General features: G+C 51.6%; 4 protein-coding genes across 5 annotated transcripts in view; 3 read left to right on the top strand and 1 right to left on the bottom strand.

Annotated features, from left to right (window-relative positions):
• Window positions 1–2,665, top strand: part of SRSF6 (serine and arginine rich splicing factor 6) — a 4,766-nt gene extending 2,101 nt beyond the window's left edge. The window contains exons 4-6 of the mRNA XM_027664062.1: window positions 134–342; window positions 951–1,040; window positions 1,156–2,665. Coding sequence (XP_027519863.1) covers window positions 134–342; window positions 951–1,040; window positions 1,156–1,519 — 663 coding nt within the window. The 3' untranslated portion in view covers window positions 1,520–2,665. The remainder of the gene's footprint in view (window positions 1–133; window positions 343–950; window positions 1,041–1,155) is intronic.
• A 6,305-nt stretch (window positions 2,666–8,970) lies between these two features.
• L3MBTL1 (L3MBTL1, histone methyl-lysine binding protein) lies at window positions 8,971–39,763 on the top strand. 2 transcript variants are annotated; one of them, XM_027664060.1, is made up of 23 exons: window positions 8,971–9,021; window positions 14,974–15,162; window positions 15,407–15,569; window positions 17,628–17,851; window positions 18,596–18,740; window positions 18,892–19,030; window positions 19,712–19,835; window positions 20,466–20,553; window positions 22,684–22,775; window positions 23,377–23,481; window positions 24,262–24,397; window positions 24,918–25,018; window positions 26,057–26,208; window positions 27,181–27,257; window positions 27,702–27,787; window positions 28,332–28,442; window positions 28,707–28,821; window positions 29,068–29,167; window positions 31,768–31,965; window positions 32,285–32,331; window positions 33,231–33,388; window positions 34,394–34,456; window positions 35,362–39,763. In XM_027664060.1, exons 3-23 carry the CDS (start codon window positions 15,434–15,436, stop codon window positions 35,494–35,496), a joined length of 2,532 nt encoding a protein of 843 aa, XP_027519861.1. In that variant the 5' UTR covers window positions 8,971–9,021; window positions 14,974–15,162; window positions 15,407–15,433; the 3' UTR covers window positions 35,497–39,763. The 2 variants fall into 2 exon arrangements, with proteins under 2 accessions (XP_027519861.1, XP_027519862.1); XM_027664061.1 differs by having other exon boundaries at window positions 24,927–25,018.
• Window positions 39,764–40,206: 443 nt separating this feature from the next.
• LOC113956970 (leukocyte immunoglobulin-like receptor subfamily B member 5) lies at window positions 40,207–43,450 on the bottom strand. Its single transcript, XM_027664064.1, has 5 exons — window positions 42,165–43,450; window positions 42,039–42,074; window positions 41,599–41,868; window positions 41,070–41,351; window positions 40,207–40,425 (listed from the first exon to the last, which is right to left on the bottom strand). Exons 1-5 carry the CDS (start codon window positions 42,193–42,195, stop codon window positions 40,223–40,225), a joined length of 822 nt encoding a protein of 273 aa, XP_027519865.1. The 5' UTR covers window positions 42,196–43,450; the 3' UTR covers window positions 40,207–40,222.
• Window positions 43,451–43,939: 489 nt separating this feature from the next.
• LOC113956946 (sacsin-like) lies at window positions 43,940–56,134 on the top strand. Its single transcript, XM_027664018.1, is given in 11 exon segments — window positions 43,940–43,948; window positions 44,100–44,731; window positions 44,733–44,789; window positions 45,031–45,119; window positions 45,599–46,417; window positions 46,420–46,599; window positions 46,602–48,607; window positions 48,610–49,777; window positions 49,780–51,586; window positions 51,588–53,860; window positions 53,863–56,134. Coding segments are annotated over 11 exon segments (10,818 nt in total). The 3' UTR covers window positions 55,641–56,134.
• Window positions 56,135–69,133: the final 12,999 nt, after the last annotated feature.

A 69,133-nucleotide genomic window follows, 5' to 3' on the forward strand; every position in this document is an offset into this window, starting at 1 on the left:
AGCAATGTTGATATTGATAATGAATTAGAAGTAATTGAAAACTGTTTGTACATGGATGTTTGCATGCACTAAGTGCTGCTTGCAGAGCCTCAGCCTGTGGTGTGTTCTGTAACTGTTCCTCTGCTCCCCGAAGGATTTCATGAGGCAAGCTGGGGAGGTGACCTATGCAGATGCTCACAAAGAACGTACGAATGAAGGAGTGATTGAATTCCGGTCATACTCGGACATGAAGCGTGCCCTGGATAAACTGGATGGCACAGAGATAAACGGCAGGAAGATCAGGCTCGTTGAAGACAAGCCACGCTCAAGCCATAGGCGATCCTACTCTGGCAGCAGGTCAAGGTAACTCTCCAAACATGTCAGTCACTGGATCAAGACACTCAGAATGGGAATAGGTACCCTACCTGCAGTAGTCATCTTCAGCTGATGCGATAGTTATCTTCAGCTGATAGTTTAGGAATAGGATGGGGCCTGAGAAGGTAGAAGGAATTATTTTATGCAATACAGCAAAGCCAGGTTTGAGCAGTTTTTTCACATGGGAAACCTCAGATATGATTAACTGATGGTACATTGAGTCTGGGTGGGTTAATAGTGTGTATTGGTGTGGCCATCCTTGCTCTTGAGAAGTTCTGTAGCAGCTTTTCTCTGTTAGATTATGCTACCAGGTAGCGTAATGCATTAGATAAATGTGGGAAGAGATTCTTCCCTGTGAGGGTGGTGAGGCACTGGCACAGGTTGCCCAGAGAAGCTGTGGCTGCCCTATCCCTGGAAGTGTTGGATGGTGCTTTAGCATCTGGTCTTAGTGGAAGGGGTCCCTGCCCATGGCCAGGGGTTGGAACCAGATGATCTTTGAGGTCCCTTGCATCCCAAGCCACACTATGACTCTTCTAGATGATGCAGGGCACACGAGGCACAGAAAAAGGGGCAAAATAAATTTTGAATGTTTGTAGGTCACGGTCCAGGAGACGATCTAGAAGCAGAAGTCGGAGAAGTCGGAGCAGCCGCAGCAGGTCCCGTAGTGTCTCCAAAAGCCGTTCGCGGTAAGTGCCACAGTGTTAACACTGTCAGTACAGGGACTGCTGCTCACTGACAGATATTTACAGGCACTGTAAGTACACTTCAGGTCACACAGAATAAACTGTCTCTCTTTAAAAGATCTAAATCCAGGTCACGAAGCAAAGACCGCTCACGTTCCAGATCCAAAAGCAGGAAGTCCAGATCAAAGAGCAAATCGAAACCCAAGTCTGACAGGGGTTCACGCTCTCACAGCAGATCCAAGGAGAAGTCTGAGAAGTCTCGGTCCAGATCGAGGTCCAGGTCTCGCTCTCCCAAAGAAAATGGTAAAGGCGATGCTAAGTCTAAGTCCAGGTCAAGGAGCAGGTCTCGTTCCAATTCTCCGCAGCAGCAGCCATCTGCCAAGGCTCGTTCTGAGTCACCACCCAAAAGAGCTGCGTCCAGGTCCCGCTCTAGGTCCCGTTCAAAGTCTCGCTCACGAACAAGATCTAGTTCAAGGGATTAGAACTAGAACTCTCATCTTGCACACTATTATGGAACATTTTCCTACCTGTCAGGCCATTAGTGTTATGTTAGTACTTCAGAGGCTGTTTTTTTCTCTTACAGGATTGAATGGCCTAAGAATTAAGTCATGAGGCATAAAGGTTTAATTTGTATCCCAAATTTGGCAATATGAGATGGGATGGTGGTACAAAGCAGGGAAAGTCCCCCTTTTGTAGAAATTCAGCTGAAAGTTTGATTTTATAGCAATTCTGCAGGAGTAACTTGAGTACTCTTAAATGCAAAGTGGTTTTTATATTAAAAATAAACTGAATATAAACAGGCTAAAATCTGGGCTCTTTTGAAAGTATCCTTTTTTTCTTTTTTTTTTTTTCATTACATTAGAGCTATGGGTTTCATTAGCTTCATAGGTTTCAGAGTGCTGCCAAAGGCAGGATTGCCTTGCTGGGCAGGTCACACAGTTCTCTGGTTTATCATAATTTTGGAAACAGACCGCAAATTATATAAACCAGTAACAGTAGTAGGAAGATTTTAGACCAGCAATAAACTCAAGTTGGAGGATTTATGTTGTACCTTAACTTGCCAAAAGAACATTCCCCCCATACTGTGACTGTATTAAAAGTAATAAGGGTACTCTGGAACCTGTATCCTACAGTATTGCTGAAAACCCCTTCATTTCAGACTTGAAAGAATTAAAGCTTTCTGGTGTTTTTTGCTTGAATATCAAGTGTCATTGTTGTCATACACAGAGGTGTTTCTTGGCTGTGGTCCAAGTCACTAGTGTGTTGTATGGTTTGTCAGCCTCTAAATCTCTATTGGATATGAAACCCAAGTAAAGAAATCTGTCTTCCCACCCCTTTGACTCACTGACATTAACGTTTTGCTTCAGACTAGAACTATAATCCTCTTGTGTGTAGGTCTGAACTTTATTGGAAATGTAATCTCTTGGAGCTAGAGTTCTAGTTTTAACAAAAGCTTTGCTAAACCACAGTTGCCAATTCACTTAAATTGTGGAATAGGACTGATCCCAAAAATTCCCCTTTATAGCTACAATGATTTTTGTAAGATGCAGTAGCAAACATTAGAACTGCCTTGTACTCTTTATACAACGTGTAGTTTGACTTGTATAAAATTAAATTGGTGACTCAAACTCTTGTGTTCATTGCAGTGTAATGGGATTCTTGTTCTGCCTCGTGCTGGGGAAGTCACAATTTATTTTGCTGTTGTGAAGAAACTAGTTTAGTGAGAGACTTGGTAGCTCTTGAAATGCCCTTGACCTTGTGCTTGAGACCACCATGAGCTCCTTCTGTCCCAGTTAGTCACCTGCTCCTTTGTGCAGATGTGGCTGGGTGTGACAGCTGCATCTCTGGTTCCAATTCACACATCTGCCCAGAGGAATTGGGTCAGGCATGAGGCACATGTGAAGTCTGACTTGATGCCCATTTTTCTCTCCTGGAATTGCTTGGTGATACAAAAAATTACCTTAAGATTCAGTTTCTTGCCTTTTTCAATTGTCTCTAGAAAGCTGGACTTTCTTGCAGGTGAGTATCCATACTAGCGCCAGAATGGAGGAGGGCAGTCACATTCCTGGAACCTGAAGTGAATCCATGCCTAGTGTTGCCATAAGGTCGGGTTACTGTTGCTTTTGCATGGTATACACTTCTCCGTGCTGTTTTTATCTCAAGAATGGAAAAAAAACAACTGGACTTGAGCTGCCAGACTGAGCTTCCCTAGGATTGTTAATACAACTATGGAGCCTGACATAATTCTGGCATGGCTAAACCAACACTTCTGAGTACTTGGTACTGCAGTGTTGCCTGCATGACTGGGGGATTAATTTGTGATAAGGAAATTTTGTTTTAAATTGAAGCTGTTTTAGTGAAGATGGTGCATTTTTAGCTTAATGACTAGAAAAATTGTTTTGCAGTCTTGATCACTGCAGGTGGTACCTCTGGCTTTGGATTTCAAACAGGAGGGGAGTACCAGGGGTTTCCTGCAGAATTCATACTGTGAGAAGAAGGTTAATGCAGACTTACAACGTAAGCTACACTTGAGGAAGTATTTGCCTCCCTTAAACCTACAAGTATTAAGCTGCCTTGGTTTTACTTACGCTGATCATGGAGTAGGTCAGACTTGAAGGAGAACTGCTCCTCTGTGTGAAACAGAGCTTCATGGAAAACTGTTCCTCTAGTAAAATACACACCGCACTCCTCAAAAGAAGCATTGAGCTCAGACCTCAGCAGATTGAAAGATACATGTGTGTATTTCCAGTATCTCTCTCTGTGGTAACAAGATGTTGACAATTACTTTTTTTTTGCACGCACATATACAAGTAAACCTTTGTTTCTAAAACTGACCCCCAGTGTAGACCTGAGGATATCTTGGCCTTGGAGTGGCTGTGAGCACCCCAGCCTTATTCAGCACTGCAGAACGATGGCTCTTAACAACCACACTCAGCTTTCTGAGATGAGGTTGCTGTGACAATGGTCATGTTTGATTGAAGTCCTCTTTATGCATGAATTGCAGGGAGGGACTGGATTGGATTTAACCAGCTTGCCTGAAACTCCTTTAAATATCAGTATTGTGTTACTGGAACCACATTCACTGTCTTCCTTGGCCATGCAAAAGACAAACAGCCCCTTAGTGTGCAAAGGAAGCAGGGGTTCCTTGGCATGACTTATGTCCTTTTGGATGTGTTTCCTCTGGAAAGCCAGTAGGATTTTGGTAGTGCCATATCCTGAGCCAGCACAGTTAAGTGAAAGGCTTGTCAAAACGCTATAGAGAATTTGCCAGCAAAACCTAAACACCCTCAGCATTCCAGCTCTGTCAACACAGTTTTTTTGTAGGAGTGAAACGCTCTGGGGCTAATGTGTGTGAGCACAAGTGGTATTATTCCTGACATCTCTTTTGGGTTTTAAAACTGGATTTTGATAAATTTCATAGAATGGTAAAAGACTAGCAGACTTGTATGCTGGCTGTTTTTTGCTTTGTCTGCAGCAGTAGCAATACTCAAGGACAAAACCATCTGGAGTTGCTCATATCTCAGTTTTTAACCTGATCCTGGAGCCAGCTTTCTGGGAACATGCTTCAGGGCTGGGCTACCTGACTTTTTTTTTTATTTCTAATTTTTTGCATCAACGTAAGTTTGTCCTTAAAAAGACAAAAGAGAAACATGCCTTCTCATAAAATATGGGGGGGCAAGATTGACAAAACCCTAGTGTCCTGTAGCAAATTGTGAAGGAGAAACCAACACTACTGTAAAAAACAAACAAACAAAAAACCAACCAAACAAAAACAAACAAACAAAAAAGACTTAGAAACTGGGGCTGTATTTGCAGTCTGGTCCCGGCCTTTTCTGGTATTTGGAAAAGCATCCCATCTTGTATTTTGATTTTTGACATAAATGAAGTTTCATCCTTTAATCTTAGAACCACAAACTGGTTTGAGTTGGAGGGACTTTAAAGATCATCTTGTTCCACTCCCCTGCTATGGGCAGGGGCATCTTCCATCCCCATCCAACCTGATCTTGGACACTTCCAGGGATGGAACATCCACAACCATTGTTCAATTCACTTTTTATTTGATTCTACATCATGAAGAGCATGGAACAGTATGTTGTCTTGCTGTAAGGAAGACCACAACTTCTTTGATTAACACTAAAGTGTCACTTTGCAATATCATGCTTGGAGTAGAGCTGAGTGGCTGGAGTAGGTGACACTGCTTTTTTCTACTATAACATTTCTACCTCTACATTTTGTGGGTTTAGAGTCCATTTACAGCTGGGAGATTACTCTGTCCCTAACCCAGATTGTAACTGCCTTTGGATGAGCAGTGGGGATGAGCATTTAAAACATGATTCTTTGATTTATTATTCACACATGGAATAACTTGAACTATTTCCGATTCCTACTTGAGTCTAGTTCAGGTTGGCACTGTAACGTCCACAAAGCAATTTCATACCATCAAAGAACAAAAGCTGGGAAAGAAGGAACTTGGCTCAGGAAATCCCAACAATTAAGCTGAACTGCTGTTCAGAATGTCCTTGAAAGGTGGTGCAGATGTTATGACAGTTAAAGATGCATCATAAAGTTGTGGTTGAGGGTAGAGTTCATGCTACACCATCAGCAGCTCTTTGCTGTGTCCTTGGCGCTTTGTAAGGGCTGTTTAAGGTGAACAGGAACATGGTACTTTGAAAGGTGAGAAGCAAAACTAACACAAACCAAAAAGCTAACTAAAGCTAACACACATTGCTGTGTATAGTGGCAGCAGTTCAGGCATTTTAACTATGTGTGCTTGGAATCATAACAATCTCTGTCACACCGTGATCAGCCCTTTTCCCCCTTTTCTTTTGTGGTTAGGTAGAAAGGATCAAATGGCAAAATGCAGGCTCTTAACTCTCATGGCTTCTTCACACAGTATTATTTTGCCAAATGTGTGTGTAGATACCAGAGGGGAAGTTTCAGCTGTTCCATAATCCAATTAAAAAATGGCAATAGATAAGCTGCTCTGAAGTGGCTCATAAACTTCTGCCCTTTTAGCAATGTCTGTCACCGCCAGGGCTAAGTTGGATGCACATAGGTGTGTTTCTGTACAGGAAGGAATGGAGCACAGCAGCTGGTATGATCCGTACCACTGAAAAAATACTGACCATAGGAAGATGTCTATAGCTCATGCATGACATAGGATGTACTTCACAACAGCTTGTACTCCTACTCAAATTTTGGGCTTGAATCTGTGTGATTCTCTGACTCGAGGGCAATATCCTTTTCCTCTTATTCACAGAAGGCGAGTTCTGCAGGCTTGTCTAATTTAGAGTATCTACAATGCTCTTTTTTACTCATTTTAAAAGCAAAAGCTTAAGTGTTACTCCAATGTTTTACCTTTGGGTAAGAACTGAGTACAGTGATTTCAGTCCAAAATACTGAAAATAGTGGGGGGAAAGATCTCAGGTGACACCAGGATTGGAGGTGACTGGAAGATGCAGCCTGTGCTGTCATGTAGGTGGAGTTGTAGGGGGAATTACTTATGTAATTTTTTTACTGGTGTGTGCAGCTCCTGGAACAGGATTATCCTGTACATGTGAATAAGAAGTTGGTGCTGTTAAGTCAGCAGGTGGTAAATAGATCACAGCTCACCTGCTTGGTGTGACCACAGCGCACAGCTGCACTCGGGCAAGCTGCTGGGTGAAAGCAATGCTTCCTCTAGAATTGAGTACAGTGCCAAATGCTTTCCCTGCACAGTGTTTGTGTTCCTGATTCTGTTTAGCATCAACACAAGAGGAAAATAATACAGCAGGTTGTGATCACAGTGGAGCAACAGGGATGCTGTACAATTAACCTGGGGGGTAATGGTGGGGTCCAACAGCATCTCCTGTTCTGCTCAACTCTGGTACAAGCACAGAGTAAGTGCTGACAGTAACTGGGGAGACACAAGAAAACTTCTGAGAGCGCCTCTCCACTTACCCACCTGGATCTATTTGCTGACAAATAAAACTAATTGGTCTGTGACTGAAAGTATAATCCACCATTTGCCACAATTTAGGTGTCACCTGTGTATGTGTGACAGCCCAGACCAGAATAGGTTTGTTCTCCATACACTACCTCACCCTGGAAAGCATGAAACTGAGGCACAGGATTGCAGTGACCTGTCCACTGGGAATAAAAGCTGTGGATGGCAGCAACTTCCTATTGCTTCATGTTTTATGAGGTCTCTATCAGGCTTTTGGGTGAAATGAGCTTGGGACATGACTGTGGCTGAGGACAGGAGTGACAGGCACTAGCACGTCTGGATGCTGCTATCCCATAAGTAGCAGAATGCACGGGGATGAATCCTGACCAAACAAATCCTGGAACAGCACAGCCCTGCTGCACTCTGCACACATTGGGTCTAGTGGGATTAATGGCATAGCGGAGTTGAATAATACAGGTCAGAATAAGTTAAATAAGAAAAGCATTATGAAGAGCTAAATTTAAGGAAACAAAAGTTCACAGAATCACAAGTAGAATAACTCAAGCTGGAGGGGACCCATAAGGACCATTGAATCCAATACCAAGCCCTGCTCCTGGCAGGACCACTTAGAACTAAATCATAGGACTACGAGCATTGTCCAGACAGCTCTGGCAGGCCTGTTACTTCCTTCCTGATTTGCACGATCTATTGCTTTTTCAGAGTCTTTGACTTAATATTCTTAATTTATTAAAAATTTAGGATACAGAACTCAAGGTGACAAAGAACTGGCAGATACACTAAAACAGAGAGTGTGTTCCTGCAATCTCCAAAGCAAGGAGGAACACTCTGTGCCCCAGGTTCAGAACAGCCGGAGCTGGACATTGGGGTGAGCAGGCAGCTGCCTCTCCCTAGCCCATCCAACATGCATCAAGGGCTGTTCTCAGCAGCTTATTGTACATTTTTGGCCTTTGTGCTTCCAGCCTTGCTTCCTTCCACTCATGCTTTCTTCAGGTAAGAGAGATAGACATTGTGTGTCTGAAGGCGCACACCTTGTGTGGCCACAGAATACCAAAGAGTGGGCAGGATAAGCTGCTCTGAGTTTTGACAAGAGCCCTTTGGAAACACTACTGTGCATTGTGCCTATCCTGCATTTCTACTGCAGAACTAATTCAAGTGATTCTTTTCCTTCCCAGGTATCTTGAGGATGTCAGGTTAATGTTCCCTGGTTACTCTTTGGGCCTGTGGTAGGAGAGCTGGGGAGGGGAGGCATCCCCCACATCAATGCCAGTTAGGGCCTGGGGAACTGATTTGGTCTCAAGAGTCTCTGGGCTGCTGAGGAGAACATGTTCCCATTGGTGATGTCCAATTGCTATCTGAGGGGCATTTGGTTAATCACAGAATCTTAGAAGGGTTTGGGTTGGAAGGGACCTTACAGACCAGGTTGCTCCAAGCCCCATCCAACTCAGCCTTGGACACTTCCAGGGATGGAGCAGCTACAGCTTCTCCGGGCAACCTGTGCCAGGGCCTCACTACCCTCATAGGGAAGAATTTCTTCCCAATATCCCATCTAACCCTTCCCTCCGGCAGCGGGAAGCCATTCCCCCTTGTCCTGTCCCTCCAGGCCCTTGTCCAAAGTCCCTCTCAAGCTCTCTTGGAACTCTTTTAGACACTGGAAGGTGCTCTAAGGTCTCCCAGAGCCTTCTCTAGGCTGAAGACCTCCAGCTTTCTCCCAACCTTCGTTTCCATAGACGAAGGGCTTCAGTCCAAGCAGCACCTTGTTGCTCTCAGCCCCCTGTCCCGTCTAACAGCGTTGCCATGACGACTCCCCCCCTTTCCCCGCATCCCCCCGAAAAGCTGCGGCGGGGCCGAGCACGGCCCTGCGGATGCGGCCCCGCGCGTTTCCACGGCGACGGCGCGGGCTGAGCCGCCCCCTCCCCGCGCTCCCCGCGCACACTCGGACCGGCCCCGCGCCCCTCCCGCTCCGCGCCCCCCGCACCCCGGGCCAGGCCGGGCCGGGCAGCGCCGCCGGGGCTCGGAGCAGCGTCCGGCCGGGGGCAGGTAAGAAGCGCGGCCGGGCACCGCCGGCCCGGGCTCGCTGCATCCCCGCCCGGCATCGCCGCATCCCGGTTCCCGCACGGGCGAGGCTCCGGCCGGGCGAGCGGGCCCGGGGACGGAGGGGATGGACGCTCCGGCATCCTCTGTGCCCGCGGCGGCGGGGCCGGAGCCGGGGTGGAGCGGCGCGGAGGGGCCGGAGCTGGACCGTGACACCGTGTGCAGCGCAGTGTGTTTGCCCAGGGCCGCCGCCCCGGGGGTATCTCACAGGAACACTACCGTGCTTATCTCTCCGGACCAGGCTCGGGTCCCGCCGGGTGCCTGCGCCCTGCTTGGGCTGCAGCTGCGAGGCGCTGCCCAGCCCTCTCCACAGAGACAGGGAACCGCACTGGACTTCCCTGGCTTTCCCAAGGGATCCTCTCTGGGACACACGGAGGTTGGAAGCCCCTTTCAGTCTGGACGCTTGACCATGTTACTTCAGGTGTTTCTCAAACACTGTGAGCTGGTGCTGTCCCGGAGCCTGGAGGTGACACTGCTGCAGCCCTGGATAGGGTCCTGCAGTGTAGAGGGCTTAGGTTCAGTCTGGCAGGCAGTGCATAGCCCAGGCTATGGAGACAGTGCTCCTCGTGGGCTAGGAAAAGGTTGTGGATTTATTTCTTTACTAGTTATAAAAGAAGATAAAAGATGAGACATTTAGAAATATTTCAGGATCAGGTATCCATCATCTTTTGATGTTTCCGCATACTTATAAGTGTAACTTGTGGAAGAATATCCCTAACTATTGCAGGGCTGGATGCTGCAGCAGGGCTGGTGCTATCAGGGAGCAGTGGAAGGTAGGTGTGGGTGTCCCTGTTGTGCCTCTCAGGGGTGGCTGGGCCAGGGGTTTGCACCCAGCTGGAGCGCCCAGGCTTCATGCTGCCTTCTGGCCTCAGTGTTGAGCTTGGATGGTGTCACCCTGAGCCCCTTGGAGTGGCACAGGAGATCACTGTAACTCTTCATTCTCCCCACCTGTGGCTCTGTGTGGATCCACAGGCCCAAAAGCTAATCCTGGTGGTGGTGACACTCCTGGGACAGCAGGTGAAAACTCAGCCTGAGTGGCTCTGCTTTGTCAGCTGTGTCTGAAGCTAAAGCTTGCTGCTTTATTGCCCTTCTCCCTCTGATCTCCATTTTCACAGAATCTGTTTACTATTTTGAAATGTGCAGCATGATTGGGCTTTTACTGCGCAGAGGAACATTTCATCTGGTTTTGAGATGTTGATAAATTCCACGGCCCATTCCACCATGCTGCAGCAGAACACAGGAGCAGTACTTTGTGCCCATGGTTTGTTCCAGAGGAGACGTTGCCTCCTGGCTTTGAAGTAGCAGTCAGATTGGGAAGGGAAGAGGTAGGATTGTCTTTCTCCGCTGGGACACCTGCCTGTGCCAAGGGTGTTCCTGAGTTTGCCTGTGTGTATATAAAGCAAATACTTTCTACAGTGCTGTTAGCCTCCTAAACACCTGCCCATGGCAATACCAGAAGACAGGGGAAGATCCAAGGGAACAGCTCCCAGCCTAGCTGGTCTCTGCAGTGCTTGCATGTTTAGCGTGATCTCAGCTGGTGGTCTTTTTTAAAGGCTCAATTTTGCCACTGGAGGTAATTAATAATCATACCTCAACTGATGGTAAGGATGGGAAAGTTCTCTGCTATGACTGAGGAGATTTCTGAAAGAAATTCACAGAATCACAGGCTGGGTGAGGTTGGAGGCACTTCTGGAGGTCACCTTGCCCAGTCCCTGCTTCCTCAGGGCCACCCAGAGCCGGCTGCCCAGGATGTGCCCAGGCGGCTTTTGAGTCTCTCCACAGATGGAGACTCCACCACCTCCCTGAGCACCTGCACCAGTGCTCAGCCACCCTCACAGTGGAAAAGTGTGTCCTGATGCTCAGAGGGCCCCTCCTGTGTGTCAGTTTGTGCCCATGGCCCCTGGGTCTGTTCCTGGGCACTGCTGAGCAGAGCCTGGCCCTGTCCTTTCTGCACCCTCCCTCCAGGTATTTATCCACACAGATGAGATCCCCTGAGCCTGCTCTGCTCTGGGCTGGGCAGTCCCAGCTCTCTCAGCCTCTCCTCATGACAGAGATGCTCCAGTCCCTCCATCACCTTCATGGCCCTGTGCTGGACTCTCTCCAGTCTGTCCCAGTCTCTTGTACTGGGCAGCCCAGCTCTGGGCCCAGCACTCCGGGGGTGGCCTCAGCAGTGCAGAGCAGAGGGGAAGGGTCCCCAGCCTCCAGCAGCTGTGACGCTGCTCCCACTGCAGTCCAGTACACTATCCTCCTCCTTTGCTGCAGGAGCACGTTACTGGCTCATAGGCATCCTGTAACCCCCAGGATTCCCATGGCCTTACCTGCCCTCCCCAGCATGTACCAGTGCAGGCTTCAGAAGTATTTAAAAATTCAAGAAACCACAAAGCCAATGCATGTTAATATTGTTTGAATTATTATTATTTTAAGCCAATCTTGTGATGAAAAGAAACACCTCTTTTGAGCAGATTGTGCTTTATAAGGCACTGACGGGGCTGTGCAGCAGCTCTGTGCTGGAAGCTGCTTTTCTTCATGCTCTTCTGTGGCCCGTTGCATGTAGCGTCTCCCTCCTCTCCAAACAGTGGATCATTCCCTGGCTTTGACATGGTTTTGGGAGAGGGTGGGTGTGGGACCATGGCAGAGCTGGAGGCTCATGTGTACATGTGTTACTCACGTGTATAGCAGCCATAGAAGTCCTTTCCAAGCCCCTGGGTTGCTTGCTCAATGTCCTTGGCTGTCCCTCAGCAGAAGGCAGAAGGGGTGGGTGTGTGGAGACCTTGTGGAATGAATGGCTGGCTGGCTGGGGTGTGGGGCTCACCTGCACCCTCTGTAACACTTGTGGAGTTACACCCAATACAAGATAAAATGGAGAATTTGGGGAGTCACTGTTAAGGCCAAAATAGCTGTAGCTCCACAGTTACTCTTTAAAAGTTGGCTGGTGGGATTTTGAAGACTGCAAAGTGTTGGCCTGATCCGGTCTTGTCCAGGTGAGCAGAGTTTTATCAGACGTCACTGTGATATGCGTAAGCCAAAAGCTTTTTAAAATCCCAGATAAATTAATTAATTAATTAATTAAATAAATAAATAAATAAATAAAGCTTTTGTTCATTGTCTAGAGCAGCCAACAGAAAGAGTTATAGAATATCCTGAGAACAAGGATCATCGAGTCGAACCTCTGGCCCTGCACAGGACTCCCCAACAATCCCACCATGTCCCTGAGAGTGTTGTCCAAACACTCCTTGAGCTTTGGAAGCCTTGGGGCTGTGACCACTGCCCTGGAGAGCCTGTTCCGGTGCCCAACCACCTAGGGGCAAATTAGGAAAGGGGAAGAATCTTTTCCTAATATCCAAGGGAACGTGTTAGTTTGGTTTGCTAATTATTGTGCTAAGTTGCAGGATTCCATCCCGGTAGGTTTTCAAGACTGGGCCGGATAAAGCCCTGAACAACCTGGTCTGATCACACAGCTGACCCTGCTGGGAGCAGAAGCTTGAATTAGAGACCTCCTCTGGTTCCTGAATACCCTGTGGTAATACAGGTCATTGCAGGACTTGCAGCAGATCTCTTGAAGTGATCTCTGGGGCAATGGTACCTCCCTGTGCTCTGGCTCCAAGGGCTGAAGCCACCAGACTTGTCTCAGCTGTGGGCAACCTCTCCATGACACTTTTTCTGCTCTTGGGAGCAGATGTGTGCCAGTGCCTTTCTCCTTCTGTGACAGTGATGCTAAGACAGATCATAGCTGTGGGTGATCCCCCGTACAGATACTTGTTCTTTTCTCCCTTTTTCCATATGTAGTGTTCCTGACCTGGGATGCTTCAGGTTGGGCTTCCAGAGATTTTTATACCAGGCTTTAAAAACTGTGAGCTGCAAACAATATCTCCAATCCTGATTCACATTCCTGCAGGTGGGGATGGAGCTCTGCAGCCCAGCCGTCGTGTCATGCTCACACCTGACCTACCAGCAAGGGTCTAGTGCTCTGGCCAGAGGTGCCGCGGAAAGCATGGACACCACTGCTGAGGGGCAGATAAGAGGAACAGGAGGGACAGTTTGTGGTAGAATGATTAAGGTTGGAGAACACCTCTGAGAACACCTCTAAGATCACTGAGTCCAACTGTAGAGCAGTTGGATGGGCTTGTCTGCCTCCCTCAGGCCACTTGGAGGGCTCCTGACCCTCTGAACTGGGATGCCCAGCTGTGGTGCAGTGCTGGGACTTGCCCTTCGGTGCAGTGAGGCCTTTTCCAGGAGGTTGTTGGAGGATGGATTGTCTGTAGTTTAAGTCCTAAATCTCCATTGTTTAGTTCTTCCAGTTTAAGGCATAGCACCCAATCTATAATCCAGATTCATTCTGTTCATTCATATGCCAAACTCGTAAGGCCTGGGAGAACCAGTCCTGACAGCATTGGTACAGCCCCACAAGGGTTTGGAGAGTGTTGAAAACGTGACGATTACTGCAGGGCACTTCCTGTGCAAGTATTTGCTATTGTGTCATAGGTTTCTGGATGGAGATGAGTTGGAGCATTGTCCAATCTGAGAGCACTGGATCTAATTATTTTTCTTCCTTTCTAGGCATTTCTGGTACCAATTTCTGTTTAAGTTAAAAAAAACCAGCCAACAGCTCACACAAAATGAGGAGTTGTCCTTGAACCTTTTAACTCAAGTGATGAATAAAGGATTGATTGGATTTGAGTGCCTGAGAAAGCAGATAGATTCCTAGTGGATATTAGGAAGCACCAGAACAGGCTAGCTGCCAAATTCATTTTGGCTTTCAGTTGGAATCTGGTGTCCAGCTGAGTTGCTCAGTTTCTTCAGGTCTTCTGACACTTAACAGTGCTTTCCTGTGCCAGAAGGGCCTGGAAGGTCTATGCTGTCTGTCAGCTGAGCATCAGGTGTTTGTGGTCACAAACCTGACAGCACTGGGAGAGAGAAGACAAAGTAGATCTTCCCCTCATGTGAGCATACCATCTCCACTCTTTACCCTCCGGTTGTCACACCTTTATCCTAATGTCTCAGGTTTTAAAATTCCAGACTTAACCCCACGTCAGCAAAGTGATTATCTTGTTTTCCACATGGCTGTCTTTCCTTTCAAAATGAAATTGCATCAAAAGGAACCAAGAAATGGCCATGGTCCCCTCTGTAGCCCTCTGTAGCCTCATAGCAGCCCTTGCCTCCATCCTGGCAACAAGGGCTTTGAAGAAGGTGTGGGAAACAGGGCAGGTCCAAAATCCATCCCTCACTCAGCATCCTCAGACTTCAGGAGTCTCTAGGACACCTGGGCCATCATTTTCAGTAGGCATGGAGAGGTCTGACTTTCCTGAGCACATCTGGGGATGCTGCTGGGTTTTTGCCTGGCCACGCATGTCCGTTGCATTGTTCACTAGGGCAGCCCCGAGAGCCCTCCCTCGCCGGCGTGCCCTGGGCACCAGGAGGCAACACTGCCCCTCTCTTGGGCTTGCAGGCAGGCCCTGGTCTGGGGACATCCTGGTGCAGGTACCATCCTGGCAGCTGGGACACAGCAGGGCCAGCTGCTCCCCAGGGACAGGGAACCAAGGAAAGCAGCTGGAGGGGCACTGTGGCCATGTCCCTTGGAGCTCAGGCAAGGCCTGAGATCAAGCCAGGATTCCAGCCAGGAGGTCAGTCCCACTGCTACCAGACCTGCTGGAGACTGCACTGCTGCAACTTGGAGTCCCTGGGCCCATGGGTGGGGGTCCCAGGGGAGGCTGATCACAGCCAGTAAGACTCAATAGTGCCCTCAGGGCCTTGACACTTTGCCCACTCCTTGAAATTCATGTCTTAAGAGGTCGAACATCACCAGTCCTGTGAGAAACTGCATGCAGAAGGCATCAAGTTCCCCTGACTCGCCCTGTTCCCCCCATCAAATCCTGGCACTTGTGAAATTCTTTCTTGTAGGTAGGTAAAAGATCAAGGGTGACGCTCCAACAGGAGAGCTGGAAGGGAAACTTCATGGACCTCTGCCTGCTCCAGGGTAGCATTTGCCAGCCCTCAGTCACAGTCTGCATTGGAGTAGTGTAGGCACCTGGAGGAACCGGGAGCATCTTGTGGACCTACCGTCCTCATACCATCTTATGGTGGTGCCAGGTAAGAAAAAACCCTTGGCATTTGCAGGGTCTGAGGTGGGATCTCACAACAGGGGCTTTACGGGGTCATGTTGATGCCAGCTGTGACCTTCGTGTTGTTCTGTGTTGGGTCGCGTGGGCCTTTAATACACCTTGAAGGGATTTCTGCTGGGAGATGGTGGAAAGGGAGAGACCTATCTCTGCAGTCACTTTCTCACTCCTTTGTTGTGTTTGTACTGGTACCCAACTTGATTTCTTTCCTGCAGTGCCTTGCTCTGTGCCCAGGCAAGGCGATGGACAGCAGGGCAGAGATGGAGGTGGTGAGGAACACAAAGGGCAATGCTGCTGGGGAGGTCAGCGTCCATGTGGTCACCCCCGAGAGCACTGTGCAGAGCACCCACCTGCCAACCACTGCCTTCATCATACCAGGTATGTGGAACAGTCCTCTCCAACTGGTGTCTCCCCAGCCTTCTCCCCACGCACTGATACCTCACACTCCTTGTGTGTCTGTGCTCCTCCCAAATCCTGGGAGGCAAAGCCGTGCTGCTGTTGCCATTTTAAAGGTTCTCTGTGGCTATTCCGCATCACTTGGATGGTTTGTGGTCAATCAAAACTTCCTGAGTTTTAAGCCAAAGCCCTGGTATCTGGAGGGCAGCACAACGTGCTGGGTCTCTGCCCTGCAGGGCTGTGGGCTCCTGGGCTGCTGCAATATCACAGAATCACAGAATACCTCAAGCTGGAAGGGACCCATAAGGATCAAGTCCAACTCCCTTGTCCGGGCTGGACCACCTAGAACTAAACCATAAGGCTGTTGTCCACTGGCAACAGTGGAGACGGATGCTCCCTGAGCTCTGGCAGCCTTGCTGCTGCGACCACTTCCCTGGTGAGCCTGTTCCAGGGACCAACCACTCTCTGGGTGAGGAACCTTTTCCTAATATCCCATCTGAACTTCCTGTGATGCACCTGCATTCCACCTCCTTGTGTCCCATCACTGGCCCCAGAGAGAGGAGCTCAGCCCCTGCCTGCGCTGCCCCCCGTGAGGAGGGTGCAGACTGTGATGGGGTCACCCCTCGGCTTCTCTTCTCTGAACTCAATGGGCCAAGTGGCCTCAGCTGCTCCTCCTAAGTCCTGCCCTCAAACCCTTTCCCTATCCTGGTCCCCCTCCTCTGGACACACTCGAGCCCTCTGATGTTCTTCATGTGCTGAGGTGCCCAAACTGCCCCCAGGACTTGAGGTGAAGCTGCCCCAGAGCAGAGCAGAGGGGGACAGACCCCCCTCATCCAGCCAGCAATGCTGGGCCTGATGCCCCCCAGGACAGGGCTGGCCCTTGGGGCTGCCACGGCACTGCTAGCTCCCACTGGGGCTCGTCCCCCTGTTCCTACATATAACTGGATTACCCCATCCCAGGTGCAGAATCCAGCTGTTACTCTTGTTAGATTTCATACACTTTGTGATTGCCCAGGTCTCTGGTCCATCCAGTTCTCTCTGTTAGGCCTCTCAACCCTTGAGCAAGTCCACAGCTCCTCCAAACTTAGTGTCATCAATAAACTTACTTAATGTACATTCGATTCCTGCATAAACATAATTTATAAAAACATTAAAGAGCACCGACCCTAAAACAGTGCCCTGGGGAACCCCACTGGTGATGGCCACCAGTCTGTAAGTTTCTGAGCCCAACCATCAGCCAATTGTTCACCCAACATATGATGGACTAGTTGAGCTCTGTGCTGGACACTTTGTCCAGAAGGATACTGTGAGAGACAGTATCAAAAGCTTTGCTAAAATACTAAAACCCCACATCTACTGGCTTTCTCCTTGGTCGGCTTGTGAACCTGCGTTGGCTGTGACTGATAACTGTTGCCTCTCCAGTGTTTTCCAGTAACTCCGAGAATAACCTTCTCCATAGTTTTATCAGGCACTGTAGTGAGACTGACAGGCCTGTAATTTCGAGGGTCGTCCTTCTTACCCTTCTTGAAAATTGGGACCATTTTCAGCCCAGCTGACAGGTGTCTTTCAGGAGATATGTGGACAAAGCATGGATGTGTGTTAGATGAGATCAGGGGTGTTCTTTAGAAGCAGATCTTCCAGTTTTTCCTGCTGCTGGTGCCTCAGTTCTCACTGGAGTGAGACCCTGATCTACACAACACGTTCCTTTGAAATGTAACTAAACTGGAAGTTTTAAACTGAAGTTGCAGTCCAGGAGCTCACCAGGACATTCCTGCTACACCAGAGCATTCTGGTCACGAAAAGAGGCCGAGATCAAGCTGAAGTAGAACCCCTTGAATGTGGATAGTGTTGGTGCCACCCCCCACCATAAGCCATTGCTGGCCGCAGATTTTTTGGGTCACTCTGACTGCTTGTGGCCCACAGCACAGCCCTGGGAGACCATGTCCTCTGTGATTTTGTGCTTCCTTTGAGCCTTGTTTGCACTAGCAAAGTGTTCTGTGTATGCCTCTGGTTGTTTGTCTCCTTTCTTCCCTTCTCAAGCAAATGCCACTACCATCAGCCTTCCCACGAGCACCTTAGAAATCCAGCGATTCCCCCGGGAACCACAGAGAAGCACAGGGGCCGAGAGGCCAGAGAGGGGAACAGGGAATGAGCCGATCACAGCTACTGTCGTTCCCCAGATCAGTGGGGTGCAGACTTGCAGCACAGTCCGTGTGCTGGAGTGGAAAGATGGGGTGGCTACTTTGCCTGGGAGTAACCTGCGGGTAAGTTCAGCCCTGGGCCACTGTGTTTGTCCCCTCTGCCACTCCCTGGAGCTCCTTGACCTTGTAAGTCCCCCAGCCTGTGCCAGGTGGGCACCACCAGGATGGGACGTGGCCCCTGACAGTACCTGCACCCCTGCTGGAGGATCCCTCAGCTGTTCGGGCTCTTCTTGTGCCCCATCCCTATGCCCCTCCTATCCTGGGAGCTTAGCAGAGCTCACATACGGTGCCTGGGGGCTGCAACAGGTCTTCACAGGGAGGCACAGTGGTGCTACGTGCTATGCAGGACATCTTTCCTTTCCAAACTGTGCCATGGAGCTGGCTCTCACCCAGCTCCTGCACTCACCTTGGGAGCAGCACTCAGCAGGCAGAGGGTGCCTTCAGGGATACCCCTCAGTGCATGGCATAGCTTGCAGAAAATGCACCCGTTTCTCAGCTGCTTCTCAGCCTCAGGGCACCGCATCCTCCAGTCATCCACCTGCCAGCTCCAGCCATCCTGCAGCTATTCTGCCAGCTGGTCACCTGAGTGCCCACAGTGTGTCCAGCACAGGCTGCAGGCAGGGGCACCATCACAGGAGACTGGGGTGCTGTACTCATCTCTGTCCTCGAAGAGCTGTCCTCTTGTTGGACACACTGATGACCAAACCATGTCCCTCATTCTCAGAGCTCAGCTGCACCCACAAGCTATCGAGTTACATTTCTGTTCTCCTTGTTAACTCTTCTTTGTTTTTTGGTTCAATGATATAGTTTCGAATAAATGAGTATGGGACACTGAAGGTGGTGAGTGCTGATAAGATACCTCCAGTGGAAGCCCTAAAGGAGGGTCACACAGAGAAAGATGGGGACTCAGAGGTGGCACCCACCAGCAGAGACAATCCTACTGTGGCTATTGGTAAGGGCACCGTGGTGGCACTTGAGGGGTGGGTACCACCATCCAGCACATGCTGTCTGCTGTGGTCCCTGAGTGAGGCAAATGTCTCCTGCTTCTGCTCTCCTTCCTTTGCTACACCTCGTGCCTCACTGCTGCTCCTCTCTCCTCCCAGATGTGCCGGAGCAGAGCAAGCTGCCCACAGCAGAAAGCATGTGCCACTGCGATACCTGTGGCCGGAGACACGTGTGGGATGGGGCCCGGGAAGGCAGGGGCTTCTGCAGCGAGCACTGTCACCAGCAGTTCAAAGAGAGGTAAAGGAAGGGGAGTCTGCGCCATGCAGAGCCATATCCATCCATCTGCCCTCCTTCCCTTGGGCCATGTGCTCCAGCAAGGGATGTGAGCACATCTGCCTCTAGGGGATCCCTCTTGTTCCCCTCATTCCTGTAGGCAGAGTGCCCTGGCTGCAGAGTGAGGGGATGAAGACTTGTCGCAGGGGAAGCATGCAGGAAGCACAGGAGCCAGATTTTCTCCTGGCCAATTTGTGGCCTCATGAACACGTATCTGCTGGAGCAGGGCTGCTGCAGGAGCTTGCTGCAGTGGGTGCTTCCAGGCTGAGCAGCAATGGGAGGCATGGGTCACAGGGGCATTCCCAGCCACTCTGCTGACCAATGTGTGACTCCTGGGACTCGATTTCCAGCATCTCTGTGTGATTCTAGTGCAGCTTAGAGCCTTGTTACAAAACTAGACCCCTTTTGATCCATCCCTGTGTTCAGACTGATTTCTGACACCCAAGTGTGTGAGGATAACTGTGACCTGTCCCTGGTTCTAACTCTTGCTAACTTGTGTGCTGAGGAGCGCATACATTAGTCAGGAGAGCATGTGTGAGTAAGAAACGGGTGGACAGTGATTCTCCAGCAGCCCCTACCTTACCAATACCCCAGCCAGTGTCACATGCTATGCCACAGTGCTTTACCCTCCCTTCCTCTGTGCAGGTCCGTCATTGTGGAAAACTCTGCTAGCAGCACCAATGCCACCGAAATCCTCAAGCCGGTGAAGAAAAGAAAGAGGAAGGACTATCAGAGCCCTTCAGAGGAAGAATATGAATCTGAGCAAATGGTAGGATGAGGGCAGGGAGGGCGTGTGGGCAGATATGCCAATGTCAAGGGGGAGCCATAGGCCACCCCATGTGCACTGTGAGTGTGCGCAGTTCTCATCAATAGTTTTTGGGGTGTGTCAGCTGTAGGTAAAGGGGTAACCCACTGGCTCTTAAGGCCCAAAAGACTTGAATGTATGGAGCATCAGGGCTTCTAACACTGGGTTGGCTGTTTGGCTTGTCTACCGTGGGCTGGGCAGTGCTAGACATGTCCAGGCTGGGCTGTAGCCATCGAGCACTCTTAGCTACTCTTTTGAGTCTGGACCACCAAAGCAAGCGTTGAAGTAAGGGATTCTCTGTCTGTGTGCTGTGTGTCCTGGAAAGGAGAGACTTTGACAAGGCAAGGAAGGTCTGCTTGCCAGCCCTGACTATAGCGGGTCCATTCCAGGTGTGATTGTTACCACTGAGCACCAAAATCCCCTACACCCTCCCATCATCAGATTCTCTTGCAGCCTATTTCTGGACCTAGCATTGGTCAAATCAGGGACGTCATGGAGGCACAGTAAGGCCCTTGGCACTGGTGTGAGGGGACAACACGCAGCCTAAATCTCTGTGCAGACCTGGGTTTTTGTTTTGTCTGTGCTCATGTCTAGGAGGAAAAGCAGGAAGAGAGGAAAAACTCTGTGGGAGACTCTGCTATGAGCAATCTGGAGGCTGAGGCGTGGAATGGGAGCCAGCACGGTATGGAGGGCCAGATGGGCGGTGGGGTCAGCGCTCCCACCATGGCTGGGGGATACCGCTGCGGGTCTAGACCATTTTGGTGCTCCAACAGAGTCAAACACCCAGTGCAATGCACTGGTACATGTTCCTGAAGGCTTGTGAGCTCCTCTGCTTGCTTGATCCTGCTCTCTCTGTCTCTTTCCATTTCTCTCCTTTCCTCTCTCTCTCTCCGTGGGAAGGGTGTACCCCTACAGATATGGCTATGTCGGCTTCAGGTGCTGTACAGTACTGTCCCTCCCCTCAGGAGCTAAATTTGTTCCTGGCTTGTGGATACCATGTTTGCTCCCAGAGACACTATGCTGAGCAATAAGAGGACTCTGCACCATGTGTGGCTTTGCCCTCCCGTGGGATCAGGGTATCCCTCATGTCATCAGGAGCTCACAAGTTTGGGAGCTGCTCCTGTAGGTGTGGTGCCACTGAAGCCATGTGATTTGGGGTTGTCTTATCTTGTGGGGATCTATTCCTGGATTGTATCAGAGATCTCAAAAGCAGAGCTGTCAACAGGGAGGAGGCAAGCTGAGGGAGCCAGTGTTTGCTTGGTTGTTGTTTTGCCTGCAGTGTGATGGGGGTGAGGGGGAAGGAAAACTTGGGGAAATAATGAAAATAAACATTTATGGGAAACCTTTTGTCTTTGAGTAGTGAAAGGTCATATTCAAAATAATTTTAAAATGAAAATGCTCTAGCTTCATAGTCTTCTCCATAGCCATGTGCAGGCACAGTGGCAGGGGCCAGGTGTCATTAATCCCTGATGTAACACTGAGTTAACCACTGTTTAAAAGGAATCTCGTACGGCTCGTCTTCTGAGCCCAGAGCATGTAACTTCTCTGCTGCATACAAGTAAGCAGTGCGGCATACAAGTAAGCAGTGCTGAGCCTTGTTATTTCAGCATTTTATTTTCTCTTATTTTAGAAGTACATCAGCAAAGAAATGCTTCAGTGCAACATTGTCAGTGTATGCTCTGTCTCCTGGTGTATTTGTCATTCTCCAGAAGTGCAGAGCTTGTACTCACAGGTTCCCCAGCCATGCCTAGCACTTTTACTATGTCCTAAAGAATACTAAAGGTGTTTATCACTCTGAAATATCAGCGAACCACCTAGGTTAGTCACTTTGCTCACTGAAGCTCAGCTTTAATTTCTTCCATAAATTTTTATTTTTTCCATCTCCACTTCCCCTATGTGCAAGGGAGGAATGGGTTTAGTCTGTTTTTTCTGTGCATTTCTGGCCTGTCCTACATGAGGCTGTGTGCCGTGGCTGACCTGTAGCTGTGATTTCCTCAGTGCTGGAATAGACACAGCGCTCCTGGAGTCCCTTCAGGTGCTACAAAATAGGGAGAGAAAGTGGCTAGAGAGCAAGAAACTTGGGTTATGTCTTGTGCCTCTGCCGAGGCCTTTGTGACCTTCTCAAAGGCATGAAGGGTCACCTCCATGCCTGTGGAGTCTGCCTTCTTTTTGGGTAAATGCATCTCTAAGGCATCAGGGTGGCCCTGATGTGTCAGGTTGTTGTGTCAGAGCCGAGGACAGCAGAGCTGGCAGATGAGCCTGCTGCTGGTTTGACTGTCTGGGAGCCGTCTGCAGCTGGGAATGATTCCCAGGTCTCTGCATGGATCCTGCTGGTTGTCCCAAATCCATCAGTGCTGTGGACATATCAAATGTACTGGCTGGAGGAGGACCTGGTTGCAAAGGTGTCCTGATGCTTTGCCCAGGATGGCTTGTCCCTCAGGCTCCTTAAAATCATAAAATAATGAAATGGTTTGGGCTGGAAGGGATCTTGAAGCATATCTCATTTCAATCTCCCTGCCATGGGCAGGGGCACCTTCCACTAGACCAGGTGCCTTACTAGGACATGGTACAAGTGACAGAGGACATTCAGGGCATGGAGACTCCTGGTTCTGTCCTTCCTTGCACACTGGCCAAGTTTGCTGGAGAAGAGGTGGTGATAGGATGGTGCTGAGCTTCGCAGGGATGCAGGACTGTGTGTGAGAGCGGGATGGCCCCAGCGGGACCCGCCTGCCCTCGGCACTGCCTGGAGGCAGCAGGGCTGGGGCTGGAGCAGCCTCTCAGCAGCGTTTGTGTGCGTTTGTGCTGCGCTCAGGTGCCAGTGAGGAGAAGAAAGAAGGCTGGTCTTGGGCGTCCTACTTGGAGGAGCAGAAAGCTGTCGCTGCCCCTTTAGATCTCTTCCAGGATGTGAGTTGGGATTTTCCTGTCTTTTTCCCTCTTTCTCCTCTCTGTTCTTTCCCTTCTCCCCCACCCCCCCACCTCCTCCTTCTCCTCTCTTTTTTGCTTTGGTATTTTGTGGGATTGGGCAATATCAAGCTCCCATTGCCACCTGGAGGTGATTGGTCATCTGATTTGCCTGGAGTCCCACTCCCCAGCAGGGTGCTGTTCCCCATCCCAAGCACCCCACCTTTTCCTAGGACACCCCTGTGACTCTGGCATTGTGGAGCCTTTCCAGCCCTTCCTGGAAGCCAGGTGTGGTCTCTCCCGAGGCCACATTGCTGTGCTGCACCCCTGCTCCCAGGTGTCCAACTGCCAGCGTGCCCCACTCCCCCCAGCTATGGCTTTTAGCCCAGGGGCACTGCCAATAGCAAGAGACGCAAACCCACAAGGATGTAGAACAATGTGTTTTTCTATGGGAAAAGAATTAAAATTTGGATGACAACATAACCTGTGGCCCATAGTCTCCTGGTCCCAGGAGCTCCCATTGCCTGGTGGTTGCTCCTCATGCTGGTTCTAGACTCAGCTCCCTGCATTGGTTTTTACATTGTAGTTTAATTTTTGTTTCCAGTACCAAGTAGCTTCCCAGCACAAGAATGGCTTTAAAGTGGGGATGAAGCTGGAGGGGATTGACCCCCAGCACCCATCAATGTACTTCATCCTGACCGTGGCTGAGGTAAGGTGCCTGCCATGTTCGTGGGTTCTTTGGACTCTGGGGCAGGGAAGATGCTGCCACCTGGCCTATGGAAGAGATGGATGGAGTTGGTGCCTTTGCCTGCCTGTTGCTGCAGGAGATGAGCTGGTGCTCCAGCACCTTGGACAAACAAACAGGGAGTTCTCTGCCAGCTCACAGGGACAGGACACAGCGCCATGGAGCTGCTGTCATGTCCTGGCCTAGTTGGTCTCTCCATCACCCTGACACAGCAGGTCAGGAGGGGAGGGGTTGTGGTGATGGCAGCAGCTTCTTATCTTTGAGCTGATGCCCCTAGGACATTCCCTTGAAATGGAATGTGTGGAGGCATCCCATTGCTCTTCCTTTTATCTGTGTGGGCTCTCCACTGAGCCATGTAGCAGTCAAACCAGACTCGCCTCGCAGTGCTTCCCAGGCAGCCAGCATGGCATTTAGCCAAAATCTCTGCATCAGCAGGCTCCCCAGGTGCGGAAAAGGGAATCTTTGCACTTGCTGGATCCGGCAAGTTGCCCCACCATGACATTTTGTGCACCAACCTGAACATCTCTTCTTTGGGCTGGCTTGTGCTGGCCTTGCACTGACCTTGTTCCAGGCTGGGCAACCTTTGGTGGCTTGTGCCTCCTGCTTTGGGCACTGGCCTGTGATTGACTCTTGGCTTCTCAAGGCAATATAAGCTGAGATGGTGTGTGGGAGGAGTGGGGCATGTGGCGCTCAGCCAAGTAGAGCAGCAGGTTTCCATGATCCTTTCCCTTTCCCTTCTGGTAGGTGTGTGGTTACCGGATGCGCCTCCACTTTGATGGTTACTCCGAGTGCCATGATTTCTGGCTGAATGCTGACTCCCCCGACATCCACCCTGCTGGTTGGTTTGAGGAGACAGGGCACAAACTTCAGCCCCCCAAAGGTAAGGAGTTATCTTGTCTTGGGTGCTGGGTCCTGGTGAAGGAGGGGGGTGAACAGTAGGGCCAAATGTAGAGCATCAGGTGGGGATAGGGTGGCTCCATGGGGACCAGGAGGGATGCTGCTCGGATACTGGCCCAGGAGGGATACTTGGGGTGGGGGAGGGTTCCACAGGACAACCTGTGTCTTACAGGCACCTGAAAGAAACAGACCTGTCTCTTCTAGTTCGCATTTTGGGGCAAAGCCCTGTTGGATGTCCCATTGCCAGGCTGGAGTCGGCAGACGGGAATGATTTTCTCTGTGCAGGAGCTGCACTATGGATTTCCACTGCTCACGTTTCATAACACCCCTTCAAAGCCAACCATTGGGCCTAAGCCACGGGCTTTGGGCATCCCAGGGCTGCTGTGGATCCTCTTTGCCCACAGCAGGACATGCCTGGCAGGATGATGCTGGGTCAGGTATGGTCAGGCTCACCCTCACCACCTCCTGACTGTGAACTCATTGCTCTCATTTCTCTTCCTGAGGGGTTGTAGGTTATAAGGAAGAAGAATTCAGCTGGACAAACTACCTGAAGTTAACAAAGGCTCAGGCAGCTCCTAAGCACCTCTTCTTGGTCCGAAACACTGTGAGTAGCAGCATCTCCTTCCTACCAGAGCCTACAGGTTCAGGTGTGAGTTTTCTGCTCCAGCTGAGCAAAATGCCTCTGCCAGCACTGGGCTTTGCTCTGTTCACCCCACACTTCTCAAGCCCATAGCGCAGAGGGCCAGCAGTGTGTACTGCTGGCTGTGGCACACTTTGCTACTCAGGATCTGTAGCTTGAACACTAGTTTGGTGTGCCCAAAATTGGTGCTGGTCTGATTCACTGTTTCATCCAGGTTGGTCTAATGGACAGTTAAACGTGTTACAGAAGTATTGGTAAGGAGAAGTAACTGTTACTGTCAACAATTATTTTGCTAAAAAAAAATCAGTTAATGTTTCATAAGTATAATTCTTTTGTCTCTATTAATGTGTTTTCATTGTTTATGTGTCTGCCTATTTTTTTCACATGGAAGCTTGGTGAAGGGAAGTGGGAATGTAGCAGAGTACAAAATGCTGATCATTTCTTCGTCAGCTGCAGAGGAAACTCAACCTATTGATAAATCAGCCTCCCTAAGTTATTTATTGTGTCTCAACCCTGCTGTTCATTGCTGCAACAATTCTACCAGTGTGTATGATGCAGGATTTTACACAGATTTTGGATCCAAGGAATAAGGGCTAGGAAGGGAGAAGGGCCCATCCCAGCTGCTCCTGCCATGTCTAGGGCATTGGTCACTGCTGACACTGAAGGACTGTGACCTCAAACAAATGTTTTGTGACAAAATGGGAACTAATGGCAGTTGGAGGCTGTTTTTCTCTTGGAGGTTACTGTTTATAGAAGATTCTGAGGGTCGGAAGATCACTTTTCCTCTTTCTTTGTGTGGCCAAGCTGAGTTACTTACCCTCTGCCTCTTTCCTTGGATACACAGCAGGACACTGCCCTACTGGGAGCCTGAGTGGTCCTGGGCCTGCCTGGAGACCAGAGAGGGTCTGGTTTTGGGAGGGTTTGGGCAGGTGCCTCCTTGCAGCAGGCAAGGGAAGTGGTGAGGAAGGAGCTGTGCTGCAGCTTGCCCCTCTCTCCTGCCAGCACGAGGCTTCTCCAGGCTTCGAGGTGGGCATGAAGCTTGAAGCTGTGGACCGCATGAACCCTTCCCTGATCTGTGTTGCCACAGTGACTGACGTGGTGGACAATCGCTTTTTGGTGCACTTTGACAACTGGGATGATACTTATGACTACTGGTAAGTGCACAGAGGCTCCTGGAGTGCCAGTGGTGGGGAGACACCCTACCACTGCTTCAGCAAGAGTGACGGAGTGCTTGGAAATGCATGGGACAATCCCAACATGCTGCTGCAGAGAGGCCATGAGTGGTCCAGGGAGGCAGAGGGTCACCCTCCTGTGCTGGGGGACAAACCTTTACCTGTTCCATGTCACCTTGTGGAATGTTGCCATGGCCTGTAGCTGACATGGGGCAAAGACAGGCACGATCTCATGCTGCGGGCTCAGCCTGAAACCCACTTGGGAGACAGGGTCACCTGCACTTCAGAGACTGAAGGCCTGATCTTAAAAAGCAGTTTCTGTGCCTGTAGGCAGGGGACTGTGGCCAGGGTGGGGAGGTGTCCCAGTCAAGGGTGATTAAGGCCAGTTAAAATGGCCAGTTAGCACAGCCACGGTCCTAAGAACAGCTTCTTAGCTTTGTGGTTGGAGCCCTCTGAGCTTCTCTTCTCACTCCAAGGTGCTGTGGGACTGCAGCAGGTTCTGTCCCCGTCTGGTGCTGGGCAGCTGCCTGCTCTATCCCAGGGCAGACCTGCAAAGCAGTATCTCCTGAGGGTGCTGTGACTGCTGTGACCGACTGGGAGCCATGCTGGGGACATGAGCCCACCCAACTACCTTGTCTCACTGCTCCAAGCTCTGGAGGGTGTGTTCTACCTCCCTACTTGCAGCAAAGGGCTGCTGTTCCCTGGGCAGAGGCATGTGCCTGGGCCTGCCCCTCTGAGCTGAGTTCCCTGCTCTAGCCCTTGCCTTGCTGGGCCCTGGAGTTCCCTGGGTCACTCAGGGACAAGAGTGCTGGAGGAAACCTCAGTTTCTGCAGGGGCTTTTGCTGGTGGTGCAGGTCTGAGGGTGCTGCCAGGTATCCTTCCCTGGGCCCCCACAACCCATGGTGATGAGCTGGGTATTTCAGCCCTGTGTAAGAGCTTGGATGTGTTTTCTAGGTGTGACCCCAGCAGTCCATACATCCACCCAGTTGGATGGTGTCATGAGCATGGCAAACCCCTCACACCTCCTCAAGGTGAGTCAGTGGCCTGGGAGTGCATCCCTTGGGGACAGGCTTTTCAGGGTGGCATGGGGGTCCTGGGGGCACAAACCCCATGGTCCTTGCTTATCTGCAAGCCCAGACAGTTTCCTTCAGCAAGGCCACAGCCAGGGAGGCAGCATGTACCTGCCAAGGCTCCTGTACACACATTCAGGTGCAGCATGGTAGCTGTGTTGGGCCAAGTCTCCCCACTCAGAGACACAAGGAGGACCCAAGCTGTCTGTGCACATCCAAATGTTTTCTGCTTCCTTGTATCCTGGGTTTCATGGTACGTGAGAAAATAGTAGCACTTCTTGATGTCTCTCAGGTTCCTGTGTGCCTGGCACAGACTTGGTTGGCCCTTGAAGGCAGTGGGATGTTCTGAGGTACTTGCTGTTTTCGTGCAAGGGTGTCTCACCTTCTGCATCTTCCGCCTTCCAGATTATCCTGACCCTGACAACTTCACCTGGGAAAAGTACTTGAAGGAAACTGGAGCATCTGCTGTCCCAGCTTGGGCCTTTAAAGTGGTGAGTGCCACATCATCTGCTTCACCCCACCTCAGCAGGAATTTGGGCTGTCTCCGTTGCTAGGTCTTTTATGAGAAGTTCAGTGATGTTCCATGTGCTCCTGCCACAGGCCTGGGCTTTGGATCTACACTCAAGGCTTAGAAGTCAGGGCAAGTAGTGGGAAAAATGAGAAGTGTGACATCCCTTTGGCTAGACAGAAGCTGGGCGATGGGAAATAATTTAGGTTTGCTTGATTAGTGTTTCTCTCCAACTGCACCACCAGCAGCTGCATCCAGTTAAGTGTGGTTGCAATATAGATCCCCAAAATGTGTCTCTTAGATACCTTCTTCCCTGGGGCAGCTTCCCTGTCTTGTTAAAACACAGCTCAGATTCAGGAGGCCTATTCCCACTCTCTCCTGTTGCCGCTGTGATCTGGGATGGCTTTTCCCCAGCCAGACCAGGGCTTGAAACTGGGACTGAGGAGTACACACTGCTGGGAAAGCTGCCAAGGGGTGCAGGAAGCCTGAAGAATGGCCCTGCTCCCTGCTGATCTGGGTTCTTCCAGCGCCCACCCCATGGCTTCCTGGTCAACATGAAGCTGGAGGCAGTGGACAGGAGGACTCCTTCCTTCATCCGAGTGGCCAGTGTGGAGGATGTGGAAGATCACAGGATAAAGGTGGGTGCTGGAGGATCAGTGCTGAGCCTGTGTCCAGGCACTGTGCTGGCTTGCTCCTACCCTTCCCTGCTCACTGGGAGTGGAGGTCTGTCAAAGCCTACTGTGCAGAGGTTGACAGGTCTCGGTGACTGGCTCCAGGAGTAGAGAAGAGCCTTGTGCTGCAGTTCAGCTCTACCCTGCTGCTTGCTGGCAACTTGGAGAGCTCCAGAGCTCCTCAGGGATGTGTCCTGCATTTTGAAGAGTGACCTCTGCTTGTTTTCCCAGATCCATTTTGATGGCTGGAGTCACATCTATGATTTCTGGATTGATGCGGATCATCCAGACATCCACCCCATAGGCTGGTGCTCAAAAACGGGACACCCACTGCAGCCTCCTCTCAGTAAGTCCTGCACCTGTGTCAGTCCCTCATCGCAGGGCATGAACACGCCAGACCCCCAATGTCACTGCCTGCACAGAAATGGGAGGGCGGGTGCTGGACATGGATGGGCAGAGAGGAAGGACCTTTCCACAGATTTGTCAGTTGGAAAAGTCCTCCCTGTTTAGGGCAGGCAGGGAGCCCAGTGCCCTGTCTCTGCCTGGGCTTGCAGCCATGAAAGTCTCTCTCCTGTTTCTCCTCCTGGTCTAGGGCCAAAGGAACCAGCCTCTTCTGCCCATGCAGGCTGCCCAACCCTGGGCTGCAAGAGCATCCCTCCCACCAAGAGTTCAAAGTACAGCTTTCACCACAGGTGAGCTCCCCAGCACAGCTCAGAGAGGTACAGCTTCCCTGCCAGTCCATGCCAGCTCTTCTTCTACCACCCCCACCAGCATCCACTCCTTCCCTGCACCCACCCCATGCCTGTCTCTGCCCCCTGCCTTCCCCAGGCTTGGCCCCAAGGCAGCATGGAGCTCACAGCTGGTGTAACCCCCGTGATCCTCTCCTGTGCCTGTCCTGTGGCACCCAGAGCCCTCTGGGGTGCCCTGCGTGCCTATCTACCTGTGGGGACCTATAGGCTTCAGAGAGGACCATGTCTATAAGATGGTGTTCCCTGACACCAGCCGTGAGAACACTGTTCCTCCCATCCCTCATGGATGCCCTTTCACTGTGAGGCTGAGCTGGGAAGTCCCGAGAAGGAACAGTACATCTTCCCAGCTCAGGCAGTCACTTGCAGGACCTTTTCCAGGGGATAACAGACTCAGTCTAGTGGCAACCTCAGTGCTAGGCTGGCATCAGAAGGAGCCAGTGTGGTGAATCATAGAATCATAGAATCAGCCAGGTTGGAAGGGACCTCTGAGATCATCAAGTCCAACCCTTGATCCAACCCTGCTGTGGTTACTAGACCATGGCACTGATGCCACATCCAGTCTCATCTTAAAAACCTCCAGGGATGGAGAATCCACCACTTCCCCGGGCAGCCCATTCCAATGCCTGATTACCCTCTTTGTAAAGAATTACTTCCTTATGTCTAACCTAAACCTCCCCTGGCAGAGCTTAAGACCATGCCCTCTTGTCTTACTGATGGCTGCCTGGGAGAAGAGACCAACTCCCACCTGGCTACAACCTCCTATCACAGCATTCTACAGATTGATGAGGTCTCCCCTGAGCCTCCTCTTCTCCAGGCTAAACAACCCCAGCTCCCTCAGCCTCTCCTCATAGGACCTGGGCTCGAGTCCCTTCACCAGCCTCATTGCCCTTCTCTGGACCTGCTCCAGCACCTTGACATCCTTCCTGAACTGAGGGGCCCAGAACTGGACACAGTACTCGAGGTGTGGCCTCACCAGTGCTGAGTCCAGAGGAAAAATCACTGCCCTGGACCTCTTGGCCACACTGTTCCTGATCCAGACCAGGATGCCATTGGCCTTCTTGGCCACCTGGGCACACTGCTGGCTCATGTTCAGCTTCCTGTCCATCCACTCTCCCAGCTCCCTTTCTGCCTGGCTGCTCTCCAGCCACTCTGTCCCCAGCCTGTAGCGCTGCAGGGGGATGTTGTGGCCGAAGTGCAAGACGGTCACTTGGCCTTGTTCAGCCTCATGCCCTTGGAATCAGCCCAACTCTCCAGCTTGTCCAGGTCCCTCTGCAGAGCCCTCCTGCCTTCCAGCAGATTGACACTCCCCCCCAACTTGGTGTCATCTGCAAATTTGGTAATGGTGGACTCAATCCCCTCATCTAAATCCTCAGTAAAGATATTAAACAGAACTGGGCCCAACTCTGATCCCTGGGGAACACCACTAGTGACCAGATCCCAACTGGATGCAGCACCGTTCCCCACCACTCTCTGGGCCCAGCCATCCAGCCGTTCCTAACCCAGCACAAAGTGCACCTGTCCAAGCCTTTTCCAGGAGTGTGCCATGGGAGACGGTCTCCAAGGCTTTGCTGAAGTCCAGGGAGGCACATCCACAGCCTTCCCCTCATCCACCAGGCAGGTCACCTGATCATGTTGGTCAGACAGGACCTGCTCTTCCTAAACCTGTGCTGGCTGGGTCTGATCCCTTGTCCATCCTGTAGGTGCTGTGTGATTGCACTTAGAATGATCTGCTCCATAACCTTGCCAGGCACTGAGGTCAGGCTGATGGGCCTGGAGTTTCCTGGGTCCTCCATCTGGCCCTTTTTGTGGATGGGCGTGACATTCGCCAACTTCCAGTCATCTGGGACCTCCCCAGTGAGCCAGGACTGTTGGTAAATGATGGAGAGAGGTTTGGCGAGCTCTTCCGCCAGCTCCTCATCACCCTTGGGTGGATCCCGTCTGGTCCCATAGACTTGTGAGGATCCAAGTGGCTCAGCAGGTCCACAAACTGTTTCCTCCTGGATTACAGGGGGCTATTCAGCTTTTTATGTCTATCTACAAGCTCCAGAAGCCAGCTGTCCTCAGGACAACCTGTCTTACTGTTGAAAACTGAGGCAAAGAAGCTGTTAAATACCTCAGCCTTTTCTTCATCTTTGATAACTATATTCCCACCTATGTCCAACAAAGAGTGGAGGTTTTCTTTGCTACTGATGTATCTGTAGAAAGACTTTTTGTTATCCTTAACAGAAGTGGCAGTATCCATGAGGATGGGGAAGGCAGGTCTGTGATGTGAACCCCAATAACCTGCTTGTTCAGCACTGTGGTGACTTGTACAGGGTTATTGTGATAGTAAGTGGACAAGTGCTTGTACCTGAAGAGACTGGGTGTGCCCTATCTGGGCACCCAGTGCCCTCACCTCCGGAATTTGGTCAGCACCTTTACTCTGCTTTTCATGATCAGGGCTATGGCAGCTCATGCTTGGGGCCAGAAGGGTGGCCCTGCTGGTTGGTCCCCCCGTGCTGCTCCAAGCTCGGTCCAATGCTTGTCTCCCCTCTGTTCTCTAGGAAGTGCCCCACACCGGGCTGCGATGGGTCAGGACACGTGACAGGGAGATTCACAGCCCATTACTGCCTCTCAGGGTGCCCGCTGGCAGAGAAGAACCAGGGCAGGCTGAAGGCTGACTTGTCCGACACCGAGGCCTCAACTCGCAAGAGGAACCTGATGGGCTTCTCTCAGCGAAAGAAATCTCGGCACCACGGGAGGTAGGAGCACACCCAGTAAGCCGCATGCAGGGCCCCTGTGCCACCACTACCTGCCATGGGAGGGATACCCCCAGCCAGAGAGGCTCCTTGGCCTTGGGGCAGCACGGTCGCTGGCAGCTTGCCTCGGTCCTTTCAGCTCTGTTGGGCACTTCTCTTGGTTTTTCTTCCCACATTTTCTGTCTTTAGCTGTCAACCCTTTGGGTGAGGGTCCAAGTGGTAATCCCTGCTCCCACTGCTGAGGCATTGCTCTGTGCGGTGTGGAGGAGGGCCCTTGGGCCAGTCCCAGCCCTGTTGGACATCAGTCTTCCTGTCTCTTTAGAGGGAGACCTCCAAAGTACCGGAAGATCCAGCAGGAAGACTTCCAGAGTAAGTGCCGTCTTCTGCCACAGTGTCATTGCAGGGATGGCAGAGCTGGGGTGGTGGCTGCTGGGGGCAGGTCTCCCTTGGCTAACACGGATCCGTCCCAGTGAGGGGCTTGTGGTCGACTGCCAGAGTTGATCATCAACAAGGAATGTTCCTGCCTCATACCAGAGCTCTGTTAGCTCCCTCAAGCATGGCTCTTGGATTATGCCTGCGAATCTCTGAGTGATTTAGGGCAGGGAATAAGGATCCTCTCTATGGCAGTGTACTTTCTGCAGTGCTTTGTCCTCTTCAGACAGGGATAATGGGATGCTGTGCCACAAAATTTCAGTGTGGTTGTGAAATGCCAAATTATTGCTGCTGCACAGAAACTGATGCTGAACAGTTTCCTTGGTCTTTAGTTCTGATGTCTGACAGAAGTAGATGCCTGTCATTTATCCCAGCCAGTCTCCATTTTACCATGGGCCATCTACCCTAGTGCTAGGGGTGAATGAAAAAGAGCTTTACTTGGGAGCCATCCTTGACTCCTTGGAGCAGAGAACAAGTGAAAACCTTTGTTAAAAATATGAAATGAACTGGATTATATGGGAAGGAGTTCTGGTGTGAAATTTGATACATAAACCTAGTTCAGTATAGAAAATGAATGATTGAAGGTGGTGAGAACAGGGCAAAACCAAGCTTGTCTCTAAACTTCTATCCCCAGTCCCACCAAACAGAACACTAGGATACACTGATATCCTAGTAAATCAGGGGACAGCCCATAGCTCTTGATACCTGAACCTATCAGACCATCTGCTGCCACCCCTTGGCCCTCCCCTGAGCAAGGCTCTCCCCAAGGCTTGTAGGATATGATGGGATGTTCTCGTCCTTCTACCTCGTATCACATCTTGCATTTTTATCCCCAGCTATTTCTTCAGACAGCATGCACCAGTCTCTCTTCATGTCCGCCCTGTCTGCCCACCCCGACCGCTCCCTGTCTCTGTGCTGGGAGCAGCACTGCAAGCTGCTACCAGGGGTGGCTGGCATCACAGCAGCCATGGTGGCCAAGTGGACCATTGATGAGGTGAGATGGTTTGGAACTCTTCATGCTGGCCCCTGGTCCTCTGGCATGGCTGGGAGCACCTGCCTAGCTGTGCAGCACTACGGCAGATGCTCCAGGCATGCAGGGGCTTCAGTGGTCACTCCTCTGGGCTAGTGAAGAGATGGTCCACTGGACACGCTGGTGAGGGGCACAGGCCCTGAGGACAGCTCTTGGGAAGCACATGCAGAACAACCAGGTTCTCACTTGAATATGACACTTCCCCAGGCCCAGGGCAGGCAGGTGGAGACAAATAGCAGTCGCTTAATTTAGCACGTTACAATTTTCCAAAGTTTCACCTTTGCCAAGTTAAAAAATTAAAGCTCAGACTCTGCAGATAAGCAGTGCCTGTTTTGTCTGAAAGAGAAATCTTTACCTCGGATTCTTCATCATCACCTTCGTTCACTTTCTTGGACATCTACGATGGCCCCTCTTAAGGCTTGAGTAGCTGCAGGAGCTCTGGCACCAGGCCCAGCAGCCAGCCCTGCCTGATCTCAGGCACTGGAACAGGCTGCCCAGGGCAGAGGTGGAGTCACCATTCCTCGAAGTGTCCAAAAGTGGTGTGGATGTGGCACCTTGGGGACATGGGTTAGTGGTGGGCTTGGCAGTGCTGGGTTAATGGTTGGACTTGATGATCCCAGAGGGCTTTGCCAATCTTAACAATTCCCTGATTTTCCCATTAGCCCCTGGGTGCCCCTCTCCTTCCCCAGCCCCTCAGTGGGAATCCTCTCGCTCTGCTGGAGGTGCTTGTTGGAGATGAAGCTGCTGAAGCATCTGCTGTTCTGGGGCCAGGGGAGGCCAGTGTCTGTGCCTGGATCCAGGGGTGGGCTCTGGGCATGGGAGGGTGAAGCAATTGCAGCCTTTGTCCCAACAGCTATGTGGCACCTTAGAGGGCACAAAATGCCTCTGTAGCCATGAGGGTGTGGGCTCAGGGTGCTCTCCGGTCAGAGCCATTGCTCTGTCTTGACATTTTTCTCCATTTACTCCAAGGTGTTTAGCTTTGTTCAGACTCTGACGGGTTGTGAGGACCAAGCCAAGCTCTTCAAGGATGAGGTGAGAAGGGCTGTAGGATGAGAGCAGGTGGCTAAGGACAGCTGTTTGCCAACAGGGCTGGGAGGAATTGGCCAGTGGCCTTCCTGGAGTGGATTGCTGCTGGATGCTGAGGGTGCATCCAGCATGGGGCAGTGATCCCTCCCTGCAGCCCCACTGCTCTTGAGTGTGCAGCTGTCTGGCTGTGCAGATATGGGGCAGCAGGAGAGCTGTGCTGCCCTCTTCTCCCAGCAGGGGGAGGGAGGGCCCCACTGAGATTGGGATGGGGGAATAGGAGGAGGATCGTGCTGCAACCTTAATAACACCATCACCTCCTGAGGGAAGCTGCTTCCTCCTCACCCTTTCATCTTCCCCCATCTGCACTCTCTCACCAGTACAGTGGTTGGGTGTCATTGCTGTTTGTCAACTAGAGTTGATGTTTTTTGACCCCTCTGTGGCTCTGAAACCCCCAGGGTAAGCTAATGCTGGGCACGCTGGGGACACCCACTGTCCCAGCCTGTTTGTAAATGGCCCCTGTGCTTTAAGGGTGCTCAGGTAGGCAAAGCTGAGGTGGGGGCAGCCTCCAAGTGTGCCAGGACCTGGAGCAGGGAATGGATGTGTGTTTACCTGATGTCTCTGTGCTGTGCCCTTTGGGCTTCAGTGCAGAATCCCAGCCTGGCTGCAGTGTGAGCTGCTGGGATGGCCCCTGGAAGGGCCTTTCCCCCTGTGCCCTGTTCCTGGGCACACAAGCTCCCATCTGTGGTTTATCTGGGGCAGTGTGGGAGTGCTGCGGGTGGCCTCTGTCCGGCTCTCTGGGCTCACCTGTAAGTGGGACTGTGCAGATTCTCAGGTCGTGCTTGTGTTGGCTGTCCCTAGGAATGCCAGCCTGGATTTTTGGTGAGTGCCTTTGTTCCTGCTCTCCTCCCCAGATGATCGATGGTGAGGCGTTCCTCTTGCTGACGCAGGCTGACATAGTCAAGATTATGAGTGTCAAGCTGGGCCCAGCACTCAAGATCTACAATGCCATCCTCATGTTCAAGAACGCTGATGACACCTTAAAGTGACTTTTCTTGGCCCAATCAGGACCCTCCCTCAGCATTGGTGCTGCCAAACTGTCTGGTCAGGACAGAGATCCCCCCAACCAACCACAGCTTGTCATGTCCTGCTCATGTCCTTTCAGATGCCACATCTCTGCTCTCTCACCACTCCCTCTCCCATCTTCTTCCCTCCACACTGCCCTTTTCTTCCAGTGCTAGGTACAGGCTGACTCCAGGCCTCGGAGGTGGCTGCAGGGATGGAGAGTGGCCTATCTGAGCACCACAGATGCCCCCATGTCCTGCTGTGACTGCACTGGTTCAGAGGGTGTTGAGGGATGAGGGACCACTGTGGAGGGTGAGGACTGAAACCACTACTCGACTCACCCAGACGTGGGAAGGGACTGACTGCCTGTGTCTGTGCTCGCAACCATTGAGGGGCTGTTCTTGCCTTTGCTCAGCAGCTGAGAGAGATTTGGGGTTTTTTCCCTTACTATGATCCTGTGGCGGGGCTTGTGCTGACACCATTCCAAAGGGACACTCCCAAGGAGCTTGTTCTCATTTTGCCTTTTTTTCTGAATTCTTTTGACTTTTTAAGGCCAGATGATGACTTTGCTTTGCCCCTTTGCTGCACTGGAAACCAGTGGCCACCTCTTGCCCCTTCAGGAATCAGGTGTCCTGGCTGCTGCTCTGCCCACGGCCAGCACCTGTGCTCTGTTCCTCTTTCCTGTAATGCAGCAGCCTTAGGGCCCTGCAGGGCCAGGGCTGGCTGGGGGCAGAACAGGCTCTGTTTCTTCTTGAGCTTCAGACTGTTTTGTCCAGCACTTCTCCAGGAGAAAGGATGCTTGGATAACTTGTTCCCCTCACAGCAATTAAAGAGTCCTCTGCAAAGGAGAGTTGGGCCCTCTTTGGTCCATGTATTAGGAGCAAGGCGCTCTAGAGTGGAGGCAGCTGCCAAGGTCAAGATGCATCCATTGCTCCATAGACAGAACCACAGTCACCTCTGAAGGTGTTCCTGAGTTGGCTGACTGAATCCTGCCAAACTGCTTTCTCCTCATTTTTTACCCTCACAAGGCACCCAGGTTTTGCTGTCTGAAGAGCTGGATCCTCTGCTGTCCCTGGATCCCTTACCTGCAGAGCTAAAAGAAACACAGCACTTAACTGGTTTGTTTCTGTCCTTTTTGGAACGTAGCACCTTTTCAACAAGGCTACAGGCACTTTGGGAATGTTCATGTAGTGCTGTCCCTTGTAATGGAAGAGAGACCAAGAGTGCTAGGGCTGCAAAGCCCGGAAAGCCAACATGCCTGGGGGTCCTCAGAGAGTCCCTGTGCCTCCTGGCAGCATCCATGCTGCTCTCCATGATCCATCATCCTGTGTGTGCCCACTGTGGGAGCCGTTGGAGCAGTGCAGTGCTGGAGGACAGCCACCTGCCCACAGGCTCTCCATAGTCTGCAGCAATGTGATCCCAGTCCCATGTTCACTTTCTTTTCCATTCCTAAGAATGGCATATCAGTAGCAAAACAATCTCCCCCTTTCCCAGTGCTCAAAGACAGGGATGAAGAGATGTGAGCAAGTGTACCAGCAAGATGTCCTGGAGCAGCACTGCCTTGAGAGCCGCTGTCACCCCTGGGTCAACCTGTTCAAGGCTTCCAATGGAAATGTAGCATTTTGACTCTGTTTTATTGAATATTTGGGGTCACACTTGACCTGCTCTTGAAACGTCTGCCACTTGCTCTTCACGCAGGACTTGCAACTGGTCCATGTCTTTGTTTTGTCAAGGCTTGGGTTTGATTTAGGCAGCTTTCCCTCTCTTTTCCCTGTGGTCGGTTGGGGAGGATCTTTCCATCTCTTCAAGCACTGCAGTGTGGCAAGCTGTGGAGAGAGGGAGCGGTAAGGAACAGCTGTGCCCCTGGTTCCCACAGTCGCTCCCCACAACACCCTTTGTCTGCAGTAGTCTCTTCATTTGATGGAGAGTCTCTTTCTGGGCCCCTGTGTGCTGGGGAAGAAGAGGAGGAGCCCTGGGACCTTCAGCTGTGAGACTGCAAATGATGCTGAGACCTCTCCAGATGTGATTAGGCACAAAAAGGCACTGGACATGGCTATTGAGTTTAGAAGGAAATGTCTTATGAAAGCATCCTGTTTTCATCTTCTCCATTCCCATGTGTGAAGTTATTCCTTCTGTTGGGGAAGGGACTAAGCACCATCCCAAGGTGCTGGAGAGGAGCTGCTACCCAGGCATCAGATCTGAAACTAGTGTGAAGGATGAAGAGCCTTGTGTCTCACAGGGCTGCCTGGGAGTGCAGAGGTGGTGGGAAGCTTAAAAGGTCCTGATGAAGGGGAATAGGAGGCATGAGCCAAGCCCTGGCTGGACCACAAGTCTGGGTACAACCAGTACCACTCGCTCTTGCTCTGCTGTCAGGTGCAATCAAGCCATGCTCTGCCTGGGCCCCAGCAAAACAGGCAGAGCTGCATCTCTGCACTGTGCCAGCCATGGCACTGCCTGACCTGGGCTCGAGAGCAGACACAAACTGAACAGGACTGCCAGAGTGCTGCCCCTTGGCTGGGGGGGTCTGGCTGCACAGCTGGAGGCCAGGTCTCCACTGGGTCTGAGCTCTGCACAGGGAGCAGCTGTCAGGAACACCAGCTCCACAAGAAGGGTGATGAGAGATCTGAGAGTCTGTGTCACACACCTGCAGAATCGAGCATCACTTCATCAGCCTCTCGGGCTCACTCGGCCATTGGGGTACAGAGCTGCTGGATTCGTCTGGGTGAGGGAGTTACAGGGTTTGTAGGTGATCAAGGGCTATTTACTGTTAAAACTTATAACCTTCTTGTGTCCTTTAAACCCAAAGGATCGTGTGTGTACATGTGGATGGGTGTTTGTGGGAGTACCATGACACCATTCCCCCGCTGTTGGTGTGTCACTCTTTCAGGGTGGTCTCTGTGACTGTGAAGGCAGCAGATGCCTGTCACAGGATCTCAGGTGATGTGTCCTCCATGAGCAGTTGTCCCTGGTCCAGCAAGGAAGCCAGAAGAAGGAAGGTTTGCTGTACCCCTGGCCTTGGCAAGTCCTCCATCCCCACAGAGCATTGAGTGGGAGTCCCCCATCAGGAACCATCAAGGACAGCTGTGACCAAGGCAGAAGCACCAAAGTTTTTTGTCCTTCCCCTGTTGCCGGACCAGATTGCTCACAGGGATGTTCACTGCTGTGTCACTAAGAAGCCAGAGAGGAAAGCGGGGCTGGGGCTGGCCCACAAGTTCCTCTCTGGGACCTTTCTGAGAGATGTGACTGCAGCCAAAATTTCTAAGTCAATGAAGAGTTTTTGAAGTCAAATGTTTTTTTGACTGGAGGCCCCCAAGCCTATGTTTCTGCCATTCCTGCCCCTGCAACTGGTGTTGGCGGGGCTTAGCTGGAGCCATGGGAGAGGTCCCACCAAATGCACCAGCCTCAGGCATGGGGTGTCTTCTGTGGGGGCTGATCTGGGGCTGACTCTGGGTGCATGGGAGCAGTTGGAGCCTCTTGGAAAGGTGTTTCTCCCTCCTCATGGAAACAGACAGCATTGGGACACTGCAAGCCAAGGTCTCTGTTTCCATGAGAGCAGCCAGCCTGAAGCTCAGCAGGCTGAAGCTTTGTGCCTGCCCTGCCAGAGCACAGCTGCCCACCCCTGCCTTCCTCTGCTGATTTCCATGGCGATCACTAGCACTTTTAGAAAAGAAAAAAACCCTCCAAATTGTCCAGGAGGGTCGAGGGCTTAGGGCAGCTGCTGTCTGCAGAGGCACATCTGGGGCCATGAGTGCAATGAGGGCATTGGAGAAGAGGAGGGAGCTGAGAGAGGGATGTGACTTGGCCAGTCCTGTTCCTCACTCCTCAGCCTCCAGGAGAGAACTCCTCAGGTGCTCAGAGGGAAAGACAAGAGGGCTGTAGCCAGGCTCCCTTCTTCCAGCCCAGACTTTCCCTCAGGGGCCTGAGCCTTCCTTGTCCTTGAAGGGGAAAATGGGGAGCATATTGTGGAAAGAGTGTGATTATGATAACAAAAGCTTTTTGCACTTTCATTCATTTTGCACTCTTTTTTAATTTCTTTTTTTCTGCGTTTTTGATATTGGCACCTCCTTTTCATAACAAAAATCCTTTTGTTGTAGCCAGTGCAGCTATTCCAGAACTGTGTGTCCTGAGCGTACAGAGTTTTAAAGGCCCTATATATATAAATTTATAGTGGTGCAAAAGTAAATTTATATATGTAGATGAGGATGTGATGTGTTTCGTCAGTGTTTTAAAATAATAAACGAATGTAAGCAATGGAGGCCTCTGCAGTGGGAGCAGTCACTGAGCCACAAGAGCGGTCACTGTGCTCACGAGCGTGGTCACTGTACCAGGGCAGTGGTCACTGTGCCACAGGAGTGGTCACTGCGCAGGAGCGGTCACTGAGTGGCCAGGGTGGTCACTGTGTGGCAGGAGACATCAGTGGAGTGGTCACTGTGGAGACAGAGGGGGTCAGGCGCAGAGGGAGAGCTCAGTGCAGCGGCCACTGCCGGACGGGTACAGTCACTGTGCGTGGCAGCGCAGACCCCGCCCCCAGCACAAGCCCCGCTCCTCCACGGGCATGGGTCCCGCCCACTCCCGAACCCCCGCCCTTCTGCGTGTTCCGCCGGGTACCCCCTCCTCGCCCGTCCTGCGGGGACCCCCGAGCGGACAGGGACAGACACAGCGACAGCGACAAGGGACGGGGGCAGGGACAGAGACAGCGACAGGAACGGTTTATTTATCCCACCGCGAGGCGCAGGAAGGGAATCCCGGTGTTCCCACACTGGTCGCAGTCAGGGGAGCGCTGCCTGCGGGGAGAGCGTGGGCCCTCCCGCCCCGGCAGCAGCGGCCTCGCGTGGCTTCAGCCGTAATGAGCCCCAGCAGGACCAGCAGCCCGGCCCCCAGCGCCAGGCGCACTGCGTTGCACAACTTGTAATCTGCAGGGGACAGGAAGGGACGGTCACTGGGAGCCCCTGGGAGGAGTCCCCCAGGAGATCCCAGACCAAAGGTATCCTCCAAGGGGATTCACAGGGCACTGAGGGAAAAGAGACACAAGGATAAGGGGACACACTGGGGAGTTCCTGGGCTAAAGAGAGATAAAGGGAAGTTCACAGGGAGCAAAGGGAGCCCCATGGGCTCCTGTCAGCTTCACCTCCCACATCCCTATCTCCTGGAACACCCTCTACTCATAGCCTCTCACCCCACTCTCACCTCTCACCCCACCCAGTGGCACCAAAGGAACATTGAGGTGGCCCTCAGCTGCTCCTACCAGCCAGACGGTGCCACTGAGCTGTGACAAGACATATGATTGTCCGTGGGGCTGGTAGGTGCAGGGACAGTGTCCCCTGACTCTTACCCCCAACTGTCAGCCTAGTAACCTTGTGTCTATAGGGTCTGTAGGTCATCTGTAGGGTCTCTGGGAGTTGGCCAGGCTCAAACAGCTGAAGGAAGCTGAAATCTTCTGCTTGGATCCCTCTTACAGCTGCTTTCCTCCCTTAAATCCTCTTTTCTAGTTCCCCCAGGATGTGACGGATTGCAAGGAGGAAGAGAAGAGTAGGATGTGGCTGGGGGGATGTCTCACCTCTCACCACCAAATCCAGGGTCTTGCTGACAGCAGACCATTCTATCGAAGCATTCTTGGTGAAACACTGGCAGCTGTAGCGGCCCCCCTCACCTTTCTGCACATGGGAGAAGTTGTAGTCATCTTGTTCCCTTGAGAGTACTTGGGCTCGGATCTGGCCCTCCAGGTACAGGAAACAGCCAGTACTGCGGTGTGTGGGGGTGCAACGGAATATCACACGAGTTCCTGCAGTCACCTCATGCCCAGGCAGGACAGACAGGTCGGGTCCAGGGAGATGGATCCCTGGGGGGACAGGAGAGGGCTTGAGAAGACGTACAGGGCTTTGACATGGTGCCAGGAGCCACCAAGACCTCCATAAATGCATCAAAAGGCTTAGACGAAGGTACAGATGGTCCCCACCTCTCCAAGCCAGGGAAGAAGAGAAAACCTCTGCCCATCATATGGATAGGGAAGCCAAGTGTCTGCATGCATCCCAGTCTGCACATAGGGCATGTGACCCCGCAAGAAGGGGTAACAGCACATCTCTCACCTGTCACCATGACATCCAGGCCATCGCTGCGAGCCAGCACAGTGCCTCCCTCCAGGTAATGGCAGTTGTAGGTACCTGTGTCCTTGTAGGTGGCATTAGAGATGGAGAACTCAGCCCTGCTGCCACTCTGCTCCAGGGTACGGAGCTGGTGGCCATCCTTGTACAGCATGAAGTTCCCATTGCCATGCTGGCAGCTGCAGCAGATAGTGGTGGAGCCTCCTGGTGGGATCACCCCAGGTGGCTTCAGGAAGATGGAGATTGTTGGAGCACCTGCACAGGGAGAGAGAGATGCTGCCAGACAGACAGGGAGCCCCCAGCAGCTACCCTGACATGAGCCTGGGGCTGCTTCTGGGCACGATCTCCACACAGAACTTCCCTAGGAGATGGGTGGGGACCAGAGATGAGTCCAAACTCCCCAACTACCTCCTCAAGATACTCACTTGGTGCAGCCTTGCTCTGTGCCACCAGCCAAGCACCTGCAAGAGAAGCAGCTGTGTAACATCTATGTGAAGTCTCTGGATGTCTCCTGCCACCCTCTGGGAGCCTGCACAGCCTCTGGCACTCACCGAAGGCCAACACATGGGTCACAGGCAGCATTGTATTCCTCTTGGCTCTCTCAGTACTCGACTCAGCAGGGCTTCTTCAGAGGAAGGCGCTGGCTAGGAGGCACTGAGCAGCTGGGTGGCTTCTTGTGGGTCCTGATATGACCTCGTTGCCACCTTCTGTCGCACAGCTTGGGTTTCTGCAAACACAAATGCAGGACTGGGATGGTTGAACTGGAACCACAATGTCCTAGTCACATGCCTGGGTCTGGGCCCCCGTGATGACTTGGTCTTAGGATCCTGCAGACCCTGGGAGAAAAGCCCTCAGGACTTTTTGTTTCTCTTTCTTAGTTCCGGTCACTTGGTGGGGAAATGTCTTCCTTCTGCCTTGTGAAATAGGGAGTTGTTTTGCAACTGCAAAACCACAGGCTTGGTGGCTCAACAGAATGGAATAGGATGGAAGGAACTTGGCTTCCCTTTTGGCCTTCTCGGGGGCTGATTTTTCTCCTGGCCTGCAGTGTCTGTCATTGGAGGAGGGACAGCAATACCTCCAACCTGTAGGTCTGGATGCACCTTTCAGGAATGGTCTCAATCCCCATCCACCCAGGCTTCCTCATTCCCACACTGGAGCAATGGAACATCCTTACTCCACATTGCTGCTCCCTTCCACCCCACCGGGAGCCAGACTTCCAACCTCAGCTGCATCTTGACTGGGCTGGCCGGGGATGTAGACAGAGCTCCCTTTGGCTATAATGTACGTCTGATTAAACAGGGGAAGTCACATCTCCAGGTGATGTGGGAGCAGGGAATGGATGGATTGTGGCACTGGAGTTGTGTGGGACACGTGGCAGCTTGTCCAGTGGTTCTGCTCTGAAGGCTGCAGCGTCTGTAGCTCCCTGTCCTCCTGTGAGCTGCAGGCAGCATGTCCTGCCCCCTGTGTGTGTGCAACCTCTGCCACAGTTGGCCACAGCAGGAAAAGTCGGGAGGACTCCAGGCTGGGCAGCTGGGGTTTATATGGGTGTAACCCAGAAGGGAAAGGCAAAGTGGCCGCTGGACTTCTCCAGAACCCCTGTGGTCCCTCCTAGACTCTCTCCACCCTTTACTTTCTTCCCCCTTCAGCCCTTTCAGTCTCCCTTGGAGGTATCATGGGCTAGGAGAAGTTTGGGCAGTAGGGTGCCCTACGGCCTCCTTCTGTTCTGGGCACCTCCTCTGGCCCTGTCTCCTGACTAACCCCCTTTTGCCTCCCCCAGGCACAACTGATTCTTGGCACCTCCTTGGAGAGCCTCCCTTCAGGCCCATTCACCTCCACAACCTCCACTGGCCACTGTTGTAGACGACAGGATAAAAACACACGACCACAGAATTGATCATAACTTATCCAACTTTATTGCTGCGTGCATTGTGCTTATAAAGGTTTAATAATTAGCCTCATACATATTACAAAAGCTAAGCTCATCATTGGCTTCTGATTACCTAAAATATATTTGCGCAAATGCTGTGTGAATGCTGTTTTGTTTCATACTCTTATAGTTACTTATTTGCTATTCGCTCTGCTTTCCCATCCGCTTTATTCTATTCTTCTGTCACGTATGCAGTTTCACAGATACAGTGACCTTCCAATAGTTTTCCCTTACCGTGGGACCAGAGCTATAGCATCTTTCTCGTGTCCTCTTTCTATCAACCACATTTCTGTAATACTCTCCACAGGCCACAACAAACTGCTCTGGTCTTACCAGAGCCCAGAGGAGAACGACCTCTGGCCCACCCTGCAGGCTCTGTCCTGGCTCTCTCCATCCAGGATGGAGTTGGTGGCATTGCCATGGGGCTCATCCATGGGCATACTGGACTCCTTGTGCCCCTCTGGAGAGGGGCACATCCCTTGGCTGGAGACCAGCCTCTGGGTGCACATCCAGGGCACGGGACCATGGAAGGGGCTTCCCCCTCTGTCACCACTGTTAGAAGTTACTGCATCCAGCAGCCCGAGGAAGACGAGGCTGCCAACAGCTCCAAGCCCCCAGGTCCAGCCAATTGTGGAGCCATCATAGGACACACAGGGATACACACAGCCAACCTCACAAATCCATACAGGCACACACCCCCTCACACAAACAGCACCAACAGCCTCATCCTGCTGAGCTGGATGTACCCCTTATTGTTCCCCTTGAGGCACATTTGAGTTTAAATATAAAAGGCTTTAATAACAATGTATTGTCCGAGTCCTACTACCATGAAGCACCTACCTGCACACCACTGGTGCCAGCTGCAGAGGGGGTGGCAGGGCATCTGCAGGCGCCTGAGGCTGTGCTGCTGCCGGAGGCTGTGGGGGACGTGGCTGCACAGAAGGCAGTCCGGGCCTTGCTGGTGGCAGCTGGGGAGCCGTTGGCTGAGGTCCCAGCCCACGTGTGCAGGGCACTGGCTTTGGTGATGCCAAAGGGCGTGCGGGAGGCCACAGTGGGACACGTGCGGGAGGTGCTGCAGCGCCATGGGGTCATCGACCTCCCAGCTGCCGACCGTCTCTCCCTGCTGCGTTACGTGGCCGGGGATGGGTGCCATGCTGAGCTCCGGGGTCTCCCCCTCCTGCCTCGCCCCTCCAAAGGCCTTTGGAACTGCATCAGCCATTGTCTACATGGACACATCCGACTGCCCCAGGTAAGCCCTCAGCCCCTGGCAGCCCCATTCCCTGTGGAGCGGACAGGAGAGCCAGTAGCACAGAGGTGCAGCTCCCACTCTTGAGCTGGAAAGGGGGACCACAGCTGAACCTGGACATTTGGGATCCTCACTGCCCTCCTCTCACCTGGTGTCACCAAGTGGGAGCTGAAGCAGGTGTCTAGGAAGCTATCTGCCGCCCATTACCCCTCTAGTCCCCCAGCACCACTCTTTGTCCCCACAGGGAGCTCCTACCTGGCCTGATGGGGTCCTTCTTGCCTTCAGACCTGGAGCTGGGCTTGGACAGCCTCCTGCGAGGCATTGCCAAGACAGGTAAGAGGGGGGGGGCCCTGGACTGTCTTCGGTCCCCTGGTTACCGTCTAAACACCAACAGCACCACCCCCTCGTATAGCCTGGGGCTCCTCTGCAGCCCCAGTATCTCCCTGTATCTCCCTGTGTCTCTGGGGACTCCACTGTTCTTGCTGTTCTTCCCACATTCCCCTGTCCCCCCTGTGCTCCCTTGGATTCTGGGTGTCTTTGTGTTCCTCATCTGAAGACCAGTGCCCCCTAATATTGGTCCCCCTAACACCTCTTTTCCCTCTCAGATCTCCTTTATCTCCACCAGTCTGGGGTTTTACTGTCCTCCTATTCAGGGTATCCACTATCCCTCCAGAACCCAGGTCCTCCCATCTCCAGTATGGGGGGCCACCCATCCCCTACAGATCTCAGGCTCTTTCCCCCATGTCCTGGGTCCCCCTGTCAGGTCCCAGGTCCCATGTGCTTCTAGTCCAGCCTCTGTCTCTTGCACACAGGTCTCTTCCCCAACCTGGTTCTGCTGGACCCAGCTGTGACTGTACAGACCCTGCACTTGGGTCTGCCCCCCGCCTGGACATCCCAGTCTTCAACCCCAGTGACCTGGTGCCCGGCCCAAGGACCTCCCCAACCCCCAGCCTCCTGGTTCCCAGCCCTGTGGCAATTCCTGGCCCACCACGTGGAAGACCTGGACCCGCTGGAGGGGCTTCCTCTCATATCCCTGTCCCCACTGGATGCCCCCAGTATCTGTCTGGCTCTGCTTATACCTGAGTCCAGTCTCATTTTCCAGGCATGGGAGGACCAGCACCTGCCACCTGCTGTGGCCTCTGTACTGGAGGTCCTGGGTTGCCCAGTGGTGCCACCGGGCATGTGGCACCGCTCCCTGTCCCACTACGTCCTGCCTCCATCCCCCCTCAATGCCTTGCGAGCCCTGGGCAGGCAGGGGGTTGTAGCAGTGGCCTCTCGCATGACCTCACTGCCTGATGTGGATGTGGTCACCCTCCAGCTCTACCTGGCAGATGTCCCATCCCTGACAGAGCAGGACAGGGCCACCTTGGCTGCTCTGCCTCTCTTTATGCCACAGCCCACAGAGTTGGTACCAGCTAATGCCACCCCGATGCTGGAACCAGAGCTGGAGCTGCCCAGAGATGTGCTTCTGCTGGAGGCCATGTTGCAGTGCCGAGATGAAGCTGACCAGCAGCTCCTTGGGAGGCTCCAGAGGCCCCTCATCAGTGCAGCCAACGTTATGCTGAAGGCCATCAAAGCCGTGGCCCAAGGCGCCTATGAAGGGCGGGCGGCTGAGACACAGGCTCTGCTACTGTGCTTCTGCAGCACGGAGAGGTTGCCTTTGCACAGAGCCCCCTGCTCCGGCAAGCCTGCAGTGAGCTGGCCTTCCTGGAGACCCCCAATGGCCCTGTCTGCCCGCGAGACCTCTACGACCCCTGCGACAGCACTTTGCAGGCACTGCTGGGACCTGAGCGCTTTCCTCCTGCTGCCTTCCACTGTCTGTCCTCCGTGCCTTGAGGGCCCTGGGCTTGGGGCACAGTGAGGGGTGCCTGCTGCCTTCAGACATCCTCTTGGTTGCAGCAAAAGTGAGTCAGGGTGACACAGTGGCTCTGGACAGGGCTGAGGCACTGATCAAGGTCTGCAACCTCCCCAAGGCAATGGCTGACTTCAGTGCTGCAGAGCTCCAGAGGCTTCAGGCCCTGCCGTGGGTGCCTTGCTCCAAGTGCACTGGAATGCCTGGGCAGCCTTTCCTGCCACCCATGGAGCTGCGATCCACTCAGTACCAGTGCCTAGTGGGGCTTGCCATGCCCCTGACTGATGCCTTTTTGCCAGAGGCAGAGAAAGAGCTGGGGTTGAGCCAGACTCCACCACCAGAGAGAGTGTGGGAGCAGGTGAGAAAGCTGGCAAGGCATGGGAACATGGATAAGGTGGGTTCCGCTCTCCAGCCCATTTACTGGCACATGCAAGAAAACCTGGAGGTCTTTAGGACCGCCCCGGATGATGCTGTGGTGTGGACTGGATCTGGATTTGTCCTGCCACGTGATGCCATGCTGGGCTATCCTGAGGAACTGGAACTGGGGATGCTGGTGCCCTGGGTGCCCCCTGACTTCCTGCCCTACAGCTACCTCTTCAGTGCTGGGGGGGGGGTGGCAGTGGGGGTGAGTGCGGAGAGGGCAGTGTCAGCCCTGCACTGCCTGGGGCAGGACATAAACACATGCAGCTCCAGAGCGGGCACTGCCACAGAGTTGCAGGTAGTTGTAGCCGTCCTGGAGTGGCTGAAGAGTCGGGGGCACCAGGGCGAGGGCACCGTGCCGGTTCCTGTGAGGATTCTGGAGGGCTCAGGCTTTGCCCTTTGCCCAGCTGCCTCTACCTTGTACCTGGACATGGAGCTGGAGGATGAGGAAGATGTTCAGGAGGTGGTGCATGAGGCTGTACCATCCAGCACAACCATATTCCTTGGTGCAGAGCTGCTCAGTATGCGGGTGCTGGGGCCAGAGCCATTCCCAGCCTGTGGTCCCTCGGAGCCCATCACCTTACGCCTCTGCAACATCCTCCGGGAGTATGGCGAAGAGAGCGACCTCTTCACAGAGATGGTCCAGAATGCAGAGGATGCCGGAGCTACTGTGTGCCGCTTCCTCCTGGACCTCCGGTGCTGCAGAAAGGCCACCTCTGGGCTGCTAGACCCAGGCATGGTTGCCTGCCACGGTCCAGCCCTCTGGGTCTACAACAATGCCCTGTTCGCAGAGGATGACCTCCGTAACATCACGCGGATTGGGGCTGCTACAAAGGAGGGGCAGGCAGGCCGGATTGGGCGCTTTGGGCTGGGCTTCAGCTCTATCTACCGTATCACAGATGTGCCAGCAGTGCTGAGTGGGGAGACGCTGTTCGTCTTTGATCCCAATGGCACCCATCTGGGCAAACACATCCCCAGGGCCGGCTGCCCTGGCATCCACCTGGACTTCTCCAGCCGACCACGCATCCTCCATGTCTTTGCTGAGCAGTTCCAACCCTACCATGGTATCTTTGGGTGCTGCCTGCCTGAGCCAGGACCCTTTCTAGGGAACCTTTTCCGCCTGCCTTTTCGCACTGAAGAGGAAACCATTACATCGCAGATTTGCTCAGAGGTCTTTGGTACAGAGCGCATCCAGTCCCTTGGCACTGGTTTCCTTGACTCTAACTGGCTCCTGCTGCTCTTCCTGAAGAAGGTGAGGGAGCTGTCCTTGGAGATGCTGCCAGACATGGCCACCTCCGCAGAGAATACCATACCTCTGGTCACGCTGTGGCGAAAGGAGATCCAAGACTTGGGGTCCCCTGGGGACCCCCCAAGCTGGGCGACCATTGAGCAGCTCTCAACCTGCGAGGAGGAATCCAAGACCATACGGCACTACTTGGTTTTGGTGTGTCAGGGTGATGGGGAACTGCTGGAATTGTTTCACCAGGACACACGGGCAGGACTCCGTCCTCCACATCCCATGGCTGGTGTGGGCCTTCCCCTTGCCCCCTTACTGAAGACGGCAAGTGGGTGCCGCGCCTGGATGGCGAGAAGGGGCAAGTCTTCTGCCACCTTCCCATACCAGTCATCTCAGGGCTACCAATCCATGTGCATGGGGCCTTCAGCATCCTCTCAAACCGCAAGGGGCTGTGGGACACCGCAGAGCGGGGTAAGTGGAACCGGCTGCTGCTTCACAATGCTGTGCCAATTACCTGGCTCCAGGCACTAGACCACCTCCATGCCATGCATGAGGCAGGTGAGTTGAAGAACTATGAGTATCATCTCTTCTGGCCAGACTTTAACACTGCCCGTTACCCCTTTACAGAGGCCGTGACTGGTTTCTACCATGCTGTGGCAGCCAGGAATGGCCCCAGGCTCTTTTCTGATGGCCGCTCATGGTGCTCACTGCAGGATGCCTGCTTCTTACACCAGGATGTGGACAGACACCCCAAGCTGGGTGATGTGGCGAAGCGTGTCTTTGCCACCACTGTGCCCCATCCCCTGTTAGCTGTGGCCTTGCCAGAGCATGTGCAGAAGGGCGTTGAGAAGGCAGTGGATGCTGGCACCTATGACTGGCCCCGCTTTTACTGTGATCTCGTGCTTCCCAACTTGGAAAAGCTCTCTGCTGTTGACCGGAACCCACTGCTTCTCCATGCACTGGATATAGCCCATGATGATGTGGACAAAGTGCTGCAGACAGTGTCCTGCATTCCTGCCACCCCTCATGGCCACCTGCAGCTCATCAATCGCTTGGTGCATCCCAGAGGCCGTGCTGCCCCTTTATATGACCCTAAGGATCGGTGCTTCCCCACTGGGAATGCCTTCCTTTCCCCAGAGAGACTAAACCAACTGGAGAGGCTGGGCATGGTGAAGAACACAATGGCCCTGCCAGAGCTGCTGGAGCGGGCAAAGACCGTGCAGCTTGTCTGGACCAAGAATCGTGCTCAAGGCTGCCAGAGGGCTACCTGTATCCTTGAGCTGCTTCAGGATGCAGTGAAGGAGAGAGTGAACAATACCCTGCAGGTCGCTTTCCAGACTGTGCCCTTCCTCCCTGGTACACTGCCCTCTGGTGAACATGTGCTGTTGCCAGCTGCCCAGCTCTACCATCACCTCCATGCCCCTCTAGTGGGACTCATTCACCCTATCTTGGCTCCTAAAGCACTGGGGGAAAACTTCAGCCTCCCTTGGGACTGGACCGGCAGATACCATCAGCTACAGTCCTTAAGCAGCTGCAGGCACTGAGCTGTAGCTCCAACTCTCTCCCTTTGGAGAACCTGCAGGACAGCACCAACTGCTGCTACAAGCACCTGAACATACTGCTCCAGAAAGGTCACTCCAGCTGGGATGAAGTGGCTTCTGCAGTGGCCCAAGGGGAACCCTTCATCTTGGTGGGCTCCCATTTTGTACCAGTCATAGCCGTGGCTGAGACACTGTCATTTGACGCTGTCCCATACCTTCATCAGTTCCAAAAGCAATACAAGCCCTATGACCAACTCTGGGAGTGTGTGGGACTGCGCCACACCTTCACCTGGGATGATTATGCCCGAGTGCTCTGCACCCTGGCAGAGACACATGCTGGAAAGCCACTGCCTACCCTGGAGCTGGCTCTGGCCTTACGGTTGGTGTCTTGTGGCTTGATGGAAGATGGCAACAAGCCAGATGCCTACCAGACCCAGCGACTCTTTCTGCCTGATGAGGAGGGCATTTTGCATCCACAGGACAAGCTTCACTTCAACAATACACCATGGATGCAATTGGACAGAGATGTCCTCCTGTGCCATAAACAGCTGTCCCAAGCTGCAACCCTGCGCTGTGGGGTGCCTACCACACTTCACCGAGCACTGGAGAGGAGTCAACTCATCACTGATGACCTGACCCTCTGGGCACAGCCATTTGGTGCCTGTGAAGACTTACCAACCCATCTGAAGAACATCTTAAAGGAGTACCCAGCATCGGCTTCTGATATGGTGAAAGAGGTGCTCCAGAATGCAGATGATACTGGTGCGGGGCTTGTGCACTTTGTGTGGGACCGCCAGCAGCACCCAGTGAAAGCCACTTTCAGTGAGAAATGGAACGTCCTGCAGGGCCCTGCCCTCTGCATCTACAATGACAGGCCCTTCCAGCAGCAGGACATTGAAGGCATTCAACGTCTGGGGGTGGGTGGCAAGCAAGGCCGGCAGGATGTCACAGGCAAATATGGCCTTGGTTTCAGCACTGTCTTCCACTTTACTGACTGCCCAGCCTTCCTGACTGGAGACAGTGCCCTGTGTGTCTCTGACCCCCATCTCTACTACGTGCCCATAGCCACAACTGAGAAGCCTGGTGGGATGTTCGCTGTCAACCCTGAATTCAAGAAGAATTTTCCAGATGTTTATGACACCTTCCTACCCTCCCTCTTCAACCTGAGTCAGGGTGTCCTTTTCCGGCTACCGCTCCGCACTGCAGCTGAAGTTCCCAACTCCAGGGTGTCTGACATGGTTGTGCAAGACCAAGACCTTGAGGACATAGAGGAAACACTGGGTGAGGAAGGTGAGGATTTGGTGCTCTTCTTCCAACATATCCACACTGTGGTCTTCTCTGAGATCCCCCCAGATAGGAAAAAGTTGGTGGAGAGGCTGTGGGGGACAACAGAGCTCACAGATGGTGATGCAGAGCTGAGACGGGGTTTTCAAGCAAGATTAAGCCACGTCATGGATGGGAACGGCCCCACCTCTGTCTCCTATATCATGAAAGTCAAAAACAGCAAGGCCAAGACCAGAACTGTGTGGAGGGTGATCTCCCAAACTGGGGTGCAGGAGGGGGCTGAGGAGTCTCCGGTGCTTGAGTGTCTGCCCTATGGGGCTGTGGCTGCCTGCCTGGAGCCATTGAACACAATCACAGGCAAAGCTTTCTGCACCCTCCCACTGCCGTTAAAAACTGGGCTGCCTGTGCACATCAATGCCAGCTTCTCTGTGGATGTAGCCAGGCGCAGTCTTTGCGGGGACAGAGGCAGCCTGGAATGACTTCTTGCTCCGGCACTTGGTGGTTCCACTATACTGTGACTTTCTCACCAGGCAGTGGAAAGCCTTGGGGCCAGAAGAGCTCCGGTACAAGTCCCTGAATCTCTGCCAGCAGCACCTGGACTTACACTTCCTCCAGTTTTTCCCTGTTATGCCAAGGGTACTCCCTATCTTTCAGGACGTGGTGAGGGAGGTCTATGAGCACCTGAGTCCTGCACACCTGCCCCTGGTGCCTGTGTACCACGAGAAGTCACCTGGCAGCATGGTGACAATCACCTGGGCATCTCCAGGTGGAAAGGATGTGCTAACAGAGCCATACTTTCTTGAAGTGACGCCAGACCCAGATGTTCAGAAGGTGCTGCAGCACCTGAACATGAAACTGGTTCCAGCATTCACCCACCTGCAGCAGATCCATGAGCAGTTCATTGAAGCCCAGGTGAATGCTGCTACCTTAAGCCCAGCCACTCTCCAGCACTTCCTCAAGGCCCTGGCTCTGCCTGTGCCTTGCAAGCTGGCTGAGACATCCCTGGGGACTCCGGAGAGCTCCTCCATCCTGCTGAAGTACTTAGCAGGATGGAGCGGGTACTCCCAAGGTACTCCCAAGGATGTGGACAAGGAAGAACTGGAAGGCTTGCCCTTGCTAGCCACACAAGATGGTTATCTGAATACTCTCAGCATCCGTCATCCAGTCTTCAAGAACTCCTTTGCCCACCTCTTCCCCCACCACAAGCACCACTTTGCCCAAAAGTGTGTTCCTGATTGGATCCCACCTCACTTTGTGAAGGAGCTTGGTCTCCCAGAAGCCACACCACTCATCCAGGAGGCACTGGGTCAGCTGAAGTGGACCACAGAGGGGGAAAAGTGGCTCAAGGGACTGTGGACCTTCTTTGACAGTGTTGTCCACACACAGGGAAAGGCCTCAGTGGAGTTGGATGCGAACATGAAGTCATTCATGGGTCATCTCCAGGACATGGCAGTGCTGCCTATTCAGGGGAATAATACAGACTCAAAGCAGTTAGTGCCACTATCCTCCCTCTCCAGAGTTCTTTTTAACTGTCACTCAGAAGTGGAAAAGGTGCTGCACAAACTGGGCATCCCTATGCTCCAGTGGTCCCTGCTGCCCTTTCATTTTGCCCACCTCTGCTTGAAGTCAAGGGCGCTGCAGGTCACAGAGCCCAGGGCTGTAGTGGTCCACCTGGTAGACACTGGAGCTGATCTTTGCTGGGGGGACTTTAAGGAGGAGCATGTGACTACTCTGCTGTGCTTTGTGCAGGGAAAGCTGGATTCATGTGCACTGGAGCAACTCCAGCTCCTGCTTCTCTTCCAGAAATTTGGTGGGGGCTATGTAGCAGTGGCTCCCTACTGCAAGGTACTGTTGCTCCACAGACAGTACCTGGAAGTGCCCCTGGGTGCCCAAGCCCTGTACAACCTGGACAAAGACACAGTGCTGCTCACATCAGACTCAATCCACAAGCGGCTGGCCAAGGATTTGAAATGGGAGGACACTGATGACCAAAAGCTCTTCATCACCGTGGTGCTACCCTGGCTGTCCCAGCTCACGCAGCAAGAACTTATGGAAGCTGTACGGTTGTTCTTTGTCCTGCAACCCATCTGTGATAGTCAGACCAGGAAGGCTATTGTGGCAGCATTTCAGAATGTGCCCTTTATACCCGATGCCTGTGGTACACTGTGCTTAGCCTCCTACTTTTACATCAATGCGCCCTCCTTCCACACTCTGTGGCTCCAAAACCGCTTTGCGCCTAAATCTTTCTTTAAGGAGCTAGGGATGAATTTGGCAGTTGAAGAGTTTCTGTTAGAGGCCGGTGTCCGCACCAGTCTCTCTGTAGAGGATTTTGTGGCACTGGCCCAGGAGATAGAGCATGAAGCTGCTCAGGCTACCTGCCACACTGCAAACCTGCTGAAGCGACAGCAGGAGATGCTCAAACAGCTTGAAACCCTGTTGGAAAATACTGAGTCAGCGGGTTTCCCAGGGCAAATTGCCTCAATCCACTTCCTGCCTCCACTGGCCATCCCCCAAAGTTTGAGGAGCCTCCATCCCCCTTTTGCAACCTGCACTAAGCCTGTGGCCCTGAAAGGCAGCATTTACCACTACCGAAATGTGGCTGAGCTGCTGTGAACGTCAGCCACCATTCCACCAAAGTCCCTTGAACTCAAGAATTTGTTCCTGAAGGCCATGGGAGTCCTTGTAGAGGTACCCACTGCCCTGGTGGTGGCCAACCTGGAGCATGTGTGCAGGGCAGCCTGCCAGATGCCACAACACGGGCCAAAGTGCTCCAGAACATGTACAGTTTCTTGCAGACTCGTCTGAAGGAGGTAGATGCAGAGCACCTTGCTGAGCTGTCTGTGGTGCTGACCAAGTCAGGGGACATGGTCAGGCCACGGCAAGTGGTGACATCACTCCCAGATGAGGCTGACTTTTACCCCTACCTCCTCAAGCCTCACCCACACGTGGCTGTCTTTGGAGACCTCCTGCCACACCTTGGGGTAGTGACGCTCCCCACACTGACTCACTACAGCCATGTCCTGGCCCAAATCTACCAGGAGAGCCATGTCAGTGGGACCCTCACTAGTGTTCAGAAGAAGATGGTCCTGCTGGCCACACAGCACTTCTTCCAGCTGCTGCGGGAGGCACCAGAGCCCCCTGATTGTTCTGCTGTGGCTAAGCTGTACCTGTTGAGCACTGCTGACTGCCTAGAGCCATCCCACAGGCTGTGCTTCAATGACTGCCTGCCCTCAGAGACTGCTCAGGCCCTGAAGAAGACCTTTTTGTTCATGGTTGACCTGCCAGTGACAGGATGTAATGCCAGGTGGCTGCTGCAAATGCTACCACTACACCTGCGGCCACGGGCACTCTCAGAGGTGACAGAGCAGCAGCTGGAGGAGGGCAGTCCATGGCCATGTCGCTACGGCTCTCACTGCCCTGGGCAGAGGTGTCTGCAGACTCTCCTGGTATCACTGTGGTTTAGACTGGGGCTGGTGTCCCTGCTCCAGTGGCAGAGCCACAAGGCTGTGTTGGGAGTGGACGGGGATGGTGGCTTTGCAGTGGAGCAGCTGAAAGTGCAGTGCTGTGAGAACATCTGCACTGTGCTGCTCCACAATGGGACAAAGGTGGAGGGCAGCTCCCAGTCACAAGTCATCCATGCGTGCCTGTCAGGTGGTGCCCAGCGGCTCCTCTACATCCGGCATGCAGAGATGGTGCTGAACCGGTACCAGCTGAGGGTCCTGGAGACACTAGCACAGGAGATCAATAACATGCTGGGTGGACAGCTGGAGGCACCTGCCTTGTCCGTACTGCGTGAAATGCTAGTCTGCCAGGAGCCGCAGGATGTGGCCTTTGTTCTGGAGGAGAACAATGTGGCACTGGTGGGTGCTGCACCAGAGCTGGAGAAGAGGCTGCAGGAGGAGGCAGGGGCAGAGAGGAAGCCATGGAAGGTGAGTGGCGATGTGGATTCCGGCCTTGCAGCCTTGAGGCCACTGCATGTTGTCAGGTGGCCAAAGGTGTTGCAGGAGCTCTGCGTCCAGTACGAACCTGTGAGCACTGCCCAGAACCACTGGGGACAGAAAGGTTGTGGCTCCAGGCTGAGCACTGAGGAGGCCATGGCCCTGACTCTGTCCATCCCCGAGGCCCTACGGTGGCTGCGTCAGGCCACGAGTGACCTGCAGGCAGCCCACAATGGCATTCGGCGCTGCTGCCCCAACTGGGTCCTCTTCAAAGTGCACCAGGCCCTGGAGAAGGCACTGGTGGCTGCTGTACTTTGCCGTGGTGAAGCCTTTGAGGGCCTGGGGGGGCTGATGGGCTTTGCCAAATGGTTGGAGGCAAAAGAGCCAGAACTGAGGGGCCTGGTACTGGACATGCAGTGACTGTGTAAACAGGGCATGGATGGAGAGGCCACACAGTACCCAAATTACCACCCTTTCCCCATGACCCCCAGCGAGGCCTTCCCCAGCGTGGATGAAGAGGAGGTCCTGAAGCAGGCACAGAAAGTGCTGGGGACATTGAAGGACCATGTGGGCAGAAAGTGAGGATGTCCCCAGAGAGGGTCACTGGCAGCTGTGCCAAGGGACCACCATGGGCCCACCAGAAACCCATCATGGACCTGTTGTGGACTCATCATGGACTTGCCACAGGCCTGTCACAAGCAATTTCAGACTGTCCAGGCCTGGTAGGAGAGCTTTGGAAGTAGATTGGCCAGGCCACTGGATGTTGCGGGGTAGCCTGTGCCATTGGCATGCCTTGAGAGCAGGGGAAATAAAGTACAATAATGAATGTTGCAGAGCTGGTAGACCCTTCACTGACAGTGGACTCAAGGGGTATGGAGAGGTCATGGGTGGCTGGTGATGTGTGGAAGGTGGAGATGGTGATGAAGGGGTTTAGAGAACTGTGGTGGTTTGATCTTGGCTAGTCAGTTGCCCACCACACCACTCCATCGCTCTCCCTCTTTGACAGGGGGAGAAAATATGATGATGTCTCAGTTTAATGAGACTGAAGTGTTTTGCTAAGGAGGATGAGTTATGAGGTAGACCAAACTCCTCTCTCTTGGCAATTATAAATCTGAAATTAAGAGGCTCAAATCGAGGAACAGACTCAACTTGGGGAAATTGATTTAACTTATTACCAATTAAACAGAGTATAGTATGAGTATGGTCAGTCTTCGTGAATGAAGATTTGGGAAAGGTCTTTACCCTTCGAGCCTGCGCAGTGGATTTTTTAGGTGAGACATGGTGTGCACTGAACTGAGCCCACCCTTTAATCCTAATGTGCACTGAACTGAGCCCACCCTTTAATCCTAAGGTTCATCTGACGGGGCCGAGCAAGCTTGGACAGTGGCAGTGAGGTCCTCAGGACATAGGTTTGTTTAGAGTGACCTTCTCTTAGATGGATGGCCTTACAGGGCTGACAAACTCCATCTGCCCGGGGGAGTTTCCCTGACTGGGAATCGAACCTGGGCCACAGCGGTGAGAGTGCTGCATCCTAGCCACTAGACCACCAGGGGTCGCCATTAAACATATTAAAAAAAAAAAAAAAAAGTAGGAAAATGAGAAATAAGAACAAACCTGAAAACACCTTTCCCCCACCCCTCCCTTCTTCCCGGGCTCAGCTTCCCTCCTGGTCCTTGTACCTCCTCCCCCTAAGCACTGTAGGAGATGGAGAATGTGGATTGGTGTCAGCTCGTAACACTTTGTCTCATCTGTTCCTTCCTCCTCACACTGTTTCCCTGCACCAGCATGAGGCTGCTTCCATGGGAGGCAGTCCTGCACTAAACTTCTCCCATGTGGATCCTTCCCACAGGCTGCAGTTCTCCAAGGACTGCTCCACTGTGGGTCCCTTTCCATGGGTTGCAGTCCTTCAGGGACACACTGCTCCAGTGTGGGTCCCCCACAGGTGACAGCTCCTGTCAAGTCCTGCTCCTGCAGGGACTCCTCCCCACAGAGCATAGCCCCTGCCAGGAACCTACTCCAGTGTGGGCCCTTAACAGGCTGCAGTTTCTTTCAAGGCATCTCCACCTGCTGTGGTGTGAGGTCCTTCACACGGGGCTGCTGGTGGGTATCTGCTCCTCCACTGACCTCCATGGGCTACGGGGCAAAATTCTGCCTCACCATGGCAGGATTGCTCCTGCCTCAGCAGGCTGCTTCAGTACCTGGAGTACCTCCTACCCTCCTTCCTCCCTGGCCTTGGTGCCTGCAGGGCTGTTGTTCTCTCATCTTCTCGTCCCTCCCTCCCAGCTGCTGTTCCACAGCAGTTTTTACCCCTTTTAAAATCCATTCTTGCAGACTCTACCAGCATCACTGGCGGACTCAGCCTTGGCCAGTAGCAGATCTGTCTTGGAGCCACCTGAAGGTGGCTCTGCATGACATGAGGGCAACTTCTGGTGTCTTCTAACAAGGAACACCCCTGCAGCCCCCTGCTACCCAAACTTGGTCATGTAAACCCATGTCGTGGTTTGAGAGCCCATTATCCCCCCCTGGAGCTGGAAGATGCCTAGTTCCAGGGGTGGAATTCCAGTGTAGAGCCAATGGGAAGCTTGGTACACCTCTGCAGAAATGAATTATTCTCACAAATTGGAAAAGAAGTTTGTTGGCGCAGTTGGCATTAGAGGAGTCATGGGGTAGAGACAGCAAAGGGGCTGCAGGGCCCCTCAGGGGCCGGAGGGTTTTCCCCCTCCTGGCTTTGGCCTGGGGCAAGTGCAGCACTGAAGCCGAGTTGAACCCCTAGCTAAGACATGCAGCAACCAGAAAGCAAAAGAGAGAAACTTCCCAGGAATTCTCTGGCTGGCCTCACCGGCTCCCCTCACCACAAGGTGAGGGGTGGTGATCGGCTGACTGGATCCTGTGGCAAGCACGCCATGGAGTAAAGCAGTGCCTGAAGCAGAAGCAGCAGAGGCAGCAGAGCTCAGGCAGCAGACTCGAAGCAGCACCAGAGAGAAAGGCAAACTGGAATGTTTCTGGGGTGGGACTGACCCAAAAACTCCAGAACCTTTTGGCCTAGGGAAGGGGTGGACCTCTTAGAGAGGTCCCCTGAGAGATTGTTCCCCGAGGAAAGGGATCTCCACGGAATGGGGAAGAGACTCAGAACTTTAACCCCTGTAACCCATGATGTCGACCATGGTGAGGCGAGTTTGTCCCTACTTGCAGCCTATGGGTGAACCCTTGGTTGAAACCAAGTGGCCAGTGGGGGGGTGAGAGAGGCTCCCCGCACCTTGATGGAGAGAGAAAGAAATTTTTCATCTACAACAAATCAGAACTGCTACCTTAAGATAAGAGAAGAGACACATCCAAGTGCCGCAGACTTAATTTGGAGCTGTGGCCCTGAGAGTGAAGGAGAGACTTCTTCTCCTCCTGGACTTTATGGGGGAAGAAAGGGTGACGTTGGTAAATACATTGTTTTATCGTAGGAGAATTAGTTAGTATTGTTGTATATATTACTTTATAGTTTCTATTCTGTTAGCAATAAATTTTGATATAATTTTCCCATGTTGAGTCTGTTGCCTGTCTGAAAACTTCTCTCAACATTTTAGCAAATTTGTGGGGGTTTGAAAAATTGGTTTTGGGTCTCAAACTATGTCAACCCAATACAAGGATTATGAGATGGTATCAAGGGGAGCATGGGGGACTTGAGAAGGCATGAGACAGCAAGAGGAGCTTGAAGTTTCAATGGGTTGGAGTCATTGCCATAGGCCCAGAGACCATCACCAAAGTCATAGTGTGATTCTGTTGGTATGAGGCCAAGTGCAAGGTCCTGGAACCGGGTCAGGACAATCTCAAGCACAGTTTGGGCAGAAAATGGATTAAGAGCAGCCCTGAAGAGGACTTGGGGGTGTTGGTGAATGAGAAACACTTGACCATGTGCACCAGCAACCAGAAACCCCCTGTGTCCTGGGCTTGCTCATCGTAAAGAGTGGGCAGCAGGTGAGCGGAGGGATTCTGCCCCTCTGCTTTGCTTAGGTGAGACCCCAGCTGCAGTGCTGCCTCCAACTTTGGAGTCTCAACATCAGGATGTGGAGCTGTGGGAGCAAGTCCAGAGAGGCCACAGAGGTGCTCAAAGGGCTGGAGCACCTCTGCTCTGGAGACAGACTAGGAGAGCTAGTGTTCAGCCCAGAGAAGAGAAGGCTTCAGGGAGACCTTAGAGTACCTTCCAGTGCCTAAAGGGGTTCCAGGAGAGCTGGAGAGATATGGGTGCTGAAGGAGAAAATGAGGCTGCACACACAGAGTTTGATTTTGGGACTTACCCACCAACACTTTTTGGTGTTCCCCTTTCATTAATATTCTCTCATAAACAGCACCTAGTGTTTTTCTTTTTGTTATCTGGAATTCCCAAGATCGTCCCAAACCAGTGCCCTGATCCCACACATTCACACTTCCATCAAGTGGTGTCTGTGTTCAGCCACAAGAGAAAAACATGCGCTTACCGTGCAGGCTAGTTAAGTGGTTTTCCACTTTGAGACATAACATTCTCTCTCTCAAAGGACTTAGCCCAGGTCGATCCTCCCTTTTGATTAACTAAATGCAGGTGCAGAGTGACTCAGCTTGTTCCCATATGTAGTGGTTTGAACCAGGTTTTCCCCCCTGCAGTTGAAAGAGATAAAACCCCAGGAGGTGGTGGCCCTGGAAGTTTTGAAGTTTTGTCCAATGAATGCTTCTGCAAAATATAAACATACCACAAGTAAATGGAAGAGAAGAGTTGTTGGTTGGGTGTAGAAGAGTAGCCATGTTGTGAAAGCCATGAGGAGAGGGCAGGAGCCCTCTGGGGGGCCTCTGGCCTCCCCTCCCCCAACCCCAGTTGGGGACTGCAGAGACGTGGAACAGTGTTAAGCTGGACTATGTGTCTGTAGCTATGAAGGCTGGGAGTTTTCTCTCCACCATGGGCAGTGGCAGGAGTAGTGGCAGCCGGCACTGACCAGAGAAATGGTGGCAGAGAGCCAGGACAGATAAGAACTGAACTGTAGAAACAGCAAAACAGCGTGCAGCCAAGGAAGATACAGAGTTGTCTGGAGAGAGAGAGCAGCAGAGAGATAGGAAGCTGGGGTAAGAACTGGAAATAAAACCCCATACCCCTCTGAGACCTCCGAGAAAGGAGGGAGATGGACTCCTATTAAGGAGAGGAGTCTTGGAGTGCTGCAGCACCGGAGAGAGAGGAGCTAAGAAGCTCAAAGATGTCCCAGAGCTGGACTGAGACGGCCGGATGGAATGCAGAGGGGGGTGACCTTGCTCCCCCCACTGCTGCTGCCACGTTGGTAGTTGAGACAGAGCACAGGAGCTCTGCTGGAACTCTTGAGGCAAAGACTTTCAACTGAAAGCTGCCCAAGATGTTCTGACTCAGGGGTGAATCCCTTGAGGAAGGGACTTTCACGAAGATGCCCCTGCATTTCATGATATACCTGTGGTGAAGCGAGTTTTGTCCCTGCTGGCAGTCCACAGGTGAGACCTTCGCTTGGAGTCAAAGGAGAACCGAGGGGCTTGGACACCCCCTTGTGCGTATTGAAGAGATCCAGCTGCAACAATCCAGTTGCAACTGCTGCATGGAAGACAGAAGAGGAGCTGCTGCCCCAAAATGTGGAAGGGATCTGTCCTTCTTCCCTCCTGGACTTTTATTTGGAAGGGAGAAGAGATTTGATCCATTGTAAATACTTATGTCATGGTAGAGATAGCTAAGATTGTCTATAATGTATTGTAGTATTTATTTATACAGTCATTGTAATATATTCCCTTTCCCCCATTTTGAGTCTCGTGTTTTGTCTGGAAAAAAATCATCCCACATTAGGTTGAGATGTGGGAGGGGGCTAGGACTAGGGAATTGGATTTTGGAGATCTCAAACCATGACACCATATCTCCCCCTTTTTTGTTTAGACATGCAGAATTCACAGCAAAGGGGGTCAGGACCTGGGCTTCTTGTCTTTGGGTTTGTCCAATACGCTTCCAGAGGACTTGAAATATTAAAAACAAACAGATTGTTAAAAAACCTACTCCTGCTGCAAATATCTAGATCCTTAAATTAAGTCCTTCAAACCAATGTTTGGGATTTAACCATTGAACATTATCAGACAACTCCCACCAAACACTTTGTTCGCCTAAAGATCGAGTTTCGGACATCTGTGATTTTATTGCTTTAGCCAAATCTTGAACTTCATCATTGATGTTTGCGGTGAAAGTGCTCTGCAAATGTTTTTGAACTTGTGCCCAGTCACAGTGGCTGTCATTCCATATTAATGGAGTGACATATAATCATTTATGCTATAAATAATCATTTAAAGCCATCCTATTATTCATAGCATCCTGTCTGTCCCTGATCCATATTAAGGCTGCTTCTACTGCTTCCAACCTGGCTAATATTTGATGGTCTATATTTGTTTGCGTAGCCATTGATGATGACATATTACCCAACACACTGGCCACTGTATGTGCAATTTGTACTGAATGGGCCAGTGCAGCAGTAGCCATGGCTGCAGTAGCTGCTATGATGATGGCAGAGATCATGAAAGCAATTAGCCATTTGATGAACCTTTTCATTTGATTTCTTGACTGGATTAACAGTTTTGCCAGTTTACTGTATACTGCATCATCCTCTCAGCTTCTGGTTAGGTTCTTTGGGAGCTATAATTCAGCCCTTCTGCACACAGGAATTATTACCGATAAATTGAAAGTAGATAGATTCTGATTTGTAATACAACAACTAAATTAGTAGGGATTATCTACAGTAATGTTAGTGTTAGTCACACTAATCCTAACGTCAGGTCCAGCTAAAAAGACATATGGATGAGAGGAAAACACCCTGACTGAGTCATTATGACAGTTAGTGAGAGTTAGTTGATACAAGGAATTATTTCTAGAATAGTGTCCATGTGCTATATGTCTAATTAGGAATGTCATTGCAACCCTCCATAGTTGGCTTACCCTACAGTCAGAACTGTTTTTATATATTGCTTGCAGTGCCGGTCCTGAGAGGCCCCCTTTTGTCCGTATAAGAGTCTCTTTTGTAGGTTGTGCAAAGTTTACAGGATGTGATGTGTTGGTGATCAAATGAGCCCTCAGTCCCCAATCTATCATCTTTACCCCACGTAATCCAGTGTCCTGAGACTTGTTTGTCTACATGGGATCCACTGCATAACAAGTGTATCTGACGTAGTGCTTTGTGAAATTTTGCAAATGGGTAGTTGAGAGGGCGACAATTCCCCTGCTTCTTTGTCAATCAGGACATGATCAAATCCAGTGACAGAGAAAAAGGTAAAATTCCTGCTAGTGTGTCTGTAACAGGGAGGGGAATTACTAAATCAGGAAAAAACAGGTTCGAGGGATACTGATACGTGAATAAACCAAACACCGTTGCTAGTTGGCAAAATAGCTATTTATTAGGAAAAGGTGGTAAACGGAAAAGGGGAAAAAACAGGCGCCTGAGGGAAAAAGTTTAGGGCAGAGGAAAAAGTGCCCAGAAGACCCTAGAAAGAAGGTCCCCCCCCTTCATACTCACCCAGGTGTCACCTGTAAGCAAGTCTTACCCATCCTAACCAATAATGAAGTCTCTCTGCAGCAGCTGCGTGTTCCGGAGGGGTGGCAGGCTCCCCCTTCAAGCAGGCGTCCCCGCTAAAAGCAACTTGGTCCATTGTGAAGAGCCGGCGACCCCCAGGAAACGTGTCTGCCTTTATAAAGTTTATTAAGAATGCCTGCCCCGGGGAGGTGTGACCAGTACCGCCCCGTCAGGGGTTCTCAATCCCACCCCCTTGGTTATGTAAGTGCACCCCTCCTGCGCATGCGTGAGCACTTCCGAAATTCCCTCACGCAGGCGCAGTGAATTGAGGGGGGTCTTTCTTATTTGAGGCTGGGGGAGCGCCTTCATCACCTCCTCATCACTTTGTCCTCCAAATGCCCTTGACAAGCAACTGACCAATCACAACAGCCCAATTAAAATAGTTTACACAGAAGTTCTCCCTCCAGGACCAAATTCACTGCTTTATCAGAAGACTTGGCAGGAGGAACCATAAACTTCTGCAGGTGGCTAGGACCAAACACAGACCAAAAACAAAATAACATCCCAACTTCGTCCCGATACAGTGTCCTCTATCTTCCTTCTGCTGATAGCATAAGTGGAATTTTTCTACAAATAGTAAATAACCCTTGGTTGGTTGATGAGACATACAGATGGAAGATGTGTAAAAAAGGTTTGGCTTCTGTTAGTTTTAATCCAATCTTTGTTTTCCTCTAAAGAGCCACAAGGTGGCAGCCAAACACCTCCAATCCAATTAGTATCATTGTTAGAGAGTGGCATGGCGTTTCTGCATTCCACCATGTCACCAACCTTAACATTGGAGGGTCAAGTATATGAGCCCAGTAAACATGAGCCTCGGTAGATTGAGCAAGGAGACCCGCATCACACTGTGAAATACCCCTTTTACCATACTGTTGCTGGCTACTATGGCCAGATAGGCTAGGAAGATGTTTTGAGGATTAGATGTATCTCCAACAGCCTTCATCATCGTGCAATCTTTTCAAGCTTCCCCAGGCAGGGCTTGTGCCTCTCAGCACTCCTCAGTCTCTTTCTAGGAGTCTTGAGGGTCAGCTTCTTCATTTGCGGAATCGGATTGCATGTTGTGTTGGTCCCACTCATGATAGGGTTTCACCAGACGTGCTGGAAGCCATCGGGGTCCTGCAGGTGATAAAACACATGCATACCCCCTCTCCCATGCTAACAACTCAACAAAATCCTGCCATTGAGCATCCCCCTGTGGATCCCTGTATAATACTTTGGGCTTTTGTTCATGTAATGACAGCTTGCTCTACTACAATTAAAATGATCCAAATTCAAAAAATTGAGAGTAAATACAACTTTATCTAGTTGTTCCTGGGGTATCATATTTCCCCATTTTTGTTTTAAAAGCATGACCTTTAACACTGACTGGTGCCATTCGACAATAACTTGCCCCTGTGGGTTATGTGAAATGCCAAAGAGGTGACGAAACCCTCACTGTTGTAAAAAATTCTGCATGCTGGCAGCCAAATTCCTGGGACCATTATCTGTTTTAATTTGCTGGGGCAGCCCCATTGTTGCAAAGTACCGAGTCCAATGTCGATGCACGTCACTGCTTTTCTCTCCCACATGAGCAGATGCACACAGGAAGCCTGAGAATGCATCAACTGCGACATGGACAAAGCAAAGCCGTGCAAATGCTGCAATATGTGTAACATCTGACTACCACAAATCATTGGCCTGTAATCCCCGAGAATTAACCCCCTGCAGAGGGATAGGAGACTGTACTTTCTGACATTCTGGACAAGTTTGTACGATATCCTTAGCCTGAGTGAATGTAAGGCTGAACTGTTTGCATAAGCGTTTTGATGGAAAAAGGAATGCAAAGCCCTTGTATAATCAAACTGCAAAGTTGCCACAGTAACTTGATCGACAACTGCATTGCCTTCAGTAATAGGGCCAGGAAGACAAGTGTGGCTATGAATGTGCAAGATGAAAAATGGGACCATACATTTTTCTAAAAGGGCCTTGAGCTGGACAAACAATTCAACAATAGTTTTCTGATTTATTTCCTTCAGCAGAGCTGAACGAATTCTTTGTACAACACCCACCACATGCTGAGAATCAGCGATAACATTAATTGCCTCAGTTTCAAAGAGAAAAAAGGTAAGGATTACTGCTCGAAGTTCACACTGCTGTGTTAAACTATTTTCTTGTGTGTAAGCATGTTTCCATATCCCTTTTTTTTGCCATTCTACAAGGACCTTTTTCGTATTCCCAGACCCATCTATAAATGCATTTCTTGCACTCAGGATAGGGACAGGTGATAAAATGACATTCAGGTTTAAAGGTAACTGTGCCAGCCCGTGCAACAATTTATCTGCTGGCAAAGAAAAGGAAATGTTTCCCACTAAATCAAGGAGCAATTTGAAAGCATTCTGTGTTTTGCAGTAGATATTCATAATCTTTGACCATTGAGAGGTAAATGCAGACAAGAAGGATCATACCCTATGAGCTGCTGGCATCAATATCTCCCTCGCTTAATTAATTCTGCACATAACTCCTGCACCTGTGAGAGTCTTTTCTTTTCCTGCCAAGTTATGTGGAAATAAGCACTGATAAATGAGACCTTCGTCCTTGAAGGAAGCATCTTGTATAAACTGAAATTAATTGGTGACTGGCTATTGGCTGACGGCCCTCCAAGGACATTTGGAGGGGAAAGTGAAGAGGAGGAGGATGAATTAAGCCCGCAGACTCATTTAGAAAAGACCCCCTGAGGTGCAGCATGCAGGTGCAAGCAAATTCCAATGTACACATGCATGTGCAGAAGGGGCACCAGTTACACAACATGGGGAGGGATTGAAGGCCTCTAGCTGGACAGTGCTGACCACACCTGCTCAGGTAGATATCACTGGTTAATTGTATAAAAAGCAGATAGTTCTTACTGGGAGCAAATTCAAGCTTCACATGGAGGACAATGTTGCCTTTGCGTGGATGCCCTCTATCTTGTGAACCTGCCAATGCTCCGAGGATGCACCTTCTGCTATGAGGAATTCTAAGCATTCTGAGGTCAGTAAGAAAACCTTGTAGGTAACACATGAGTGAATGGTGGGTTGTCTTGGGGGCTTGTTTCCCTTCTCTTTCTTGTCTCTCAGCTTCTTGTCTTGTTGACCACTTCTTTGTAATAAATATTGTTTTGTTGAACTTTCAACGGTGTACTGGTTTCAGTTTCAGCATTTCTCCCTGCTATGTTTACGCAAAGCAATTTGCTGACTAACAAGGCCTTTTGCTTCCTCTGCTTCCTTTGCTAAGGTGCGTGGCGATGTCAGATTGCTATCGCTCTGTAATAAACCAAACAGACTCTTCAACTGCTATGTAGTGATGCCTAGAAGTGGACGAACCCAATTAATTGTACCCAACAGTTTCTGTAAACCATTTGGTGTTTTTACCACTGGTTTTAAAGTTAATGGTTGTGGCATGACAGACTGCTTGGATAATATCCAGCCTGAATATTTCCATGGTGAGCACGTCTGGACTTTTTCAGCAGAAATCTGTAACCCAATAGCTTGCAGCTCCTGCAACAGCTCCATCAGTGCCATATTTAATTGATCCTGTTGCTCAGCACATATCAAAATGTCATCCACGTAGTGATAAAAAATGCAAGAGCTATACCTTTCCCTGATAGGTTTCAGCACAGCTGCCACATAAGCCTGGCATGTTGCATGACTGTTCATCATACCCTATGGCAACATGACCCATTGATATGGTTGCATGGGCTTTGCATTATTAATCACAGGCAAAGAGAAAGCAAAATGAGCACTGTCCTCGGGATGTAACAGTATTGTGAAGAAGCAATCTTTAATATCAGTGATAGTGAGAACCCAGTCCCTGCGCAATAGGGTTGGCACAGGAACCCCTGGTTATAACGATCCCATAGGCTGCAGTACAGCAGATGACTCTGAGATCATGTGTCAACCGCCACTTCCCATTCTTTTTTGGCATAACAAAAATGGGAGAATTCCAAGGACTGGTAGATGGAACTATGTGCCCTGCATCCAGTTGCTGTTGTACTAATTTATGTGCCTGGATGAGCTTCTCCCCTTTCAGGGACCATTGATTGACCCAAAATGCCTTATCTGTTAACCGTGTTAGTTTGAGCAGATGAGGTTCACCAGTGGCCACTAGCACAAATTTGAAGGCTGAATTACTGTGGTGGTTTGAGACCCTCAAAAATCCAATTTCCAACCTCCAAGCCCCCTCCGCCCCCCAATTTGCTTCAGTGTGAGAGGGTTTTCCAGATATAACACAACTCACTATGGGGGGAAGGCAATTATATTACGATTTATTACTTACACAAATAAATACTATAATACATTATATACACAATTCTAACTGTCCTATGGTAAAGCAATATATTTACATTAGATCAAATCCTTCTTTCCCTCCAATAAAAGTTCAGAAGGAGAGAAGGAATGGTCTTTTCCACTTTCAGGGTAGCAGTGTCTCTCCTCTTCAAGGCAGCAGTTGTAGTTGGATTTGTCGTAGCTGGAAAATCTCTCTCTCTCTCTCCATTACAACATAGGGGTTTTTGCTCACCCCTCTTGGCCCTTTGGCTCCAGTCGAAGGTCTCTCTCCGGTGGGCTCGCAAAGCAAGGACAAAACTTGCCTTACCACAGTCATATCACGGGGTGCAGGGCATCCCATGACAGTCCCTTCCTTGAGGGGTCAAGTTCCCTCGAGTCAGAATGGTTCGGGCAACTCTCAGTTCAGTTTTTGCCCCAAGAGCTCCTTTACTCTGTCTCAACTGCCAACTTGGCAAAGAGGGGGGGAAGGAAGGCCACTTCTCCCCTGCATTCCTTCTGGTTGTCCTGGTCCAGCTCCAGAATGACTCTGAGCTTCTCAGCTCCTCTCTCTCTCTCTAGTTGCTGCTGCACTTTCAGGACTCCCTTCAAGTGGGAACCACCCCCTCCTTCCGAGAAGGCTCTCAAGGGTTTGGGGAAAACAAAGTCAATCTCACCCCAAACAGTCTTTACTGAGCTTGATGCTCTGTCTCTCTCCGTCAGACATCTCTCCGTCTCTCAGCTTGGCTGTATGCCATCTTGCTGCTGCTGACTATCTTCTTTGCTTTCAGCCACAGCTCTCTATTCGGTGCTGTCTCTGCCGCCGCTCCTGCTGCCCACTCACAGTGGAGAAAACTCCCTCAACTTTTGGCCACAGAACCCGGTCCAGTTTAACACTGTTCTGAGTTTTTGCAGCCCCAGCCAGGGGCCAGGGGGCCTTGAACCCCGGCAGGGCTCCCTGGCCCCTCTCTCTCGTGGTCTCAAGACGTGGCTACCGCTCTTCTTCCAGCTACGTAATCTCTCTCCTTTTCTAGTCTGGTATGATATGTTTAATTTTGCAGGGGCACTGATTGGGTCAACACCAAGAACACCAACCCCCTGGAGTTAACCACTTTCCAACTCCGGGGGAAAACCTTTTTTAACCCACGACAATTACAAACTGTACATTCTACTGCTCCAGCAAATCTCGTCCCCACAGAGAGATTGTAGTGTTCAAAATAAAAGACCGAAAGCAGGTCATCTTTCCTTCCGGACTGCGTGTCAGTAAAACATACGTACTCTGTTTAGGTACCTCAGTGTCCCTGATTCCCAAAATTGTATGTTATATATTCTTCAGCGGCCAACCTGCAGGCCAGATTTGAGCCAAAATTAAGGGAGACATCTGCCCCCATATCAAGCAATCCTGTTATATCCCTATCCTTTATGCGCAAAGTTAGTATCAGCTACTGTCTCGTTATTTCTTCTACCCAGTTTGTTTGAACATCAGTGCTACCAAATCCACCCTCTCCTCATTCTTGTGTATTGCTATTAGGGACCCAGAAGAGTATCAACAGCAATTGAGCTACTTGCTGCCCTTTACTGAGTACAGAAAAACCAGACAAGATAACAAGCATTATTTTAATCTCCCCTTGATAGTCCAAATCAACAAGACCAGGCAACACTGAAACACCTTGTTTTGATATGCTGGATCTGTCAATAATTAATCCTGCCATGCCTTGGGGTAAGGGTCCCCATACATCAGTGCCTACTAAAACAACCTCCAGAGGATTATTAAGAGTTACTTCTGAGACAATGTCTAGGTCCAATCTGGCGCTGCCTGAGGTTGCTCCCGATAAATCAATGATGCGGCATCTGATGTCTCCCTTTCCGATGTTTGGAGAGGAGCCCTGTAGATTTGCAGGGCGCCAGGCTTTGTGCCCCTCTTGGAGTATCCCAACAGGACACTGTTCTCACTGGGTTAATTAGGAGGGACGCCTCCTATATATCTGGTATATCCCAGATTTGGTTTGCATTGTATTGTATTTGGCCAAATACTGTTCATTTTGACTTGAAGATCTGGGAGGCTAATAATCCTTTAAGTTTCCTTTTGAACTGTCTTAAGATTTGGTATTAAGTTTCCTTTTGATTTTCTTGAGACAAGGGCTTTAGGACCCAGAGAAGCTTCCTTCCGATTTTCTTCTAGTCCTGATAAGGAATCCCTGGAATGCAGTAGCTGGAG

This window comes from Corapipo altera, unplaced genomic scaffold (assembly GCF_003945725.1).
Source record: "Corapipo altera isolate COAL_440 unplaced genomic scaffold, ASM394572v1 110, whole genome shotgun sequence".
In the NCBI taxonomy this organism is placed as follows: domain Eukaryota; kingdom Metazoa; phylum Chordata; class Aves; order Passeriformes; family Pipridae; genus Corapipo; species Corapipo altera.

Coding starts and splice junctions, on each gene's coding strand:
- LOC113956970 (XM_027664064.1), bottom strand. CDS start 42,195: ATGCTGCCTGTGACCCATGTGTTGGCCTTCG. Junction 42,075..42,164: donor GACCCATGTGTTGGCCTTCG/GTGAGTGCCAGA, acceptor CTTCTCTTGCAG/GTGCTTGGCTGGTGGCACAG. Junction 41,352..41,598: donor CCTGGATGTCATGGTGACAG/GTGAGAGATGTG, acceptor CTGTCCCCCCAG/GGATCCATCTCCCTGGACCC.
- L3MBTL1 (XM_027664060.1), top strand. CDS start 15,434: ATGGACAGCAGGGCAGAGATGGAGGTGGTGAGGAACACAAAGGGCAAT. Junction 22,776..23,376: donor CTTTAGATCTCTTCCAGGAT/GTGAGTTGGGAT, acceptor TTTTGTTTCCAG/TACCAAGTAGCTTCCCAGCA. Junction 27,788..28,331: donor CAGCTTGGGCCTTTAAAGTG/GTGAGTGCCACA, acceptor GGGTTCTTCCAG/CGCCCACCCCATGGCTTCCT.